At 39.9% G+C, this 72,089-nt stretch overlaps 3 long non-coding RNA genes across 4 annotated transcripts; 2 read left to right on the top strand and 1 right to left on the bottom strand.

Moving 5' to 3' along the window:
* The first annotated feature begins 30,619 nt into the window (after positions 1 to 30,619).
* Positions 30,620 to 31,597, top strand: LOC139355104 (uncharacterized). The gene is made up of 3 exons (XR_011605835.1): positions 30,620 to 31,014; positions 31,083 to 31,163; positions 31,226 to 31,597. It is a non-coding gene; the product is annotated as an uncharacterized lncRNA (long non-coding RNA).
* Positions 31,598 to 43,459: 11,862 nt separating this feature from the next.
* On the top strand, positions 43,460 to 44,441 carry LOC139355121 (uncharacterized). Its single transcript, XR_011605855.1, has 3 exons — positions 43,460 to 43,842; positions 43,910 to 43,990; positions 44,053 to 44,441. It is a non-coding gene; the product is annotated as an uncharacterized lncRNA (long non-coding RNA).
* A 16,329-nt stretch (positions 44,442 to 60,770) lies between these two features.
* LOC139355143 (uncharacterized) lies at positions 60,771 to 71,375 on the bottom strand. 2 transcript variants are annotated; one of them, XR_011605870.1, is made up of 3 exons: positions 71,336 to 71,375; positions 71,159 to 71,274; positions 60,771 to 62,217 (listed from the first exon to the last, which is right to left on the bottom strand). It is a non-coding gene; the product is annotated as an uncharacterized lncRNA (long non-coding RNA). The 2 variants fall into 2 exon arrangements; XR_011605869.1 differs by lacking the exon at positions 60,771 to 62,217 and having other exon boundaries at positions 71,042 to 71,274.
* Between the last annotated feature and the right edge of the window lie 714 nt (positions 71,376 to 72,089).

The raw sequence follows: 72,089 nt of genomic DNA, 5'->3' as shown, positions 1-72,089 counted from the left end.
ATCGGCGCTACACTTGGTGGTAAGCAGCATCGAGAAATCACTCAACACCAAGGAATACACACTGATCGCCTTCCTGGATATAGAGGGAGCCTTCAATAACGTGCTTCCCACTGCTATAACAGAATCTCTCACAGAACTAGGGGTTGAGCCGCCAATGGTGAGGCTAAACCATAAATTGCTGATAAGCAGAATGGTCACAGCCACACTGGGGACCTCAACCCAGACTAGACTAGTGAACAGAGGCACCCCGCACGGAGGCGTACTATCACCCCTTTTGTGGAATATCGCAGTAAATAAACTACTGCGGATTCTGGAGGGAGGAGGTTGTAAGGTCGTGGCATACGCAGACGACGTCGCCATCATCTTTAATGGAAAATATCCACAAACACTTTGCGATCTTATGACCGCTAAAATCAAAATACTATCGGAAGGGACGATAGCGAACGGACTCGGGGTGAGCCCCTCGAAAACAGAACTTGTTCTATTTACAAATAGGTACAAAATTCCACAACTTAACCCACCCATTTTCAACAATTGTAATCTCTCTTTTAGCGATAACCCCAGGTACTTGAGGTTAGTACTAGATAAGCGCCGCTTAAACGACCAAGAGAGAACCAAAAAAGCGACCATTGCACTTTACTCCTGTAAAAAAGCAATCGGGCTAAGATGGGGCATGTCCCCAAGAATAGTTAACTGGATATACACAGCGGTAGTCAAGCCAAACCTACTGTACGGAGTGGCTCTGTGGTGGACCGCCTTGCACAAACAATGCATACTGACTCCTCTAAACAAAGTACAGCGAATGGCGGCCTGGACTTAGCAGGCATGGAAAGGGCCAAATCGGCAGCTATTCGACTGAGGGACACAGGGCAGTGGAAAGCCCAATTTTATGGCCATGCTAAAATTCTCCAGCATGATAAATCGATTCCGAAGATCACGGATTTATGCAAATCCATTGAATATACTCACACACCCTTTGAGGCCCTGATTCCTGATAGAGAGGAATGGGAACAGGGCCGACCGGGCACGACGGACGCAATCTGTTTCTATACAGATGGCTCCAAATTAGAAGGACACGTTGGCGGAGGTGTATACTCCGAACAATTAGATATCAGGAAGTCATTCAGGCTCCCGGACCACTGTAGCGTCTTTCAGGCGGAGGTCCACGCTATAAAAGAAGCACTAACCTGTTTAGGGAACCTTAGGACACCTAAACATATATAGTGACAGCCAAGCGGCTATTAAGTCGATCTACTTGACAAACACCAACTCCCGTACAATAGCAGACTGTCGCAGATATCTCCACGAGATGGGAAACCAATTTACTATCAGCCTAATATGGGTTCCGGGTCACCGGGACATCGTAGGCAACTGCATAGCGGACGAACTAGCCAGGCAGGGCACCACCAAGCCTCTCCTCCCAGGACAGGAGAATGTCGGTATGCCCATGTCTACTTGCAAGCTAAATATAAAAAACTATTTCAACACACTAGCCAACACCCACTGGCAAAACGCACCACAGTGTCGTATCTCTCACCAGACATGGCCTGTGATAAACAAAAAAAAACCAGGGATCTACTCAAACACAGAGTGTGTCATGTTGATTCGAGCTCTTACAGGGCACTGGCTTGTTAGCGCACATGCCGGCAGGCTAAAAGCCCCGCAAAATGATTTCTGCAGAAGCTGTAGGGATGAGGAAGAAGTGGAAACGGTAGAACACCTTCTCTGCTTCTGCCCAGCCCTATGCAGACTCAGACTGAAACACTTAAGAAGCCCCTTCATCGACGATCTTACCGAAATATCGGAGATTAATCTCAAAAGCATAAGTGCCCTTATTAAATCTTCCGGGTGGAAGACATGCTGATCAGCTTAACACAGGCTGAAACTACTAGAAACGGGACCCTAGAGAAGGAAAAAACGAGATCATGCGGTAACACAATGGCCCATTGAGGTCTAAGTGTGTCGGACTATAGTCCGACAGCCGCCCTAACCTAACCTAACCTATCCCTTGACCAAAAACGAAAATTTCTTCTATTTGGATAATAAAAAAATATATATTAATTTAATATTTTGATTTTTTCCTCAAAATGCTTGATAAATCTAGTTGTTTGATATTCTCTAACTAATTGAGTAATGAGTTTTCATGTGCCCATTTGATTTACTAAAAACAGTATTAGTCTTCTCTCATAAAATTGATATTTTGGATCTTTCTAATTCCCCACCGGTGAAATATATGTTGCTCATATTTAATAATGGTGGTTTGTCAACCCCGACCAACCTCCGCAGCATAGATGGGTACTTGTAACTCATATTTAATATATTTCCATCCTTCTCTACCTAATATCATTTTATGCAGCATGTAAACAGGTTTAGAATTGTATTGCATGCTTCAACCGCTAGCCACACCCACCACTGTAACAGATTTGACTTTTCCAATGGCTGCCCCAGCTACCTAAACTGTAGATTTCTTTTGATTTTCTCTTTTCCTTTCTAAGCAATGTACACAATTTTTAAACTGGTTCTGACCTCCCTCTTTAATGGCATCCTCTACTTTATTTTCGTTATATTTCTGATCGTTTCCTAACAGTAGGTTGTTAAACTTTTATCATTTTTTGGGATTATTGAGCACCCCAAATCCCAGATATTAACTCGTAACACGTAACTAGCAGAATATAGTCAAAGATATCAGATCTTATAAATTGATAAAAGTTCAACAACCTACTGTTAGGAAAAGATCAGAAATGTAACGAAAATAAAGAGGGAGGTCAGAACCAGTTTAAAAATTGTGTACATTGCTTAGAAAGGAAAAGAGAAAATCAAAAGAAATGTACAGTTTAGGTAGCTGGGGTAGCCATTGGAAAAGTCAAATCTGTTACAGTGGTGGGTGTGGCTAGGGGTTGAAGCACGCAATACAATTCTAAACCTGTTTACATGATGGATATTATTACATTATTACATGATTATATTAGTTAGAGAAGGATGTAAATATCTTAAATATGAATTACAAGTACCCATCTATGACAAACCATCATTATTAAATATGAGGAACATATATTTCACCGGTGTGGAATTAGAGGGATCCAAAAGATCAATTTTATGAGAGAAGACTAATACTGATTTTGGTAAATTAAATAGGCACATGAAAACATATTACTCAATTAGTTAGAGAATATCAAACAACTAGATTTATCAAGCATTTTGATGGAAAAATCAAAGTATTGAATTAATATATATTTTTTTATTAGCCAAATAGAAGAAATTTTCGTTTTTGGTCAAGGGATAATATTCCATGAATTTTTCAATTACCTTGACCTTTGCGCCTGCGTCGAGGCATTTTAGAAATCCTTTGTAACATAACTATTTGTGTTGTTGGTAGCAGTTACAAATTTTTCGCAAGTTAAAAATACTTTTCTAATTATATATTTTATGAACTCTTTTATGAAGGGATAATATTCCATGAATTTTTTACAATACCTTGACCTTTGCACCTGCGTCGAGGCATTTTAGCAATCCTGTGTAACATAACTATTTGTGTTGTTGGTAAAAGTTATAAATGGTTCGCAAATAAAAAATAATTTCCTAATTATATTTTTTATGACCATTTGTTATGACCTTTGCGCCTGCGTCGAGACATTTTAGCAATCCTTTACACCACCACCTGTGTTTATTGTAGGTAACAAACTTGACTCTGGGGTTATGGCACGGTTAGCAATGGATGGTTTTCTTAATGAGATTTAAATTATCGGTGACAAATTTTTAAGTTAAAGTCAAAGACATTTTGGACAAAGGATACAATTGCTCACTTAGGTGTGGGTATAGACGTTTGCTATGGTGATAAAAAATGGGATAATCACAGTGTTTTTTTTACCGTATTACGCCGGAGCGATTTCAATTACTTTCCCAATTATAGTTAGTTTTAAATCGATTTTTGACGTTCATATATTTTGTTCTTTCTAGACATTTTATTGTAGCTAATAACTATATGGGATTATCACAGTGTTTTTTTTACTGTATTACGCCGGAGCGATTTCAAGTACTTTCCCAATTATAGTTAGTTTTAAATGGTTTTTTGACGTTCATATATTTTGTTCTTTCTAGACATTTTACTGTAGCTAAAACCTATAGTTATGGGATGTAAGGCTAGCTATCGTAGTTAAGATTACATCTATTATACCTACATAGGATGAAAGAATATGAAGAATGGAAATGTTTTATTTTTACAATATACTAGTTAAAGTGGATGATATTATTATATATTCTTAATATCTGTCATTACGAATAAAAAATTGTTTATCAATCACCTTCTAAACAGCTTTTAGACAGCTTGTGAACGACTTATTTCTTAATTACTTTTACAATCACAGGATAAATATTTCCCCAACATAATCGGACATGTTCCTCTAAGATTTACATATCAATCTTCAGATATTTTGGTTGTGCGTTCTTTCTCACGTACATAGCAAACACATTGAAAATCAGAGTGTAAATTTTTACTTCGTCTAGTGATGAAGAATTTTTGATCATTCTTAACAAAAGACTATAAAAGCTCGTAGAAGTTAATAACAACTAGTAACCAGCTAATAATAATTAGTAGACATCAAGTAAACAGATACTAAAGAGCTAGCAACCAGCTAATAAGATTTAGTAAACAACTTGTATACATCTACTAAACATATATAAACCAGATGCTAAACAGCTAGTAACCAGCTAATAAAATCTAGTAATCAACTTGTATACATCTACTTAACATATAGAAACCAGATACTAAACAGCTAGTAAACAACTTGTATACATCTTCTAAACATATAGTAACCAGCTAATAACAAGTAGTAAGCAACTAATAGACAGCTACTGAGCAGATAAAAACCATCTAATAATAGCTCATAACAGTTAACAAGTAATTAGCTAGTAATCAGAGTCCAAGCAGCTCAGCCGCCATCATAAATCACGAAATATGTTATAATATTAATATGGGTTAGAACAAATGAATGCTTTAAAAATAATCCAACATCTGAGAAAGATTACATTGTGAAAACTATTTCACATCTATCTATGGGAACCAAGCAAAAGTCTGCGTTTGGAACGAAGATTAATAACCGAAATATTTCTTACAGAGGTATGGAGTCAGAAAATTAATTATATACAAATATACATAAAATATAATTATTTATGAATGTAATGAAATATGTTTACAATAATAAAATATATAATAAAATATTGAATGTTCCTACAAAATTTGTTTCTGACTGTAATTAAAACTACAGGTACAAATGAAGGGAAAGTATTTTATTCAATGTCCTTGGGTCTTGGGCAAGTGACTTTGATGACGGTCAGGTAATGATAGTTCACTGCAAGTGTGTTTGGCTAACACATCTGAGAAACTTTAACTTGTGTAATAAGGGACTAAAGCAACTCATAACACATGTTAACATTTAGTTATTATCTCAAACCGAGTATTTTACAGATATCATACAGATAGTAACCATCCAAAAACAAGACTAAACAGAAAGTAACCATCAAAATACTGCTAGGTAACAACTAAATACAACGTGTCCAACGTGTCAAGTCTATGTCGGTATGACTACTACCCTAAAAAAATTGTATATCTCTGGATAATCTTCAAAGTCAATATCTATTAAATTCTGGGTGGAGCAGTGAAGACGAGATTTCTACGGGACCCCACTTCAACTTTTGGGATTTTTTGGGATTTGCTGAGGATTATACAAAAAGTTTTGTTAAAATGTAAAAATGAAGAAGTGTTGATGCTAACTAAGAATCTTGGCGATGTGTTTAAACCAGTGGTCGGCACACACATACCATCACAAGTTTGCCTTGCATTAGTGTGAGTGTAACAAACACGAAGTTTGCGCGCGGCGTGCTGAAGCGAGACGTTTCTCTGCCGCAGCAACAAAAAAGCGCGCCGAAGTTGTGAAAAAAATGACCCGAAGACCCATGCCGAAGTCACACGAACATGTACGTTATACGTGAGCGAGCAGAGGATGGGCAGAACACTTCCCTATGCTCACTAGATAGGCCGCTGCCGACCACTGGTTTAAACAAATCAGAAATGAACAAAACTTTAAACTGGAAATTACGAATAAAACCTGGAAAATTCCCCATGTAACTCTGAGCGATTTTGAAAATATTAAGATGTACGATACTATTAAAAGTGGTGTAAACCTACCAGTGGCATTCCAGAGTTGGGATTCATATGTTAACCCCAAATTGGGGTATGGTAGTCAACACAGCTGAAATGTGAAATTTTCGGCTAACCGCGAAAAACCAAGATTTGCCATAATTGGATTTACACTAAATGGAGAACTTATCACAAATAACTTATCAAACTTGAAAGTTCACTTGAATTCTGAGTCATATCCAAATGATAATATAAATGTTGATTTTAGTAAGAATTCGTATGCTCATTTATATGAAATGTATACAAGATTACAATCTAGTTACTATAATCGTGAATCACAACTATTTTTGACCCCAAATGAATTTAAATTGAAGACCTCTATCATATCAAATCGAATAAGTGAAAACTGTACCTATTGATGTGAGAATTTAAATAGAACTGAAGAAACCAAGTCATGAAAGCACCCAAGCTAACTATCTCCTCATACATGACCGTTTAAGTGAATATAACCCATTAAACGGACTAGTTCAACGAGTTGCTTAACATTGGAAAAATGTTGAAAGATACTGTATCGATTGATGTTCAAAGTTTCTTTGATACTAATAATAATTGTATTCTAAAGGAAATTTGAATTGTATTCGAAAAAGATCCAAACTTGAATAAAAGTTTATTAACAGAACCACCATATGATTTTACTTTTCTAAATTCAAAATCTCGAAAGACTGCAACTTGGTTAACCAATACACATCACAACATTTTTTGGAACGATGGAGAAAATAGTTTTCCACAATCTCGAAAGTATCTAAGGACAATTACAATTATTTGTAAAGGTGTGGAAAAGAAACGATTTCTGCAAAGGTTTTTTGGTAGTCATCAGATCATTAATATCGAGGTTTCCCTATTGTGAAACACACCTTAAAGGCGGGGTTTGTGCTCTTAACAATGCATACATTATTTTGACGTTTTTTAAAGGTAGCTCCAAAAAAAATAAAATAATTTTTATACATTATATTAAAGTTGAGACTAGATGTGTAAAGATGTGCAAGGAAACAAAATTAACCAAATGAAGTTTCATGAGGAAATTGACCAATTTATTGAACAATTTAAAGGACAGATAATTGGTCAGCATTTACAATACCATCCAAAGACAAAAACTATGTTCATGAATTGAGGTGGACATGATCTCAAAACTACGAATTTTGGTGAACACTTTACATTTTGTAATCCTGAATTGACGACGGAAACGTGCGCCTGCCTCTTCTATGCAAATCGCCGGAATCAAAGCAGAAAATTAATTTCAATATATAATAAAACATGTTCGCAATACCAAAACGAGGAAGAACGCTATAGTCGAGTACCTCGACTATCAGATACCCTTTACTCAGCTAAAGGGACCAAAGGGAAATGGAGATATGCAAGTAGCAAAGCGAGATTAAAATGCGCCACCTACCGGCGGTAGACAGATTTAAGCGTTATGGGCGTTAGAATGGGCGATAGGTATTGACGAGACCAATACATTTCAGTTAAAATTTTTTATCTAGCATGAAAATTGTGGGCGTCACAGGTTTTCGCGGTTTGTGTGCGTTAAAGAGGGCGTGGCAAACTTTTTTTTGGATCAATCGATAGGTATTGATGAGAACAATACATTTCAGTTAAAATTTTTATTCTAGCATCAAAACTGTAGGAGCCACAGTTTTGGGCAATTTGTGGGCGTTAGAGTGGGCACTCTTCTGAAACAAACTTGCGCTGCGTAAGAAGCTCAGGAATCTGCACGCCAAATCTCAATAGCCTAGCTCTCATAGTTTCCGAGATCTCAGCGTTCATCCGGACAGACAGACGGACAGACGGGCTAGATCGACTCGGCTAGTGATCCTGATCAAGAATATATACACTTTATGGGGTCGGAAACGCTTCCTTCTGCCTGTTACATACTTTTCGACGAATCTAGTATACCCTTTTACTCTACGAGTAACGGTCATTTCCCCGTGTCTCCTGGTTGTCTGTCTCTTTGCATCTTCTGCATGTGACCTGCGCTGGTGATACCGACTTGGTCTTCGAGAACTTAATCTCCTGTGCGAAAGCTTCATGTTCTTTTTTTAAGTTCTTCAAACTCATCGGCTAGGTATCGGTATCTCCTCGCTCTGGTTCTACTGGCTGCTGAAGCTCCGCGTTGACTTGACGACCGCTCCTGTGTCTCGGCATGCTCGTAGTGGGCGCCTCTGCTCCTTTCAGTCTTTGACTCCTCGTGATCGACTGATGATTCGCTGCCAGCGCCCTGCGGCTTTATATAGGGCCTCCGGGAACCGTTATTTCCCTTTTTCGCACGGCCCGCTGAATCTCTCCACTCTGGGTCCAAAGTCCGTGAATCCAGTTTGACCCACTTGTCCTTTACGCACAGCTTCCAACCGAGGTTCTGCCCATTGCTGCCGTCCCGCTGGTACCCGTGATGCATGTGGCACGCCTGTGTGCCGTTCCGCTGCCGAGACTTGGCACTTCTTCTCCCGGTCCAAAGTTCACGGCAGAGTCCAAAGACCGGTGGAGTTCCTTTATCCCCTTTTGCACACGGCACTCTTGCTCTGCCCGCCAAGTCTCCACTGTCTCATTCTCCGCTCCTTGGTCTCCAAACTTTCTCATATTCCATCCCTGGCCTTTTATTCTCCATCCTTGGTCTCCAAACTCTCTTATTCTCCCATATTGGTCGCCAAGCTTTCTTCTTCTCCAACCGCTTCTCGCCGAGCCGTTACTACGCGAATTTGCCGCGTATCTGGTAAGCGGCCGGCCATCTGTTGCTGCTGCTGCTCAGATTTGTTTTAACTCCATTGAGTTTCTGCAGCGCTGGTCATCCTCCTTGTAGCAACTTCAAATCTTCCGCGCCGATATTTCACATGTTTCCACTGGGACATCGATACTCATGGGCTATCGATCCCCAGCACGCTGCTCATTGCTGCGTCCTAATCCTGTCCATGGTTCCGCTTTTTAGTCACACTATCCGTGCGTCATCGATGTTTCATCGACTACCGATACCGACTGTGAAGCGTTGCCACCTGCCCGTTGCGATATTTTCACCTTTTGCCGATATTTCCATTTTGCGTGTGCCCATCGATCGCACTATCGTCCAGTGCCAATCGATCGCCTATCGAGGCGCCCCCTTCTCTGGCTCATGGTGATTTTGCAACTTTCGATCTGCCCGCACAGCTTTTTGTTGATATGTCTTTCTTTTCCAGTTTTTCTCAGCTCCAACCAGCCTATGCCGTTCGTTGTCCTTGATTCAAAGTACAATGGCCCTAGCGGTTTTGAATAACGTTTTGCCTTCGCTTACAGCGGGGATTTTCTGCCCGTGGTGAGTTGCACTTTTGGTTGAAGCGGCATTTACTTCTCTTTCATTCAGGGTTTGCCATTTTTTTTCCGTTAACTGTTGGTGCGATGCGTGTTTCTGTCTTTTGTGACCAGCTGGATACGGTGTAGTTCTGATTCTGCACCGTCTACCCCCTTTCCTAGGATAACAACTAAATGAGCACGTCCGGCTTGTCTCCCTCCGCGTATACTCGCTTCTACGTGGCGTGATCAGTTGACTCTGACTCGCGCCCGGCGCTGAAACCTGTTGCCTTGCGGGTGAATCCCTTATAGTTACTCGTGTCTTTGTGTCGTCCTCGTAGGTGTCTCTTCCGCCTGGCGTAATCACGGATGACTTTGGCAAATGCTCGACGCTGAATCCTGTTGCCTCTCGGTCCGGATCACTAACCTTCCCTATCCACGTCCCTTGTCCTTTCTGCGTGGCGTGTGGATGACTCTCGCTTAGGCCTGACGCAAAATACTGTGGCCTCGCAGTCTGGATCAATGTGAAATCCTTATCCATGTCCTTGTGGGCTGGCTTGGTCCTGGGATGCCTTTTCTATATTTCGCCTTACGATTTCAAAAACCTCCTTAGCTTGCTGGCGTTTTCCTCCGGGGTCTCCGTAGCTCGTCCAGTGCCTAGGGTTTCCTTATCCTATAGGCTGCTTGGGAAGAAACGCCGGTGTATGGCCGGTGGATTCTGATGTGCTCGCGTTTATTGCTAGCATATTCTCCGGCCACTTCTCGTCCCAGTTTCTCTGGTCCTGCCCTGCGAATTGCGCAATCATGGTTTTGACTGTTCTGTTTGCTCGTTCGGTTGGATTCTCTTGGGGTGTGTATGGTGTGGTGAATTGTTTTCTGATACCCATCTCAGCCAGGAAACTTTTGAAAATACGGCTTGCAAACTGTACTGCGTTGTCCGTTATGACCCCTTCGGGACCCCGTACCTTGCGATTATGCGCTCTCTAAACGCCTTCTTGAGCGACTCTGCTGTCGCACTGCGCTGGGGCACCAGTTCCGTCCATTTCGAAAATCTGTCTATCATGACCAGCAGCATTTGGTTGCCGTGCTTAGATCTTGGCAGGGCTCCAACCAAGTCTGCACATACCGTGGCCCATGGTTCCTCCGTCACATGGGTCAACATCCTCCCGGCCGCCTGCATTTGATTGGGCTTAAACCGCATACAAAATCTCGCATTTTCTTACGTGGGCTCGGGCATCTCTACGCATGCCTGGCCAGTAGTATCCCGCCGATGGTGCGTCGTGGTTTTCCAGTGTCCAGTGTCTCACCATCAATAACATAGTCCGGGTACTTCTGCGGTTGGGTCCTTATCTTTTCGCCCATGTCCTTGATCCAGCTGCAGCCTCCTGAAACTATTTTCGCCGATGCCTCTTTTAATCCTCGTAGCGTCTCTGATAGTGGTTGTCTTGATATTGCGTCGGCCACCACGTTTAGCTGACCCTCTCTGTACGCTATCTCAAAGTCGTACTGTTGTAGCTCCAGGGCCCATTTGGTGATCCTTCCTAAAGGGCTTTCAATGCTGTTGAGCCACTTCAGGGCCATGTGGTCGGTGGTCGGCTACTTCCTTAAAGTGGTACCCTTCCAGATATGGCCTGAGCTTTCAGATCGCCCAGACGATCTCCAAGCACTTCTTTTCCGTTGTTAAATAGTTTTTTTTCGCGCCGTTCAGTGTTCGGCTCGAATAGGAGATTACTCTCCTATTACTCCTATTACTCTTTCGCCCTTTTCGGTGTCCTGGGTCAGTATTGCTGCGATGCCGTAGTCACTGGCGTCTGTTTGCAGGGTGAACGTTCTACTGAAGTCCGGGCATACTAGCACCGGGTCTGCAACGAGTCTTGCCTCTACTTTCTCAAACGCCCTCTGGTGCTCTGGTGTCCACTCCCACTAGCTGCCTTTGCCCAGCAAGTCATTTGACGATTTGACGATTCTGGAAAAATGTGGTACAAGCCGGCGGTACCATGACGCTACTCCTAGGTTTTGCCGGAGCTCTTTGACGGTCGATGGCGGTTCTAGTTCAGCGATGGCGGCTACTTTTTCCGGATCTGTTCCTATTCCCTCGCTGGTCACTCGATGTCCCAGGTACATCAGTTCCTTCTTAAAGAATTGGCATTCTTCTGGATTCAGCCTCAGGTTCGCTTCCCTCAGACAACGGAAAACTTCTCTAAGGTTTATTTTGTGCGTGCGACCGATCACTCTTATGTCATCCTGGTAAGCGAATGCGTTGGAAGCATTCAAACATGCATTGAAATATATTTAAACCAAGCGAATCAATAGACAAAGTCCTGATGGACAATTAGAGAGGACGAATCTCTCCACCAGTCGTTAAAGAAATCGCATGCCTCTGGCATAATTTATATATATTTTGTGTTTGAGTGAATTGGTATACTTAAGAACAGCAGTATTTTGGTGCACGTATATTTATATATATATTTCCAATATAATATTTTCCCAAAGCTTAGGATCCTGAGAGTCGAGATCTCATCGCCCAGGATTTAAGAGGGGGTAAGTTTGTCGGGACACGGTTCCTTTCTTATAAACATACATATATAAATATTCGTGCAGTATCCTACAGCTTTATAGACTACTATAAACTTTTTCAGCGGCGAGTATCAATAGTTTATATAGTGTTTTAATAGTTTTGTGTTTTCTTTTCTATCTTTTTTCTTATTATACCCGTTACTCGTAGAGTAAAAGGGTATACTAGATTCGTGGGAAAGTATGTAACAGGTAGAAGGAAGCTTTTCCGACCCCATAAAGTATATTTATTCTTGATCAGGATCACTAGCCGAGTCTGTCCGTCCGTCCGAATGAACGCTGTGATCTCGGAAACTATAGGAGCTAGGCTATGGGGATTTGCCACAGACTCCTGAGCTTCTTACGTAACGCAAGTTTATTTCAGCAGGGTGCCACGCCCACTTTAGCGCCCACAAACTTCTAGAAATTGCAAATATGAACGCGGATATCTCGGAAACAATCAAAGATAGCGAATTGGGATTTCAGGTTTAGATTCCGTAGCTTTGTACGCAGCCCAAGTTTATAACACGAATATGCCACGCCCAATCTAACGCCCACAAGCCGCCTAAACCTGTGGCGCCCACAATTAATAATCTTGGACGTTGATGCACTATGGTCAGTACAAACAAGTGGCCCTACGACACCAAGCAATGCTTGTTACGCGCGGAGCGTGTAAACAAAATCGCGGAAAAAGAAAAAGACAATGTAACAATAGACAATTAAAAATACAGGTCAAAATACGAATAGACAAAATACATCAAGTAAAACTAGTTAGTTACTAGGGAGGATAGTATTTTTGATTTAAAGATAGGAAGTGAGTCGGTAGTAGATCTTAGGTGATATAGTCTGTTAAAATCATTGCAAAGTACTCTTAAAGGTTCATGCATTGCATAATTAGAGATACCGTGATTTAATACTAAAGGAATATAGTTTCTAGTGAATCTATTTGGCACATTAAAATGCAGGCGACCCAGTAACTCGGGACTATCTACATCACCATGAATAAGATTTCTAATAAACGTAATATTAAGCATAGTTCTACGGTTAGCTAATGCTGGTAAGTTAATTAGAAGTAGTCTACTAGAGTAGGATGATAGTATTAGGCTTGTATCCCAGTTAAGTCTCCGTAAGGAAAATATTAAGAAATGTTTTTGCACAGACTCAATCCGGTCTATATGCACCCCATACTGGGGACTCCAAACAGGAGCGCAGAAAATCTAAGTTTAGGATCCATATAGATTCCAAGGTCGTCAGCATGCGTTATCCTATCTAACGCACAGCCACTCGACACGAAAAAAGGTCATTAGTTTACACTTAGAACCATTTAAATTCAATTCATTATCCATGCACCATGTTTGAAATGCATTTAGATCCGGTTGTAAGGCTAAACTTTGTGCGGGGTCATTATATTGCAGGCACAACTTAACGTCATCTGCGTACATAAGTACACGTGACTTCGTAAACAGGAGCGGACCAAGATGACTTCCTTGTGGTACACCTGACGTAACTCGGATTAGGGATGAAAGAGTTTTTAAAAATGATCCTTTGAATCCTGCCATTCAAATAACTTAAAACCCCCTAAGAAGATCACCTGGAAACTCTAAAAGGTCCAATTTCCGGACGAGAATCTGGTAATTTACAGAATCAAACGCCTTACTAAAATCGGTGTAGACCACATCAGTCTGACGATTCTTTCTAAATCGGCTACTACCTTAAAGTGGTACCCTTCCAGATATGGCCTGAGCTTTCAGATCGCCCAGACGATCTCCAAGCACTTCTTTTCCGTTGTTAAATAGTTTTTTTTGCGCCGTTCAGTGTTCGGCTCGAATAGGAGATTACTCTTTCGCCCTTTTCGGTGTCCTGGGTCAGTATTGCTGCGATGCCGTAGTCACTGGCGTCTGTTTGCAGGGTGAACGTTCTACTGAAGTCCGGGCATACTAGCACCGGGTCTGCAACGAGTCTTGCCTCTACTTTCTCAAACGCCCTCTGGTGCTCTGGTGTCCACTCCCACTAGCTGCCTTTGCCCAGCAAGTCATTTGACAAAATTATAAAACTGTTTTGGATCCAGTGTAAGCTGGGTCTTGCAACGAGCTAAAAAGTTTTTATAACACTGGGCGTTAAGCATGGTGGAATCAGACCGAGCACTTAAGTATCGGGAGAAGGCAGCTTGTGAACCGGCAGCTCTAAACTTATTGTACAGTCTAGACTTTAAATTTTTATGTCGTGCCAGCTCTTTGTTAAACCACGGAGGTTGGTTTGAAATTTTAGGATAATACGTAGGAACGCATGTATAAAAAACTTCGTTTAATACATTATAAAATATATTAACCGCTTCATTTATATTAGTACATAAGTACAGATTGGACCAATCCGAGCAAGCTATAAGGCTATTAATAGTGGAAAGTTCGCTCTACGAAAGCAGGGAATGCGTTTAGCTGAATTTTTAGATAGTTCATACACTTTTGTACCCGTGTCAATAGTGGGCTCTAGCGTTGGGTGATATGGGTCTTCTGGTAAAGTAATTGCAGAGGTTCTAGCTATGCAGACATAATTTGGGCTGGAAAGAAAGCATAGATCCAGTAATCGTCCTAATAAATTTAAAACATGATTTACTTGAGACAATTAAATATCAAGCAAACCGTCAAGAAAGTCATGCTGCGTTGAAGGTAACTATATATTTGAGGTTTCGACGGTGGACCATGTCGCCTTAGGTATATTAAAGTCACCTAAAATAAACCTATCTGATAGTTTACTTGAAATAAACTGGATAGCGGACAGATGATTCGCCTATATTGGGAATTCAGATGACGGCGGAATATATGAACATGTTATGTATATAGAAATACCCGGAAGGGGTAGTTTTATACACAGAAATTCAATTTCCTTTATTTCGTCGGACTTTATTACTTCCGACGTTAATTCTGAGTCAACTGCAATTAAAACTCCACCTCCACGTCGGAACGGACGATCAAGCCTGTAAGTTGTGTACTTACTTGGAAAAACTTCGCAACTTAGAATTTCCGGATTTTAACCATGTTTCTGTCAACACAATAAGATGGGAAGACAAGGAAAAACTATCAGTATACAATTTGGTCAACTTACTTTGTAAACCTCTTGTATTCTGATAGGAAAGCTGAAGAAAAGAATCTAGTTTTTTGAGATAGATGAGGGTGTAGATGTGGATGGCTCTTAAAAGGGATTTCCAAGTTTCTTTGAACGAATTTTCCTTTTTTAGCTTCGTACCAAAAATTGGCTGAGCACATAGTTGCAAAATGAACACAGGAAACACCGATTTTAAATGATGATACTTCCCTAGCATATGGAAAATTAAATCGTTCAACCTTTAGATCATCAATCTGAACTTTGTTACGGATATAGGCCGTAATGTCCAGGGATGAAAGGTCAGGATTCAGCCGAGAAACAAAAATTCGTTTCCGCTGCGGTACACAGGTGACTGTTTTATGTACCACGCATGGGACAGGTTTTGGTACGACGGCATTTACGGCTGCACTACCAGTTTAATTCGGTACGCCGGACGTTAAGTCAACATGCGGCGTTGGAATTATTATTGTTTTATTTATAACAGATTTTTCGGGCGAATCTTTTTTAGCTTTCGATCTCAGTACCATTTGTGCGGCGGCTGAGATCGACTGCTGTGCTGCAGACCCCGGATCGCCAGAGAGAGTTTCACTAGCGGCTACCGTGGTCCGCGATCTTTATACGCTTAGGGAAATCGGGCTCAGATAGCATACGGCTAGTGAGCTGCGACTCAAGCGCCACAAGCAGATCCGTATTTCTACGGCTGTTCCGGATTAATTCCGTAACAGTGCTTTTTGTAAGCCGCCTTATAGAGAGTACCTGGGTTTTATAAACAATGCATTCAATGCAGTAGCGTAAGCCACTTCTCATGTCGATTGTATCGCGTACCAGGCCCAAATGGCACGAAATGCTCTGTTGTCCAGCCGAAATTAACGACTTGCATTTCTTTAAATTGCAGACAGCCATTATCGCGATATTCCGAACCGCAGTGACAAGAGAATAAAGCTTCACAAGTACAAGAGAGAGTTAGCGAGCGGGAGAGAATGAGCGGGAGGGAGTAAGCTGGGGGAGCGTAAGTTTTTGATGTTCCAAAAACCAAGTTTTATGCGGCAGTGCGGGAGAGAAAGAAAAGAAGAAGGCAATTTGAAAAAACAATAACAACAAACACTGCACAGAGACTAGACGTGCAAACTAATTTTGTTAATTTAAACACAAAACAATCACTACGCACTCGCGAAGCGAACGGATGTTGTTAGGGACATAAAAAGTTATACAGATGTATGAAAATATGAATTTAAGCCCGATGGCATAGAGTAAGAATCTATATAGAGGTTTCAATTGCTCTGCCCGAACCTCTGCCCAACCTCTGCTAAGAGCCAATTCAAGGCCAAGTTTGAAGCTAACTTAGGTGCGAAGCAACAGCAATAGGGATTTCGATTAAAAACAAAAACAAAACAGTGAGCAAGAGCGGTGCAGAATGAGGTGGGAAGGAATTACAAGTTCGATCGAACTTGTCAAAAAGAGGGGAAATAAGCATTTTTCGCCTATGTGGCATCATAGCCTCATTATCTAAAGAGAGCGGCAGAGCAATTGGCGCCTCTATATAGTTCATTACTCTATGCCGATGGTTTATGGACAAAAGGAACAAAAATTCGGAGCGCAAGACAAAAACACGACCGTTCACTGAAAGAGCGAAGCTAATGATTGATGCTAGATAAAAATTTTAACTGAGATCATCCCGGCCAAGAAATAATATCTGCGTGGAAAAGGAGTAATCAGAAAAAGAATTGTGATCTTGTCCGGAGTTTGGCGGACTTGACCCGGTCGATCGCAGTACCACTTGGGGGAGTTACGTCACCAGGGAGCTGGATGAGATTGGCCGCCCAGAGTGGAATACGGTTTTCTTTTTTAGTATTTGTTTTTATGTTGTGTCGTCCATTTATTTATTTATTCGAACATTATATTTGTTGAGGAAATTAATCACTTATAGAAATAACATATTTATTGTATTAATTACACCATATTTATCTATTCACTTGAATTATATTTGTAATACGTATTTATTGTCGCAAGGACCTGAATTCACTGCGATCGATTTCTCATCCTTATTTTATTCATTTTTGTATGATCGTTATATGAAACAAGAACAATAGAATAATGCGAACATAATCGCAATTGTATTGCTGATACTTGTGAATCCCACGGAGATTTGGATCGGCTGAAGAGAGAACTCCTAGGTAGGGACCGAAAGAAGCAGACATCCTAAAATCCAATTTATATCGGGCGTTATGAGTCCCCTTCCTGGGAGCAAAATTAACCTGTTAATAGCTGTAATTAATAAATAGTAATAGGGGAGGTAAAGATGTCGATGATCGTCTACGGCTGCTTAGGATGGGAGGGAGCGCTGAGGTTTCGGTTTCACCCCTCGAAGCCCACAACATAACCGATGGCATCCTGGGACCTGGGAAGAGTATAAGAGTGGGTTAGTTTCGGTGTGTTCAAATGTTTGTGGGTATTACAGCTAATTACATTTCTTCAATGTTTTGGCCAGCTGCAAGGCCGTTGTTGCAGCGAGGTGTGTTGTGAGATACAAACTTCGGTTTGTTTATTGTTGCGTGTGTGTGGGAAGGGTTGAGTACCTTCACAGTAGCGCTTGTAGTTAACCAGATGTAAAATATGGTTAGCGCCATCTAGGTGTCGCTCTGCGGTGCGGGATGTGACAAAGGAAAAGCGGCAAGGAGAGCAACAGACCTTTCTGTCAACTTTCCCCTTCTCTATATCACCTACTTGGCTATGGGTTACCGCCACATTTTTGGCGTCTAAATTATTCTGTTCTAATCGTGGCGTCAAAGGTGTAAGTTGTGCTGGATGAAAACATATTTTCAAAATTTAATTTTTGTGCAAAAGTTATCCCCGTCAACTCAGCGAAACAAAAAACAGTTTTAAATATCCAGCGGTGTGCTAAGTTTTTAAGGCGTAGGGTTTGGTGGAATAAAATTTAGCTTAAAATTCATTGTATTACAGTTTCAAATATCCACCGCAGTGCTAAGTCCTAGCTGGTAAGTTTTTAAAGCATAGGGTTTGGTGGACTAAAATTTAGCGCTTAAGTTGCGACCGAAAATCAATAGCATAATAATTGAGCGCATATTGGCGAAAGAAAAACCGAAGAACGCACCAAAACGCCGAAGTCTTGCAATGCCATGCTTTTGAAAAAAAAAAAATAAAAACAAATTAACGAGCGAAAGTGATGATGGAAAGGCAGGGGCCAAATTGAGTGGTTTAAAATTTTGAGTGATTTTGTGATTTCTGCCCGGAGACTCGATCGCATTTTTTTGTGTCATTTTGTTACCCCTTTAAATGCATTAAAAGAAAAATAAATAACTGGGTACGTTGGTGCCAAAAAGAAAAACATATTATCTAAATTTCCAGGTCTGTCTCAGGAAAGCTCTTTCTTCGAGGAGGACTCCAGCAGTAATTCAGTGAGCGAACAAGAGTTCCTAATACATCTATATGTGATGCTATAATAAAGAAAAGATCCCAAGTTAAAAATAAAGAAAAAACGAATGCGATTTTAAGAACCCATAACTATTTTAATGTTAGCGTAACTGATAAATCAAGTCATGAAATAAAAGTTTAAAGTTAATCAAAAAAAAAAAGTGCCAGAAAGTTATTTAGATAAACGAAGAAAGTATAAAGAAATTTATTTGTGTTTTTTTTGCTGCTCAAGTTTTGTGGCCATGTGTCACATATTTTTGCCAAAGAAATCTGATTCGCCTTTGCATTAGTTCTAGAAAAAATTATAAGTTTTGTCGTTTCTAATTTCATTATTTTATTTATTTGAATCCAAACTCATCGCATAAGAGCCCGCATTTATATTTAACTTTTATATAAACCATATTTATATCCAATATTTTTATACCAATTTTATCTATATATTATATCTTTATATCGTTCTCCTTTTATATTTATTTTACTACGTTTTGATTTATACCGATGTATATCGTTTAAGCTGTCCCCATGCATTACCAGTACTTATACCCGTTTCTCGTAGAGTAAAAATTTGATGCTAGAATAAAAAGTTTAACTGAAATGTATTGGTCTCGTCAATACCTATCGATTGGTCCAAAAAAAAATTTGCCACGCCCACTCTAACGCCCATAACGCTTAAATCTGTATACCGCCGGTAGGTGGCGCATTTTAATCTCGCTTTGCTACTTGCATATCTCTATTTAGCTCAGTAACGGGTATCTGATAGTCGAGGTACTCGACTATAGCGTTCTTCCTTGTTTGAAAATAATAAAGTTAAATGGCTGGATAAAATGTTTTGTGTCAATAAACATCCCGCAAGGTGCTATACACAGCTCTTAAATGTAAATTCAAATATACAAGTAAAAATGCGTCGAAGGTTAAAAATAAATTAACCAAGAAAAAACAAGGCCCTTAAAAAATAATTGTACGTTAATGGAAAGCCTAAATAACACAATTGAAAGCAAATATGTATAAATAAACAAAAAATAAATATTAAATGTAATATTGTAGTTAGAAATTGGTCAACAGTTCAAAGTTGGTTAGCTGAGTAACGGGTATCTGATAGTCGAAGCACTCGATTATAACGTTTTTTTACCCGTTACTCGTACAGTAAAAGGGTATACTAGATTCGTCGGAAAGTATGTAACAGGCAGATGGAAGTGTTTCCGACCCCACAAAGTATATATATTCTTCATCAGGATCACTAGCCGAGTCGATCTAGCCATGTCCGTATAAACGCTGAGATCTGGGAAACTATAAAAGCTAGGCTATTGGGATTTGGCATACAGATTCCTGAGCTTCTTGTGCAGCGCAAGTTTGTTTCAGCAGGGTACCACGCCCACTTTAAAGCCCACACATTGCACAAAACTGTGGCTCCTGCAGTTATGATGCTAGAATAAAAATTTAAACTGAAATGTATTTTTACCCGTTACTCGTAGAGTAAAAGGGTATACTAGGTTCGTCGGAAAGTATGTAACAGGCAGAAGGAAGCGTTTCCGACCCCATAAAGTATATATATTCTTGATCAGGATCACTAGCCGAGTCGATCTAGCCATGTCCGTCTGTCCGTCTGTCTGTCCCTCCGGATGAACGCTGAGATCTCAGAAACTATGGGAGCTAGGCTATTGAGATATGGCGTGCAGATTCCTGAACTTCTTACGCAGCGCAAGTTTGTTTCAGAAGAGTGCCCACTCTAACGCCCACAAACTGCCCAAAACTGTGGCTCCTACAGTTTTGATGCTAGAATAAAAATTTTAACTGAAATGTATTGTTCTCATCAATACCTATCGATTGATCCAAAAAAAGTTTGCCACGCCCTCTTTAACGCACACAAACCGCCCAAACCTGTGACGCCCACAATTTTCATGCTAGATAAAAAATTTTAACTGAAATGTATTGGTCTCGTCAATACCTATCGACTTATCCAAAAAAAATTGCCACGCCCACTCTAACGCCCATAACGCTTAAATCTGTTTACCGCCGGTAGGTGGCGCATTTTAATCTCGCTTTGCTGCTTGCATATCTCCATTTAGCTGAGTAAAGGGTATCTGATAGTCGAGGTACTCGACTATAGCGTTCTTCCTTGTTTTTGTTATAATTTCGCTGCCTGACCACGGTTAATGAACCAAAAATCAAAAATTTAAATATAACAGGAGCAACCTAATTACTCATCAGACAGATCAGATAATTTCACTTAATCCAGCTTCGAACCTCACTTAGAATTTCACTCAAGCGCTTCGGAAACGAAGAGACAGTGTCCAAAGAGATGAGTCATTCGTCCACGCTTGACCAAAAATTTTAAGAAGAGGAAGAAAAGCCCAACTATTATACCCTTTCATTTTAACTCTATCTATGGTCATTAAACGCATAGGAACTCCAGGTTTTGTGATTTTTGTTATAATTTCGCTGCCTGACCACAATTAATGAACCAAAATTTAAAAATTTAAATATAACAGGAGTAACCTAATTACTCATCAGACAGATCAGCTTGCCATAATTCGCATTGGATATGCAATGGATTTTATTTACATAAAGATTCACTGACCACGATGAAAGGCATAGCTAACATGCTCCGCAATTGTAAAGCGCGAAGCAGGCGGCTCGGATTATAGGCATTGTCGCGAAGGTCGTACGATTGGCAAGCCGCTGTCTGCAAGTGGTGCATGCAATTGCATTTAATTTTTTTTCTCTATGCACTTTTCTTATCTCTGTTAGGTTTGTCAGAGGGGGAATATTTATGTCCGATGTTAAATTAATTTATGATATTTATGTCTTTTGCTTCTTTTGTTTACGAATTTATTTGATTTTTATTTATTCAAATTTATGTTTGTTCATATTTTTGCTGTCAATCAATATTTGACTTTTACTGTGTATTCGAGCAGTTCTTGAGTAATTCTGGACAGAGAGTTGGACAGCTGATTGATCAGCGGAGGTCATCGACCTTGCAAACGAAACACTCGTTTTATGAATTTTATTCGCTTTACCTAGCTAGTTTCAAACTTAGAGATAAGTTTTAACATTAGTACATTTTTTGTATAGCTTATACATTTTTTTTTAGTTTTAGACTAGGATTTTTATACCCGTTACTCGTACAGTAAAAGGGTATACTAGATTCGTCGGAAAGTATGTAACAGGCAGAAGGAAGCGTTTTCGACCTCTCTTGATCAGGATCACTAGCCGAGTCGATCTAGCCATGTCCGTCGGTCCGTCCTTCCGGATGAACGCTGAGATCTCGGAAACTATAAGAGCTAGGCTACTGTTATGGCATGCAGATTCCTGAGCTTCTTACGCAGCGCAAGTTTGTTTCAGCAGCGTGCTACGCCCACTCTAACGCCCATAACGCTTAAATCTGTCTATCGCCCACATAACCATATATTGAGATCAGGGGTAGGTTGAGTAGCTGAGTAACGGGTATCTGATAGTCGAGGTACTCGACTATAGCGTTCTTCCTTGTTTTTATATACAATATGGATGATGCCGAAGGCGCGGAAACCCGCCAGTGTTCGCTGTGCGAATGCTATTTAGACTCCGCCAAAACATATAAAACTAAATGTAAGCCTGAGTTTCATCAATCCTGAATCGCAAGCTATTCCAAGACCCGCACTACATGTCCACGCATGGGACAGGTTTTGGTACGACGGCATTTACGGCTGCACTACCAGTTTAATTCGGTACTCCGGACGTTAAGTCAACATGCGGCTTTGGAATTATTATTGTTTTATTTATAACAGATTTCTCGGGCGAATCTTTTTTAGCTTTCGATCTCAGTACCATTTGTGCGGCGGCTGAGATCGACTGCTGTGCTGCAGACCCCGGATCGCCAGAGAGAGTTACACTAGCGGCTACCGTGGTCCGCGATCTTTTTACGCTTAGGGAAATCGGGCTCAGATAGCATACGGCTAGTGAGCTGCGACTCAAGCGCCACAAGCAGATCCGTATTTCTACGGCTGTTCCGGATTAATTCCGTAACAGTGCTTTTTGTAAGCCGCCTTATAGAGAGTACCTGGGTTTTATAAACAATGCATTCAATGCAGTAGCGTAAGCCACTTCTCATGTCGATTGTATCGCGTACCAGGCCCGAATGGCACGAAATGCTCTGTTGTCCAGCCGAAATTAACGACTTGCATTTCTTTAAATTGCAGACAGCCATTATCGCGATATTCCGAACCGCAGTGACAAGAGAATAAAGCTTCACAAGTACAAGAGAGAGTTAGCGAGCGGGAGAGAATGAGCGGGAGTGAGTAAGCTGGGGGAGCGTAAGTTTTTGATGTTCCAAAAACCAAGTTTTATGCGGCAGTGCGGGAGAGAAAGAAAAGAAGAAGGCAATTTGAAAAAACAATAACAACAAACACTGCACAGAGACTAGACGTGCAAACTAATTTTGTTAATTTAAACACAAAACAATCACTACGCACTCGCGAAGCGAACGGATGTTGTTAGGGACATAAAAAGTTATACAGATGTATGAAAATATGAATTTAAGCCCGATGGTTTATGGACAAAAGGAACAAAAATTCGGAGCGCAAGACAAAAACACGACCGTTCACTGAAAGAGCGAAGCTAATGATTGATGCTAGATAAAAATTTTAACTGAGATCATCCCGGCCAAGAAATAATATCTGCGTGGAAAAGGAGTAATCAGAAAAAGAATTGTGATCTTGTCCGGAGTTTGGCGGACTTGACCCGGTCGATCGCAGTACCACGTGGGGGAGTTACGTCACCAGGGAGCTGGATGAGATTGGCCGCCCAGAGTGGAATACGGTTTTCTTTTTTAGTATTTGTTTTTATGTTGTGTCGTCCATTTATTTATTTATTCGAACATTATATTGTTAAGGAAATTATAGAAATAACATATTTATTGTATTAATTACACCATATTTATCTATTCACTTAAATTATATTTGTAATACGTATTTATTGTCGCAAGGACCTGAATTCACTGCGATCGATTTCTCATCCTTATTTTATTCATTTTTGTATGATCGTTATATGAAACAAGAACAATAGAATAATGCGAACATAATCGCAATTGTATTGCTGATACTTGTGAATCCCACGGAGATTTGGATCGGCTGAAGAGAGAACTCCTAGGTAGGGACCGAAAGAAGCAGACATCCTAAAATCCAATTTATATCGGGCGTTATGAGTCCCCTTCCTGGGAGCAAAATTAACCTGTTAATAGCTGTAATTAATAAATGTAATAGGGGAGGTAAAGATGTCGATGATCGTCTACGGCTGCTTAGGATGGGAGGGAGCGCTGAGGTTTCGGTTTCATCCCTCGAAGCCCACAACATAACCGATGGCATCCTGGGACCTGGAAGAGTATAAGAGTGGGTTAGTTTCGGTGTGTTCAAATGTTTGTGGGTATTACAGCTAATTACATTTCGTCAATGTTTTGGCCAGCTGCAAGACCGTTGTTGCAGCGAAGTGTGTTGTGAGATACAAACTTCGGTTTGTTTATTGTTGCGTGTGTGTGGGAAGGGTTGAGTACCTACACAGTAGCGCTTGTAGTTAACCAGATGTAAAATATGGTTAGCGCCATCTAGGTGTCGCTCTGCGGTGCGGAATGTGACAAAGGAAAAGCGGAAAGGAGAGCAACAGACCTTTCCCCTTCTCTATATCACCTACTTGGCTATGGGTTGCTGCCACATTTTTGGCGTCTAAATTATTCTGTTCTAATCGTGGCGTCAAAGGTGTAAGTTGTGCTGGATGAAAACATATTTTCAAAATTTAATTTTTGTGCAAAAGTTATCCCCGTCAACTCAGCGAAACGAAAAACAGTTTTAAATATCCAGCGGTGTACTAAGTTTTTAAGGCGTAGGGTTTGGTGGAATAAAATTTAGCTTAAAATTCATTTTATTACAGTTTTAAATATCCACCGCAGTGCTAAGTCCTAGCTGGTAAGTTTTTAAAGCATAGGGTTTGGTGGACTAAAATTTAGCGCTTAAGTTGCGACCTAAAATCAATAGCATAATAATTGAGCGCATATTGGCGAAAGAAAAACCGAAAAACGCACCAAAACGCCGAAGTCTTGCAATGCCATGCTTTGAAAAAATAAAAATAAAAACAAATTAACGAGCGAAAGTGATGATGGAAAGGCAGAGGCCAAATTGAGTGGTTTAAAATTTTGAGTGATTTTGTGATTTCTGCCCGGAGACTCGATCGCATTTTTTTGTGTCATTTTGTTACCCCTTTAAATGCACTAAAAGAAAAGTAAATTACTGGGTACGTTGGTGCCAAAGAGAAAAACATATTATCTAAATTTCCAGGTCTGTCTCAGGAAAGCTCTTTCTTCGAGGAGGACTCCAGCAGTAATTCAGTGAGCGAACAAGAGTTCCTAATACATCTATATGTGATGCTATAATAAAGAAAAGATCCCAAATTAAAAATAAAGAAAAAACGAATGCGATTTTAAGAACCCATAACTATTTTAATGTTAGCGTAACTGATAAATCAAGTCATGAAATAAAAGTTTAAAGTTAATCAAAAAAAAAGTGGCAGAAAGTTATTTAGATAAACGAAGAAAATATAAAGAAATTTATTTGTGGTTTTTTTGCTGCTCAAGTTTTGTGGCCATGTGTCACATATTTTTGCCAAAGAAATCTGATTCGCCTTTGCATTAGTTCTAGAAAAAATTATAAGTTTTGTCGTTTCTAATTTCATTATTTTATTTATTTGAATCCAAACTCATCGCATAAGAGCCCGCATTTATATTTAACTTTTATATAAACCATATTTATATCCAATATTTTTATACCAATTTTATCTATATATTATATCTTTATATCGTTCTCCTTTTATATTTATTTTACTACGTTTTGATTTATACCGATGTATATCGTTTAAGCTGTCCCCATGCATTACCAGTACTTATACCCGTTACTCGTAGAGTAAAAAATTGATGCTAGAATAAAAAGTTTAACTGAAATGTATTGGTCTCGTCAATACCTATCGATTGGTCCAAAAAAAAATTTGCCACGCCCACTCTAACGCCCATAACGCTTAAACCTGTATACCGCCGGTAGGTGGCGCATTTTAATCTCGCTTTGCTACTTGCATATCTCTATTTAGCTTAGTAACGGGTATCTGGTAGTCGAGGTACTCGACTATAGCGTTCTTCCTTGTTTGAAAATAATAAAGTTAAATGGCTGGATAAAATGTTTTGTGTCAATAAACATCCCGCAAGGGGCTATACACAGCTCTTAAATGTAAATTCAAATATACAAGTAAAAATGCGTCGAAGGTTAAAAATAAATTAACCAAGAAAAAACAAGGCCCTTAAAAAATAATTGTACGTTAATGGAAAGCCTAAATAACACAATTGAAAGCAAATATGTATAAATAAACAAAAAATAAATATTAAATGTAAAATTGTAGTTAGAAATTGGTCAACAGTTCAAAGTTGGTAAGCTGAGTAACGGGTATCTGATAGTCGAAGCACTCGATTATAACGTTTTTTTACCCGTTACTCGTACAGTAAAAGGGTATACTAGATTCGTCGGAAAGTATGTAACAGTTAGATGGAAGTGTTTCCGACCCCACAAAGTATATATATTCTTCATCAGGATCACTAGCCGAGTCGATCTAGCCATGTCCGTATAAACGCTGAGATCTGGGAAACTATAAAAGCTAGGCTATTGGGATTTGGCATACAGATTCCTGAGCTTCTTGTGCAGCGCAAGTTTGTTTCAGCAGGGTACCACGCCCACTTTAAAGCCCACACATTGCACAAAACTGTGGCTCCTGCAGTTATGATGCTAGAATAAAAATTTAAACTGAAATGTATTTTTACCCGTTACTCGTAGAGTAAAAGGGTATACTAGGTTCGTCGAAAAGTATGTAACCGGCAAAAGGTAGCGTTTCCGACCCCATAAAGTATATATATTCTTGATCATTATCACTAGCCGAGTCGATCTAGCCATGTCCGTCTGTCCGTCTGTCTGTCCGTCCGGATGAACGCTGAGATCTCAGAAACTATGGGAGCTAGGCTATCGAGATATGGCGTGCAGATTCCTGAGCTTCTTACGCAGCGCAATTTTGTTTCAGAAGAGTGCCCACTCTAACGCCCACAAACTGCCCAAAACTGTGGCTCCTACAGTTTTGATGCTAGAATAAAAATTTTAACTGAAATGTATTGTTCTCATCAATACCTATCGATTGATCCAAAAAAAGTTTGCCACGCCCTCTTTAACGCACACAAACCGCCCAAACCTGTGGCGCCCACAATTTTCATGCTAGATAAAAAATTTTAACTGAAATGTATTGGTCTCGTCAATACCTATCGACTTATCCAAAAAAAATTGCCACGCCCACTCTAACGCCCATAACGCTTAAATCTGTTTACCGCCGGTAGGTGGCGCATTTTAATCTCGCTTTGCTGCTTGCATATCTCCATTTAGCTGAGTAAAGGGTATCTGATAGTCGAGGTACTCGACTATAGCGTTGTTCCTTGTTTTTGTTATAATTTCGCTGCCTGACCACGGTTAATGAACCAAAAATCAAAAATTTAAATATAACAGGAGCAACCTAATTACTCATCAGACAGATCAGATAATTTCACTTAATTCAGCTTCGAACCTCACTTAGAATTTCACTCAAGCGCTTCGGAAACGAAGAGACAGTGTCCAAAGAGATGAGTCATTCGTCCACGCTTGACCAAAAATTTTAAGAAGAGGAAGAAAAGCCCAACTATTATACCCTTTCATTTTAACTCTATAGGTTTGGTCATTAAACGCATAGGAACTCCAGGTTTTGTGATTTTTGTTATAATTTCGCTGCCTGACCACAATTAATGAACCAAAATTTAAAAATTTAAATATAACAGGAGTAACCTAATTACTCATCAGACAGATCAGCTTGCCATAATTCGCATTGGATATGCAATGGATTTTATTTACATAAAGATTCACTGACCACGATGAAAGGCATAGCTAACATGCTCCGCAATTGTAAAGCGCGAAGCAGGCGGCTCGGATTATAGGCATTGTCGCGAAGGTCGTACGATTGGCTAGCCGCTGTCTGCAAGTGGTGCATGCAATTGCATTTAATTTTTTTTCTCTATGCACTTTTCTTATCTCTGTTAGGTTTGTCAGAGGGGGAATATTTATGTCCGATGTTAAATTAATTTATGATATTTATGTCTTTTGCTTCTTTTGTTTACGAAGTTATTTGATTTTTATTTATTCAAATTTATGTTTGTTCATATTTTTGCTGTCAATCAATATTTGACTTTTACTGTGTATTCGAGCAGTTCTGACAGCTCGATTGATCAGCGGAGGTCATCGACCTCGCAAACGAAACACTCGTTTTATGAATTTTGTTCGCTTTACCTAGCTAGTTTCAAACTTAGAGATAAGTTTTAACATTAGTACATTTTTTTTATAGCTTATACATTTTTTTTAGTTTTAGACTAGGATTTTTATACCCGTTACTCGTACAGTAAAAGGGTATACTAGATTCGTCGGAAAGTATGTAACAGGCAGAAGGAAGCGTTTTCGACCTCAGATAAATGGCCAGTATATATACTCTTGATCAGGATCACTAGCCGAGTCGATCTAGCCATGTCCGTCGGTCCGTCCTTCCGGATGAACGCTGAGATCTCGGAAACTATAAGAGCTAGGCTACTGTTATGGCATGCAGATTCCTGAGCTTCTTACGCAGCGCAAGTTTGTTTCAGCAGCGTGCTACGCCCACTCTAACGCCCATAACGCTTAAATCTGTCTATCGCCCACATAACCATATATTGAGATCAGGGGTAGGTGGCGCATTTCCCTTTTGTCCCTTTAGCTGAGTAACGGGTATCTGATAGTCGAGGTACTCGACTATAGCGTTCTTCCTTGTTTTTAAATAAAAAAATTATAATGTTCTAATTCCTCGAATATTTGACTCGGCATAATATGATACCCTAACACCCCTAAACACCAAAGGACCGTTTGATTAAATATGATTTTGGTTGGCAACAGAACGGTCAAAGGAAGGGAGGGCGATATAAATCTATATCAACATCCGAGATTTTCAGGTGTTCAAAGATTAGGTAAAGTGCACTAGATCCACTAGTTTTAAATTCTGTACAATTTCAGTAATGTCTGGCTAAAATGTGTAGCATTTTGTCCCCTTTTTTGCTTGTCCTTTCACGCGATTATTTTAGAATTAGTAATGAAAATAGGCTATACGAAAGAAGTAGCAACTACCTTCACCTTTAGTCGACGAGCCAAGCCGGAGAACAATGCGCGTGAGCCCTTCTTCAGAAAATATCTTGGCCTGAATAGTTGTGAATGTTCGTTACATTTATAATTATATTCTAATTATCATTATTATTCTATGGCGCCCAACGTACCCAGTAACTTAATTTTCTTTTAATGCATTTATAACTGTAAAGAAAATGACACAAACGCATGGCCACTACATAATAAAATTGGATTAAAACAAGGAAGAACGCTATAGTCGAGTACCTCGACTATCAGATACCCGTTACTCAGCTAAAGGAACCAAAGGGAAATGGAGATAGTCAAGCAGCAAAGCGAGACTGAAATGCGCCACTTACCGGCGGTAGACAGACTTAAGCGTTATGGGCGTTAGAGTGGGCGTGGATCAATCGATAGGTATTGACGAGACCAATAAGTTTCAGTTAAAATTTTTTATCTAGCACGAAGATTGTGGGCGCCACAGGCTTGGGCGGTTTCTGGGCGTTAGAGTGGGCGTATTCGCGTAACAAACATGCGCTGCGTGCAAGACTACGGAATCTAAGTCTGAGATCTCAATTCTCTGTATTTGATAGTTTCCGAGATATCCACGTTCATACGAGTATTTACGATTTTTTGAGGTTTGTGGGCGTTTAAGTGGGCGTGGCAAACGTTTTTTGGGTCAATCGATAGGTATTGACGAAACCAATACATTTCAGTTAAACTTTTTATTCTAGCATCAAATTTTTACTCTACGAGTAACGGGTATAAGTACTGGTAATGCATGGGGACAGCTTAAACGATATACATCGGTATAAATCAAAACGTAGTAAAATAAATATAAAAGGAGAACGATATAAAGATATAATATATAGATAAAATTGGTATAAAAATATTGGATATAAATATGGTTTATATAAAAGTTAAATATAAATGCGGGCTCTTATGCGATGAGTTTGGATTCAAATAAATAAAATAATGAAATTAGAAACGACAAAACTTATAATTTTTTCTAGAACTAATGCAAAGGCGAATCAGATTTCTTTGGCAAAAATATGTGACACATGGCCACAAAACTTGAGCAGCAAAAAAACCACAAATAAATTTCTTTATATTTTCTTCGTTTATCTAAATAACTTTCTGCCACTTTTTTTTTTTGATTAACTTTAAACTTTTAGTTCATGACTTGATTTATCAGTTACGCTAACATTAAAATAGTTATGGGTTCTTAAAATCGCATTCGTTTTTTCTTTATTTTTAATTTGGGATCTTTTCTTTATTATAGCATCACATATAGATGTATTAGGAACTCTTGTTCGCTCACTGAATTACTGCTGGAGTCCTCCTCGAAGAAAGAGCTTTCCTGAGACAGACCTGGAAATTTAGATAATATGTTTTTCTCTTTGGCACCAACGTACCCAGTAATTTACTTTTCTTTTAGTGCATTTAAAGGGGTAACAAAATGACACAAAAAAATGCGATCGAGTCTCCGGGCAGAAATCACAAAATCACTCAAAATTTTAAACCACTCAATTTGGCCTCTGCATTTCCATCATCACTTTCGCTCGTTAATTTGTTTTTATTTTTATTTTTTCAAAGCATGGCATTGCAAGACTTCGGCGTTTTGGTGCGTTTTTCGATTTTTCTTTCGCCAATATGCGCTCAATTAATATGCTATTGATTTTAGGTCGCAACTTAAGCGCTAAATTTTAGTCCACCAAACCCTATGCTTTAAAAACTTACCAGCTAGGACTTAGCACTGCGGTGGATATTTAAAACTGTAATAAAATGAATTTTAAGCTAAATTTTATTCCACCAAACCCTACGCCTTAAAAACATAGTACACCGCTGGATATTTAAAACTGTTTTTCGTTTCGCTGAGTTGACGGGGATAACTTTTGCACAAAAATTAAATTTTGAAAATATGTTTTCATCCAGCACAACTTACACCTTTGACGCCACGATTAGAACAGAATAATTTAGACGCCAAAAATGTGGCAGCAACCCATAGCCAAGTAGGTGATATAGAGAAGGGGAAAGGTCTGTTGCTCTCCTTTCCGCTTTTCCTTTGTCACATCCCGCACCGCAGAGCGACACCTAGATGGCGCTAACCATATTTTACATCTGGTTAACTACAAGCGCTACTGTGTAGGTACTCAACCCTTCCCACACACACGCAACAATAAACAAACCGAAGTTTGTATCTCACAACACACCTCGCTGCAACAACGGCCTTGCAGCTGGCCAAAACATTGAAGAAATGTAATTAGCTGTAATACCCACAAACATTTGAACACACCGAAACTAACCCACTCTTATACTCTTCCCAGGTCCCAGGATGCCATCGGTTATGTTGTGGGCTTCGAGGGGTGAAACCGAAACCTCAGCGCTCCCTCCCATCCTAAGCAGCCGTAGACGATCATCGACATCTTTACCTCCCCTATTACTATTTATTAATTACAGCTATTAACAGGTTAATTTTGCTCCCAGGAAGGGGACTCATAACGCCCGATATAAATTGGATTTTAGGATGTCTGCTTCTTTCGGTCCCTACCTAGGAGTTCTCTCTTCAGCCGATCCAAATCTCCGTGGGATTCACAAGTATCAGCAATACAATTGCGATTATGTTCGCATTATTCTATTGTTCTTGTTTCATATAACGATCATACAAAAATGAATAAAATAAGGATGAGAAATCGATCGCAGTGAATTCAGGTCCTTGCGACAATAAATACGTATTACAAATATAATTCAAGTGAATAGATAAATATGGTGTAATTAATACAATAAATATGTTATTTCTATAAGTGATTAATTTCCTCAACAAATATAATGTTCGAATAAATAAATAAATGGACGACACAACATAAAAACAAATACTAAAAAAGAAAACCGTATTCCACTCTGGGCGGCCAATCTCATCCAGCTCCCTGGTGACGTAACTCCCCCAAGTGGTACTGCGATCGACCGGGTCAAGTCCGCCAAACTCCGGACAAGATCACAATTCTTTTTCTGATTACTCCTTTTCCACGCAGATATTATTTCTTGGCCGGGATGATCTCAGTTAAAATTTTTATCTAGCATCAATCATTAGCTTCGCTCTTTCAGTGAACGGTCGTGTTTTTGTCTTGCGCTCCGAATTTTTGTTCCTTTTGTCCATAAACCATCGGGCTTAAATTCATATTTTCATACATCTGTATAACTTTTTATGTCCCTAACAACATCCGTTCGCTTCGCGAGTGCGTAGTGATTGTTTTGTGTTTAAATTAACAAAATTAGTTTGCACGTCTAGTCTCTGTGCAGTGTTTGTTGTTATTGTTTTTTCAAATTGCCTTCTTCTTTTCTTTCTCTCCGGCACTGCCGCATAAAACTTGGTTTTTGGAACATCAAAAACTTACGCTCCCCCAGCTTACTCACTCCCGCTCATTCTCTCCCGCTCGCTAACTCTCTCTTGTACTTGTGAAGCTTCATTCTCTTGTCACTGCGGTTCGGAATATCGCGATAATGGCTGTCTGCAATTTAAAGAAATGCAAGTCGTTAATTTCGGCTGGACAACAGAGCATTTCGTGCCATTCGGGCCTGGTACGCGATACAATCGACATGAGAAGTGGCTTACGCTACTGCATTGAATGCATTGTTTATAAAACCCAGGTACTCTCTATAAGGCGGCTTACAAAAAGCACTGTTACGGAATTAATCCGGAACAGCCGTAGAAATACGGATCTGCTTGTGGCGCTTGAGTCGCAGCTCACTAGCCGTATGCTATCTGAGCCCGATTTCCCTAAGCGTAAAAAGATCGCGGACCACGGTAGCCGCTAGTGTAACTCTCTCTGGCGATCCGGGGTCTGCAGCACAGCAGTCGATCTCAGCCGCCGCACAAATGGTATTGAGATCGAAAGCTAAAAAAGATTCGCCCGAGAAATCTGTTATAAATAAAACAATAATAATTCCAAAGCCGCATGTTGACTTAACGTCCGGAGTACCGAATTAAACTGGTAGTGCAGCCGTAAATGCCGTCGTACCAAAACCTGTCCCATGCGTGGACATGTAGTGCGGGTCTTGGAATAGCTTGCAATTCAGGATTGATGAAACTCAGGCTTACATTTAGTTTTATATGTTTTGGCGGAGTCTAAATAGCATTCGCACAGCGAACACTGGCGGGTTTCCGCGCCTTCGGCATCATCCATATTGTATATAAAAACAAGGAAGAACGCTATAGTCGAGTACCTCGACTATCAGATACCCGTTACTCAGCTAAAGGGACAAAAGGGAAATGCGCCACCTACCCCTGATCTCAATATATGGTTATGTGGGCGATAGACAGATTTAAGCGTTATGGGCGTTAGAGTGGGCGTAGCACGCTGCTGAAACAAACTTGCGCTGCGTAAGAAGCTCAGGAATCTGCATGCCATAACAGTAGCCTAGCTCTTATAGTTTCCGAGATCTCAGCGTTCATCCGGAAGGACGGACCGACGGACATGGCTAGATCGACTCGGCTAGTGATCCTGATCAAGAGAGGTCGAAAACGCTTCCTTCTGCCTGTTACATACTTTCCGACGAATCTAGTATACCCTTTTACTGTACGAGTAACGGGTATAAAAATCCTAGTCTAAAACTAAAAAAAAATGTATAAGCTATACAAAAAATGTACTAATGTTAAAACTTATCTCTAAGTTTAAAACTAGCTAGGTAAAGCGAATAAAATTCATAAAACGAGTGTTTCGTTTGCAAGGTCGATGACCTCCGCTGATCAATCAGCTGTCCAACTCTCTGTCCAGAATTACTCAAGAACTGCTCGAATACACAGTAAAAGTCAAATATTGATTGACAGCAAAAATATGAACAAACATAAATTTGAATAAATAAAAATCAAATAAATTCGTAAACAAAAGAAGCAAAAGACATAAATATCATAAATTAATTTAACATCGGACATAAATATTCCCCCTCTGACAAACCTAACAGAGATAAGAAAAGTGCATAGAGAAAAAAAATTAAATGCAATTGCATGCACCACTTGCAGACAGCGGCTTGCCAATCGTACGACCTTCGCGACAATGCCTATAATCCGAGCCGCCTGCTTCGCGCTTTACAATTGCGGAGCATGTTAGCTATGCCTTTCATCGTGGTCAGTGAATCTTTATGTAAATAAAATCCATTGCATATCCAATGCGAATTATGGCAAGCTGATCTGTCTGATGAGTAATTAGGTTACTCCTGTTATATTTAAATTTTTAAATTTTGGTTCATTAATTGTGGTCAGGCAGCGAAATTATAACAAAAATCACAAAACCTGGAGTTCCTATGCGTTTAATGACCATAGATAGAGTTAAAATGAAAGGGTATAATAGTTGGGCTTTTCTTCCTCTTCTTAAAATTTTTGGTCAAGCGTGGACGAATGACTCATCTCTTTGGACACTGTCTCTTCGTTTCCGAAGCGCTTGAGTGAAATTCTAAGTGAGGCTCGAAGCTGGATTAAGTGAAATTATCTGATCTGTCTGATGAGTAATTAGGTTGCTCCTGTTATATTTAAATTTTTGATTTTTGGTTCATTAACCGTGGTCAGGCAGCGAAATTATAACAAAAACAAGGAAGAACGCTATAGTCGAGTACCTCGACTATCAGATACCCTTTACTCAGCTAAATGGAGATATGCAAGCAGCAAAGCGAGATTAAAATGCGCCACCTACCGACGGTAAACAGATTTAAGCGTTATGGGCGTTAGAGTGGGCGTGGCAATTTTTTTTGGATAAGTCGATAGGTATTGACGAGACCAATACATTTCAGTTAAAATTTTTTATCTAGCATGAAAATTGTGGGCGTCACAGGTTTGGGCGGTTTGTGTGCGTTAAAGAGGGCGTGGCAAACTTTTTTTGGATCAATCGATAGGTATTGATGAGAACAATACATTTCAGTTAAAATTTTTATTCTAGCATCAAAACTGTAGGAGCCACAGTTTTGGGCAGTTTGTGGGCGTTAGAGTGGGCACTCTTCTGAAACAAACTTGCGCTGCGTAAGAAGCTCAGGAATCGCACGCCATATCTCGATAGCCTAGCTCCCATAGTTTCTGAGATCTCAGCGTTCATCCGGACGGACAGACAGACGGACATGGCTAGATCGACTCGGCTAGTGATAATGATCAAGAATATATATACTTTATGGGGTCGGAAACGCTTCCTTCTGCCGGTTACATACTTTTCGACGAACCTAGTATACCCTTTTACTCTACGAGTAACGGGTAAAAATACATTTCAGTTTAAATTTTTATTCTAGCATCATAACTGCAGGAGCCACAGTTTTGTGCAATGTGTGGGCTTTAAAGTGGGCGTGGTACCCTGCTGAAACAAACTTGTGCTGCACAAGAAGCTCAGGAATCTGTATGCCAAATCCCAATAGCCTAGCTTTTATAGTTTCCCAGATCTCAGCGTTTATACGGACATGGCTAGATCGACTCGGCTAGTGATCCTGATGAAGAATATATATACTTTGTGGGGTCGGAAACACTTCCATCTGCCTGTTACATACTTTCCGACGAATCTAGTATACCCTTTTACTGTACGAGTAACGGGTAAAAAAACGTTATAATCGAGTGCTTCGACTATCAGATACCCGTTACTCAGCTAACCAACTTTGAACTGTTGACCAATTTCTAACTACAATTTTACATTTAATATTTATTTTTTGTTTATTTATACATATTTGCTTTCAATTGTGTTATTTAGGCTTTCCATTAACGTACAATTATTTTTTAAGGGCCTTGTTTTTTCTTGGTTAATTTATTTTTAACCTTCGACGCATTTTTACTTGTATATTTGAATTTACATTTAAGAGCTGTGTATAGCCCCTTGCGGGATGTTTATTGACACAAAACATTTTATCCAGCCATTTAACTTTATTATTTTCAAACAAGGAAGAACGCTATAGTCGAGTACCTCGACTATCAGATACCCGTTACTAAGCTAAATAGAGATATGCAAGTAGCAAAGCGAGATTAAAATGCGCCACCTACCGGCGGTATACAGATTTAAGCGTTATGGGCGTTAGAGTGGGCGTGGCAAATTTTTTTTTGGACCAATCGATAGGTATTGACGAGACCAATACATTTCAGTTAAACTTTTTATTCTAGCATCAAATTTTTACTCTACGAGTAACGGGTATAAGTACTGGTAATGCATGGGGACAGCTTAAACGATATACATCGGTATAAATCAAAACGTAGTAAAATAAATATAAAAGGAGAACGATATAAAGATATAATATATAGATAAAATTGGTATAAAAATATTGGATATAAATATGGTTTATATAAAAGTTAAATATAAATGCGGGCTCTTATGCGATGAGTTTGGATTCAAATAAATAAAATAATGAAATTAGAAACGACAAAACTTATAATTTTTTCTAGAACTAATGCAAAGGCGAATCAGATTTCTTTGGCAAAAATATGTGACACATGGCCACAAAACTTGAGCAGCAAAAAAACCACAAATAAATTTCTTTATATTTTCTTCGTTTATCTAAATAACTTTCTGCCACTTTTTTTTTTTGATTAACTTTAAACTTTTATTTCATGACTTGGTTTATCAGTTACGCTAACATTAAAATAGTTATGGGTTCTTAAAATCGCATTCGTTTTTTCTTTATTTTTAATTTGGGATCTTTTCTTTATTATAGCATCACATATAGATGTATTAGGAACTCTTGTTCGCTCACTGAATTACTGCTGGAGTCCTCCTCGAAGAAAGAGCTTTCCTGAGACAGACCTGGAAATTTAGATAATATGTTTTTCTCTTTGGCACCAACGTACCCAGTAATTTACTTTTCTTTTAGTGCATTTAAAGGGGTAACAAAATGACACAAAAAAATGCGATCGAGTCTCCGGGCAGAAATCACAAAATCACTCAAAATTTTAAACCACTCAATTTGGCCTCTGCCTTTCCATCATCACTTTCGCTCGTTAATTTGTTTTTATTTTTACTTTTTCAAAGCATGGCATTGCAAGACTTCGGCGTTTTGGTGCGTTTTTCGATTTTTCTTTCGCCAATATGCGCTCAATTATTATGCTATTGATTTTAGGTCGCAACTTAAGCGCTAAATTTTAGTCCACCAAACCCTATGCTTTAAAAACTTACCAGCTAGGACTTAGCACTGCGGTGGATATTTAAAACTGTAATAAAATGAATTTTAAGCTAAATTTTATTCCACCAAACCCTACGCCTTAAAAACTTAGTACACCGCTGGATATTTAAAACTGTTTTTCGTTTCGCTGAGTTGACGGGGATAACTTTTGCACAAAAATTAAATTTTGAAAATATGTTTTCATCCAGCACAACTTACACCTTTGACGCCACGATTAGAACAGAATAATTTAGACGCCAAAAATGTGGCAGCAACCCATAGCCAAGTAGGTGATATAGAGAAGGGGAAAGGTCTGTTGCTCTCCTTTCCGCTTTTCCTTTGTCACATCCCGCACCGCAGAGCGACACCTAGATGGCGCTAACCATATTTTACATCTGGTTAACTACAAGCGCTACTGTGTAGGTACTCAACCCTTCCCACACACACGCAACAATAAACAAACCGAAGTTTGTATCTCACAACACACCTCGCTGCAACAACGGTCTTGCAGCTGGCCAAAACATTGACGAAATGTAATTAGCTGTAATACCCACAAACATTTGAACACACCGAAACTAACCCACTCTTATACTCTTCCAGGTCCCAGGATGCCATCGGTTATGTTGTGGGCTTCGAGGGGTGAAACCGAAACCTCAGCGCTCCCTCCCATCCTAAGCAGCCGTAGACGATCATCGACATCTTTACCTCCCCTATTACATTTATTAATTACAGCTATTAACAGGTTAATTTTGCTCCCAGGAAGGGGACTCATAACGCCCGATATAAATTGGATTTTAGGATGTCTGCTTCTTTCGGTCCCTACCTAGGAGTTCTCTCTTCAGCCGATCCAAATCTCCGTGGGATTCACAAGTATCAGCAATACAATTGCGATTATGTTCGCATTATTCTATTGTTCTTGTTTCATATAACGATCATACAAAAATGAATAAAATAAGGATGAGAAATCGATCGCAGTGAATTCAGGTCCTTGCGACAATAAATACGTATTACAAATATAATTTAAGTGAATAGATAAATATGGTGTAATTAATACAATAAATATGTTATTTCTATAATTTCCTTAACAATATAATGTTCGAATAAATAAATAAATGGACGACACAACATAAAAACAAATACTAAAAAAGAAAACCGTATTCCACTCTGGGCGGCCAATCTCATCCAGCTCCCTGGTGACGTAACTCCCCCACGTGGTACTGCGATCGACCGGGTCAAGTCCGCCAAACTCCGGACAAGATCACAATTCTTTTTCTGATTACTCCTTTTCCACGCAGATATTATTTCTTGGCCGGGATGATCTCAGTTAAAATTTTTATCTAGCATCAATCATTAGCTTCGCTCTTTCAGTGAACGGTCGTGTTTTTGTCTTGCGCTCCGAATTTTTGTTCCTTTTGTCCATAAACCATCGGGCTTAAATTCATATTTTCATACATCTGTATAACTTTTTATGTCCCTAACAACATCCGTTCGCTTCGCGAGTGCGTAGTGATTGTTTTGTGTTTAAATTAACAAAATTAGTTTGCACGTCTAGTCTCTGTGCAGTGTTTGTTGTTATTGTTTTTTCAAATTGCCTTCTTCTTTTCTTTCTCTCCCGCACTGCCGCATAAAACTTGGTTTTTGGAACATCAAAAACTTACGCTCCCCCAGCTTACTCACTCCCGCTCATTCTCTCCCGCTCGCTAACTCTCTCTTGTACTTGTGAAGCTTTATTCTCTTGTCACTGCGGTTCGGAATATCGCGATAATGGCTGTCTGCAATTTAAAGAAATGCAAGTCGTTAATTTCGGCTGGACAACAGAGCATTTCGTGCCATTCGGGCCTGGTACGCGATACAATCGACATGAGAAGTGGCTTACGCTACTGCATTGAATGCATTGTTTATAAAACCCAGGTACTCTCTATAAGGCGGCTTACAAAAAGCACTGTTACGGAATTAATCCGGAACAGCCGTAGAAATACGGATCTGCTTGTGGCGCTTGAGTCGCAGCTCACTAGCCGTATGCTATCTGAGCCCGATTTCCCTAAGCGTAAAAAGATCGCGGACCACGGTAGCCGCTAGTGTAACTCTCTCTGGCGATCCGGGGTCTGCAGCACAGCAGTCGATCTCAGCCGCCGCACAAATGGTACTGAGATCGAAAGCTAAAAAAGATTCGCCCGAGAAATCTGTTATAAATAAAACAATAATAATTCCAAAGCCGCATGTTGACTTAACGTCCGGAGTACCGAATTAAACTGGTAGTGCAGCCGTAAATGCCGTCGTACCAAAACCTGTCCCATGCGTGGACATGTAGTGCGGGTCTTGGAATAGCTTGCAATTCAGGATTGATGAAACTCAGGCTTACATTTAGTTTTATATGTTTTGGCGGAGTCTAAATAGCATTCGCACAGCGAACACTGGCGGGTTTCCGCGCCTTCGGCATCATCCATATTGTATATAAAAACAAGGAAGAACGCTATAGTCGAGTACCTCGACTATCAGATACCCGTTACTCAGCTAAAGGGACAAAAGGGAAATGCGCCACCTACCCCTGATCTCAATATATGGTTATGTGGGCGATAGACAGATTTAAGCGTTATGGGCGTTAGAGTGGGCGTAGCACGCTGCTGAAACAAACTTGCGCTGCGTAAGAAGCTCAGGAATCTGCATGCCATAACAGTAGCCTAGCTCTTATAGTTTCCGAGATCTCAGCGTTCATCCGGAAGGACGGACCGACGGACATGGCTAGATCGACTCGGCTAGTGATCCTGATCAAGAGAGGTCGAAAACGCTTCCTTCTGCCTGTTACATACTTTCCGACGAATCTAGTATACCCTTTTACTGTACGAGTAACGGGTATAAAAATCCTAGTCTAAAACTAAAAAAAAATGTATAAGCTATACAAAAAATGTACTAATGTTAAAACTTATCTCTAAGTTTAAAACTAGCTAGGTAAAGCGAATAAAATTCATAAAACGAGTGTTTCGTTTGCAAGGTCGATGACCTCCGCTGATCAATCAGCTGTCCAACTCTCTGTCCAGAATTACTCAAGAACTGCTCGAATACACAGTAAAAGTCAAATATTGATTGACAGCAAAAATATGAACAAACATAAATTTGAATAAATAAAAATCAAATAAATTCGTAAACAAAAGAAGCAAAAGACATAAATATCATAAATTAATTTAACATCGGACATAAATATTCCCCCTCTGACAAACCTAACAGAGATAAGAAAAGTGCATAGAGAAAAAAAATTAAATGCAATTGCATGCACCACTTGCAGACAGCGGCTTGCCAATCGTACGACCTTCGCGACAATGCCTATAATCCGAGCCGCCTGCTTCGCGCTTTACAATTGCGGAGCATGTTAGCTATGCCTTTCATCGTGGTCAGTGAATCTTTATGTAAATAAAATCCATTGCATATCCAATGCGAATTATGGCAAGCTGATCTGTCTGATGAGTAATTAGGTTACTCCTGTTATATTTAAATTTTTAAATTTTGGTTCATTAATTGTGGTCAGGCAGCGAAATTATAACAAAAATCACAAAACCTGGAGTTCCTATGCGTTTAATGACCATAGATAGAGTTAAAATGAAAGGGTATAATAGTTGGGCTTTTCTTCCTCTTCTTAAAATTTTTGGTCAAGCGTGGACGAATGACTCATCTCTTTGGACACTGTCTCTTCGTTTCCGAAGCGCTTGAGTGAAATTCTAAGTGAGGTTCGAAGCTGGATTAAGTGAAATTATCTGATCTGTCTGATGAGTAATTAGGTTGCTCCTGTTATATTTAAATTTTTGATTTTTGGTTCATTAACCGTGGTCAGGCAGCGAAATTATAACAAAAACAAGGAAGAACGCTATAGTCGAGTACCTCGACTATCAGATACCCTTTACTCAGCTAAATGGAGATATGCAAGCAGCAAAGCGAGATTAAAATGCGCCACCTACCGACGGTAAACAGATTTAAGCGTTATGGGCGTTAGAGTGGGCGTGGCAATTTTTTTTGGATAAGTCGATAGGTATTGACGAGACCAATACATTTCAGTTAAAATTTTTTATCTAGCATGAAAATTGTGGGCGTCACAGGTTTGGGCGGTTTATGTGCGTTAAAGAGGGCGTGGCAAACTTTTTTTGGATCAATCGATAGGTATTGATGAGAACAATACATTTCAGTTAAAATTTTTATTCTAGCATCAAAACTGTAGGAGCCACAGTTTTGGGCAGTTTGTGGGCGTTAGAGTGGGCACTCTTCTGAAACAAACTTGCGCTGCGTAAGAAGCTCAGGAATCGCACGCCATATCTCGATAGCCTAGCTCCCATAGTTTCTGAGATCTCAGCGTTCATCCGGACGGACAGACAGACGGACAGACGGACATGGCTAGATCGACTCGGCTAGTGATAATGATCAAGAATATATATACTTTATGGGGTCGGAAACGCTACCTTTTGCCGGTTACATACTTTTCGACGAACCTAGTATACCCTTTTACTCTACGAGTAACGGGTAAAAATACATTTCAGTTTAAATTTTTATTCTAGCATCATAACTGCAGGAGCCACAGTTTTGTGCAATGTGTGGGCTTTAAAGTGGGCGTGGTACCCTGCTGAAACAAACTTGCGCTGCACAAGAAGCTCAGGAATCTGTATGCCAAATCCCAATAGCCTAGCTTTTATAGTTTCCCAGATCTCAGCGTTTATACGGACATGGCTAGATCGACTCGGCTAGTGATCCTGATGAAGAATATATATACTTTGTGGGGTCGGAAACACTTCCATCTGCCTGTTACATACTTTCCGACGAATCTAGTATACCCTTTTACTGTACGAGTAACGGGTAAAAAAACGTTATAATCGAGTGCTTCGTCTGATAGTCGAAGCACTCGATTATAACGTTTTTTTACCCGTTACTCGTACCCGTTACTTTACCCGTTACTCAGCTAACCAACTTTGAACTGTTGACCAATTTCTAACTACAATTTTACATTTAATATTTATTTTTTGTTTATTTATACATATTTGCTTTCAATTGTGTTATTTAGGCTTTCCATTAACGTACAATTATTTTTTAAGGGCCTTGTTTTTTCTTGGTTAATTTATTTTTAACCTTCGACGCATTTTTACTTGTATATTTGAATTTACATTTAAGAGCTGTGTATAGCCCCTTGCGGGATGTTTATTGACACAAAACATTTTATCCAGCCATTTAACTTTATTATTTTCAAACAAGGAAGAACGCTATAGTCGAGTACCTCGACTATCAGATACCCGTTACTAAGCTAAATAGAGATATGCAAGTAGCAAAGCGAGATTAAAATGCGCCACCTACCGGCGGTATACAGATTTAAGCGTTATGGGCGTTAGAGTGGGCGTGGAAAATTTTTTTTTGGACCAATCGATAGGTATTGACGAGACCAATACATTTCAGTTAAACTTTTTATTCTAGCATCAAATTTTTACTCTACGAGTAACGGGTATAAGTACTGGTAATGCATGGGGACAGCTTAAACGATATACATCGGTATAAATCAAAACGTAGTAAAATAAATATAAAAGGAGAACGATATAAAGATATAATATATAGATAAAATTGGTATAAAAATATTGGATATAAATATGGTTTATATAAAAGTTAAATATAAATGCGGGCTCTTATGCGATGAGTTTGGATTCAAATAAATAAAATAATGAAATTAGAAACGACAAAACTTATAATTTTTTCTAGAACTAATGCAAAGGCGAATCAGATTTCTTTGGCAAAAATATGTGACACATGGCCACAAAACTTGAGCAGCAAAAAAACCACAAATAAATTTCTTTATATTTTCTTCGTTTATCTAAATAACTTTCTGCCACTTTTTTTTTTTTGATTAACTTTAAACTTTTATTTCATGACTTGATTTATCAGTTACGCTAACATTAAAATAGTTATGGGTTCTTAAAATCGCATTCGTTTTTTCTTTATTTTTAATTTGGGATCTTTTCTTTATTATAGCATCACATATAGATGTATTAGGAACTCTTGTTCGCTCACTGAATTACTGCTGGAGTCCTCCTCGAAGAAAGAGCTTTCCTGAGACAGACCTGGAAATTTAGATAATATGTTTTTCTCTTTGGCACCAACGTACCCAGTAATTTACTTTTCTTTTAGTGCATTTAAAGGGGTAACAAAATGACACAAAAAAATGCGATCGAGTCTCCGGGCAGAAATCACAAAATCACTCAAAATTTTAAACCACTCAATTTGGCCTCTGCCTTTCCATCATCACTTTCGCTCGTTAATTTGTTTTTATTTTTATTTTTTCAAAGCATGGCATTGCAAGACTTCGGCGTTTTGGTGCGTTTTTCGGTTTTTCTTTCGCCAATATGCGCTCAATTATTATGCTATTGATTTTAGGTCGCAACTTAAGCGCTAAATTTTAGTCCACCAAACCCTATGCTTTAAAAACTTACCAGCTAGGACTTAGCACTGCGGTGGATATTTAAAACTGTAATAAAATGAATTTTAAGCTAAAATTTTATTCCACCAAACCCTACGCCTTAAAAACTTAGTACACCGCTGGATATTTAAAACTGTTTTTCGTTTCGCTGAGTTGACGGGGATAACTTTTGCACAAAAATTAAATTTTGAAAATATGTTTTCGTCCAGCACAACTTACACCTTTGACGCCACGATTAGAACAGAATAATTTAGACGCCAAAAATGTGGCAGCAACCCATAGCCAAGTAGGTGATATAGAGAAGGGGAAAGGTCTGTTGCTCTCCTTTCCGCTTTTCCTTTGTCACATCCCGCACCGCAGAGCGACACCTAGATGGCGCTAACCATATTTTACATCTGGTTAACTACAAGCGCTACTGTGTAGGTACTCAACCCTTCCCACACACACGCAACAATAAACAAACCGAAGTTTGTATCTCACAACACACCTCGCTGCAACAACGGTCTTGCAGCTGGCCAAAACATTGACGAAATGTAATTAGCTGTAATACCCACAAACATTTGAACACACCGAAACTAACCAACTCTTATACTCTTCCAGGTCCCAGGATGCCATCGGTTATGTTGTGGGCTTCGAGGGGTGAAACCGAAACCTCAGCGCTCCCTCCCATCCTAAGCAGCCGTAGACGATCATCGACATCTTTACCTCCCCTATTACTATTTATTAATTACAGCTATTAACAGGTTAATTTTGCTCCCAGGAAGGGGACTCATAACGCCCGATATAAATTGGATTTTAGGATGTCTGCTTCTTTCGGTCCCTACCTAGGAGTTCTCTCTTCAGCCGATCCAAATCTCCGTGGGATTCACAAGTATCAGCAATACAATTGCGATTATGTTCGCATTATTCTATTGTTCTTGTTTCATATAACGATCATACAAAAATGAATAAAATAAGGATGAGAAATCGATCGCAGTGAATTCAGGTCCTTGCGACAATAAATACGTATTACAAATATAATTTAAGTGAATAGATAAATATGGTGTAATTAATACAATAAATATGTTATTTCTATAATTTCCTTAACAATATAATGTTCGAATAAATAAATAAATGGACGACACAACATAAAAACAAATACTAAAAAAGAAAACCGTATTCCACTCTGGGCGGCCAATCTCATCCAGCTCCCTGGTGACGTAACTCCCCCACGTGGTACTGCGATCGACCGGGTCAAGTCCGCCAAACTCCGGACAAGATCACAATTCTTTTTCTGATTACTCCTTTTCCACGCAGATATTATTTCTTGGCCGGGATGATCTCAGTTAAAATTTTTATCTAGCATCAATCATTAGCTTCGCTCTTTCAGTGAACGGTCGTGTTTTTGTCTTGCGCTCCGAATTTTTGTTCCTTTTGTCCATAAACCATCGGGCTTAAATTCATATTTTCATACATCTGTATAACTTTTTATGTCCCTAACAACATCCGTTCGCTTCGCGAGTGCGTAGTGATTGTTTTGTGTTTAAATTAACAAAATTAGTTTGCACGTCTAGTCTCTGTGCAGTGTTTGTTGTTATTGTTTTTTCAAATTGCCTTCTTCTTTTCTTTCTCTCCCGCACTGCCGCATAAAACTTGGTTTTTGGAACATCAAAAACTTACGCTCCCCCAGCTTACTCACTCCCGCTCATTCTCTCCCGCTCGCCAACTCTCTCTTGTACTTGTGAAGCTTTATTCTCTTGTCACTGCGGTTCGGAATATCGCGATAATGGCTGTCTGCAATTTAAAGAAATGCAAGTCGTTAATTTCGGCTGGACAACAGAGCATTTCGTGCCATTCGGGCCTGGTACGCGATACAATCGACATGAGAAGTGGCTTACGCTACTGCATTGAATGCATTGTTTATAAAACCCAGGTACTCTCTATAAGGCGGCTTACAAAAAGCACTGTTACGGAATTAATCCGGAACAGCCGTAGAAATACGGATCTGCTTGTGGCGCTTGAGTCGCAGCTCACTAGCCGTATGCTATCTGAGCCCGATTTCCCTAAGCGTAAAAAGATCGCGGACCACGGTAGCCGCTAGTGTAACTCTCTCTGGCGATCCGGGGTCTGCAGCACAGCAGTCGATCTCAGCCGCCGCACAAATGGTACTGAGATCGAAAGCTAAAAAAGATTCGCCCGAGAAATCTGTTATAAATAAAACAATAATAATTCCAAAGCCGCATGTTGACTTAACGTCCGGAGTACCGAATTAAACTGGTAGTGCAGCCGTAAATGCCGTCGTACCAAAACCTGTCCCATGCGTGGACATGTAGTGCGGGTCTTGGAATAGCTTGCAATTCAGGATTGATGAAACTCAGGCTTACATTTAGTTTTATATGTTTTGGCGGAGTCTAAATAGCATTCGCACAGCGAACACTGGCGGGTTTCCGCGCCTTCGGCATCATCCATATTGTATATAAAAACAAGGAAGAACGCTATAGTCGAGTACCTCGACTATCAGATACCCGTTACTCAGCTAAAGGGACAAAAGGGAAATGCGCCACCTACCCCTTATCTCAATATATGGTTATGTGGGCGATAGACAGATTTAAGCGTTATGGGCGTTAGAGTGGGCGTAGCACGCTGCTGAAACAAACTTGCGCTGCGTAAGAAGCTCAGGAATCTGCATGCCATAACAGTAGCCTAGCTCTTATAGTTTCCGAGATCTCAGCGTTCATCCGGAAGGACGGACCGACGGACATGGCTAGATCGACTCGGCTAGTGATCCTGATCAAGAGAGGTCGAAAACGCTTCCTTCCGCCTGTTACATACTTTCCGACGAATCTAGTATACCCTTTTACTGTACGAGTAACGGGTATAAAAATCCTAGTCTAAAACTAAAAAAAAATGTATAAGCTATACAAAAAATGTACTAATGTTAAAACTTATCTCTAAGTTTGAAACTAGCTAGGTAAAGCGAATAAAATTCATAAAACGAGTGTTTCGTTTGCAAGGTCGATGACCTCCGCTGATCAATCAGCTGTCCAACTCTCTGTCCAGAATTACTCAAGAACTGCTCGAATACACAGTAAAAGTCAAATATTGATTGACAGCAAAAATATGAACAAACATAAATTTTAATAAATAAAAATCAAATAAATTCGTAAACAAAAGAAGCAAAAGACATAAATATCATAAATTAATTTAACATCGGACATAAATATTCCCCCTCTGACAAACCTAACAGAGATAAGAAAAGTGCATAGAGAAAAAAAATTAAATGCAATTGCATGCACCACTTGCAGACAGCGGCTTGCCAATCGTACGACCTTCGCGACAATGCCTATAATCCGAGCCGCCTGCTTCGCGCTTTACAATTGCGGAGCATGTTAGCTATGCCTTTCATCGTGGTCAGTGAATCTTTATGTAAATAAAATCCATTGCATATCCAATGCGAATTATGGCAAGCTGATCTGTCTGATGAGTAATTAGGTTACTCCTGTTATATTTAAATTTTTAAATTTTGGTTCATTAATTGTGGTCAGGCAGCGAAATTATAACAAAAATCACAAAACCTGGAGTTCCTATGCGTTTAATGACCATAGATAGAGTTAAAATGAAAGGGTATAATAGTTGGGCTTTTCTTCCTCTTCTTAAAATTTTTGGTCAAGCGTGGACGAATGACTCATCTCTTTGGACACTGTCTCTTCGTTTCCGAAGCGCTTGAGTGAAATTCTAAGTGAGGTTCGAAGCTGGATTAAGTGAAATTATCTGATCTGTCTGATGAGTAATTAGGTTGCTCCTGTTATATTTAAATTTTTGATTTTTGGTTCATTAACCGTGGTCAGGCAGCGAAATTATAACAAAAACAAGGAAGAACGCTATAGTCGAGTACCTCGACTATCAGATACCCTTTACTCAGCTAAATGGAGATATGCAAGCAGCAAAGCGAGATTAAAATGCGCCACCTACCGGCGGTAAACAGATTTAAGCGTTATGGGCGTTAGAGTGGGCGTGGCAATTTTTTTTGGATAAGTCGATAGGTATTGACGAGACCAATACATTTCAGTTAAAATTTTTTATCTAGCATGAAAATTGTGGGTGTCACAGGTTTGGGCGGTTTGTGTGCGTTAAAGAGGGCGTGGCAAACTTTTTTTGGATCAATCGATAGGTATTGATGAGAACAATACATTTCAGTTAAAATTTTTATTCTAGCATCAAAACTGTAGGAGCCACAGTTTTGGGCAGTTTGTGGGCGTTAGAGTGGGCACTCTTCTGAAACAAACTTGCGCTGCGTAAGAAGCTCAGGAATCTGCACGCCATATCTCAATAGCCTAGCTCCCATAGTTTCTGAGATCTCAGCGTTCATCCGGAGGGACAGACAGACGGACATGGCTAGATCGACTCGGCTAGTGATCCTGATCAAGAATATATATACTTTATGGGGTCGGAAACGCTTCCTTCTGCCTGTTACATACTTTCCGACGAATCTAGTATACCCTTTTACTCTACGAGTAACGGGTATAATAAATGTATTATTATGCTACAAAATAAACTTCTGACCTTTTATTTCGAGTTAAAATTACAGGTACGGAAAATGGAAAATATTTCCTTGAGTGAGATATGTCGGCTACTTGCGAGTTATTGCGCGGTCGTTATTTCAACCCTTATGGGAACGTGTTAGAGCTAGCAGTTAGCCGTGTGATCGTTGGCGTGAGGCCCATGATCTTGTCAATGGGAGTGCGCCTTCAGACTTGTGCATGTGTCCCTTTTATTCCGGTCAGGTAATAGACAGGTGCGCATGTTCGGGTAGCTCTTGCTTGAATCCCTTTTATGATATGTTTATGACCCGTTTGTGGAAAGGAGAGATCTTGGAAAATTTACCAGTTAAACATTCTGTGGCGAAAAAAAAATGTCTTGTGAGACTTATTTTATTGGGGTTCTTTGATTTCTAAATTAGTTTTTCAATCATAGGAAACGTTATTCCCCAACATGATCGGACATGTCCCTCTAAGGCAACCATCTTTAGATGTTTTGGGTTTGCGACCATTTATATGCTAATTGTCCCAGAACCCGTCTTTCCCAACTACTGCTGTGTAAATTCTAGGCCTTAGATCGCTATGGGTAACTGTTGGTGCTTGGTTGATTATTGAGGGTGCTCCTGTGGACGCGGTGGGCGACCGCGTGACTGCTAGCACGACTGCCGGAGGGTGCTCCTGTGGACACGGTGGGCGACCACGTGACTCCAAACACGGCTGCCAGGGGGTGCTCCCGTAGACACTGTGGGGATTCGTCGATCTTCCGGCGTCTTTTTGGGTGCGTCCCTCGATGCCCGTGCTACCCAGCACTTGCGGCAGCTTGTTGTATGCTTTTTTTGGACTTAGTGTGGCGCAGTCGAATTAAACGCGTGTGAACCCTTTGTAAACTTTAAAAGAAAAGAACGTGGGCGGAATTCGGATGTGGGTCTGTAAAGTTGGCCGCGGTGCAAAAGCCGAGCTTTGTATTGCGACTCTGTTGCAGCTAATTTATGCCAGCTGATCTAATGCAGCTGCAGCTGAGGTCCACTAATTTGGCAAAGCAAAGCTAGGTGCATATTTTCCTATGTATTTGTAGAGCCTTCTTTAAGGCTGACTATAAGTATACGAGCTCGCACAAACGCTTCAGGCGCTGTTACAACCCACACAGCGACAGACTGGGGAGACGCGCAACCAGAATGCAGTCTTAGTATCCTGTAGTTAAATTTTAATGTTAGGACTAGTAAACTTATTGGTAAACTCAAAATTAAGAGAGAATTCAACAAATATATAAAAATAATATAATATAATATATATATATAATATAATATAATAATGAAAAAGTTAATAAAAAAAAAACATGCCTCGCACACTTTAACTCCCACAAACCGCTCAAAACTGTGGGGCCCACAGATTTTATGTCAAAAAAAGTTTTAACTAAACTGCCCACATAACCATATAACCATATATTGGCTCCTACAGTTTTGGTGCTAAAATAAAAATTTTAACTGAAATGTATTGGTCTCATCAATACCTATCGATTGACTCAAAAGTTTGCCACGCCCATTTTAACACCCACAAGCCGCCCACAAACCGCCCACAAACTTAAAAAAATCGTACATATGAACGCGGATATCACGGAAACTATCAAGTATAGAAATATGAGATCTCAGATTTAAATTCCGTAGCCCTGTACGCAGCACAAGTTTGTTACGCACGTATGCCACGCCCAATCTAACGCCCACAAACCGACCAAACCTGTGGCGCCCACAATTTTAATGCTAGATAAAATTTTTTTTGCTGAAATGTATTGGTTTCGTCAATACCTATCGATTGACCCAAAAAACGTTTGCCACGCCCACTTAAACGCCCACAAACCTCAAAAAATCGTAAATACTCGTATGAACGTGGATATCTCGGAAACTATCAAATACAGAGAATTGAGATCTCAGACTTAGATTCCGTAGTCTTGCACGCAGCGCATGTTTGTTACGCGAATACGCCCACTCTAACGCCCAGAAACCGCCCAAACCTGTGGCGCCCACAATTTTCGTGCTAGATAAAAAATTTTAACTGAAACGTATTGGTCTCGTCAATACCTATCGATTGATCCACGCCCACTCTAACGCCCATAACGCTTAAGTCTGTCTACCGCCGGTAAGTGGCGCATTTCAGTCTCGCTTTGCTGCTTGACTATCTCCATTTCCCTTTGGTTCCTTTAGCTGAGTAACGGGTATCTGATAGTCGAGGCACTCGACTATAGCGTTCTTCCTTGTTTTAATCCAATTTTATTATGTAGTGGCCATGCGTTTGTGTCATTTTCTTTACAGTTATAAATGCATTAAAAGAAAATTAAGTTACTGGGTACGTTGGGCGCCATAGAATAATAATGATAATTAGAATATAATTATAAATGTAACGAACATTCACAACTATTCAGGCCAAGATATTTTCTGAAGAAGGGCTCACGCGCATTGTTCTCCGGCTTGGCTCGTCGACTAAAGGTGAAGGTAGTTGCTACTTCTTTCGTATAGCCTTTTTTCATTACTAATTCTAAAATAATCGCGTGAAAGGACAAGCAAAAAAGGGGACAAAATGCTACACATTTTAGCCAGACATTACTGAAATTGTACAGAATTTAAAACTAGTGGATCTAGTGCACTTTACCTAATCTTTGAACACCTGAAAATCTCGGATGTTGATATAGATCTACAGCTGCGGCAACAAAAATAGCACCAGTGTGTAGGCAATTCTTCTTTGTGCTACAGAATGGTAATTTTTTGCAATATTTTTATTCTGTTTGTAAGGGTAAGTAGGGTTACATATCTATTAACTAAAATAAAAGTGGTTACGCCCACAATGCGGATGGTTTTTAAAATTTCGATACATTTATCAAAAAAGTAGCAAAGTTATGCGGCAACAAAAATAGCACCACTTAAATAAAAAACTTAAAAAACTTAAAAATAACGCGATTTGAAAATTTTTTTTGATTGAAATGTATGATTTCATACACCTTAAGGTAAAAAAATATTGTTCTAAAGCTTGGGCTGCAACAACAACAACAACAACGACCGACCTTGACGTCACTAGACACCAGAATCTTCCCTTGGCAAAATTGTTGTCTGGCTCTTTCAAAATAGCTCAAGGGCAGTTTTTTTTCTTCGGTTTTGCATTAAAAACATAGTTTTTTAACATTTCTGCAAAGATTTTCGATGTGTTTTAGTTCTGGGGCTTGTAAGGTCCCCATTATACCATTTAGCTTAAGGGTTTTAAAACTTTGTACGACTTTCTGACTGATTTTTTTTGGGTTATAACCGTGGTAAAGCTTCGGAAATAAATTAGTTTTGTATTACGAATAAAATTGCATCACAATTTCTGAGCTATCAAGGTGAACATGTTGATCCTGTATGGGTTTACATTATGATATGGTACCAACATTATAGTACGAGAATATGCCCATACCATTATACTTGCTTCACCATTATTATTCTTTGCAAATGTGAAATGGGGACTCAATTTTGGATATGTAGGTTACCTGATGTGAATTTAAAGTCTTTTTCATCTAAACATGAGCAATTTTCAGCCGCCAGACCATATAAGAGTGTTCCTTTTATTGTGGGCCTTATTTAAGACTCGCCCTTCAAATTCACCCATGCTCTGCAGTCTAGGGAGATTTTTTTTTTTGACGTCAAGCGCACAATTGATTTTTATGTACATTATATCCAACTTTTTATGTACTTACAAATATTTAAAAAAAAAAAAGCGACTTGATAGGCGCCTAAAACGGGACCTACTTGCATTCATGCAAATGACTTTTTAACAGTTATGGGGTCATTGCGGCTTTCGTACTGCGTGCTATTCTTTTGTGTTCTTGTTTTAGGTAACTACTAATCATTATTTTAAAGAATTCAACGATTCAACTTAACTTATCTTTTGCATTGCCTTTATAAATTAGCTTTTTAAATGTCCTTCTATCTGTATCATTACAGCGCGCTAAATGACCCATTGGGAACACTATTTTATGCATTATTTTACCAATTCACTTAGTAGTACTTATTCTTAATACAACAAAACGAAAAACAGCCAACAAATCTGAGCAAATGAAGTTTTATACCCAAAAACCGTTAATAGTGCTATTTTTGTTGCCGCATAATTATGCTACTTTTTTCATAAATGTATCGAAGTTTTAAAAACCATTCGCATTACGCCCACAACCATTTTTATTTTAGTTAAACGATATGTAAACCTACTTACACCCTTACACACAGAAGAAAAATATTGCAAAAAATGACCATTTTGTACACAAATAAAAATTGCCCACACTTTGGTGCTATTTTTGTTGCCGCAACTGTATATCGCCCTCCCTTCCTTTGACCGTTCTGTTGCCAACCAAAATCATATTTAATCAAACGGTCCTTTGGTGTTTAGGGGTGTTAGGGTATCATATTATGCCGAGTCAAATATTCGAGGAATTAGAACATTATAATTTTTTTATTTAAAAACAAGGAAGAACGCTATAGTCGAGTACCTCGACTATCAGATACCCGTTACTCAGCTAAAGGGACAAAAGGGAAATGCGCCACCTACCCCTGATCTCAATATATGGTTATGTGGGCGATAGACAGATTTAAGCGTTATGGGCGTTAGAGTGGGCGTAGCACGCTGCTGAAACAAACTTGCGCTGCGTAAGAAGCTCAGGAATCTGCATGCCATAACAGTAGCCTAGCTCTTATAGTTTCCGAGATCTCAGCGTTCATCCGGAAGGACGGACCGACGGACATGGCTAGATCGACTCGGCTAGTGATCCTGATCAAGAGTATATATACTGGCCATTTATCTGAGGTCGAAAACGCTTCCTTCTGCCTGTTACATACTTTCCGACGAATCTAGTATACCCTTTTACTGTACGAGTAACGGGTATAAAAATCCTAGTCTAAAACTAAAAAAAATGTATAAGCTATAAAAATGTATAAGCTATGAAACTAGCTAGGTAAAGCGAACAAAATTCATAAAACGAGTGTTTCGTTTGCGAGGTCGATACCTCCGCTGATCAATCGAGCTGTCAGAACTGCTCGAATACACAGTAAAAGTCAAATATTGATTGACAGCAAAAATATGAACAAACGTAAATTTGAATAAATAAAAATCAAATAAATTCGTAAACAAAAGAAGCAAAAGACATAAATATCATAAATTAATTTAACATCGGACATAAATATTCCCCCTCTGACAAACCTAACAGAGATAAGAAAAGTGCATAGAGAAAAAAAATTAAATGCAATTGCATGCACCACTTGCAGACAGCGGCTAGCCAATCGTACGACCTTCGCGACAATGCCTATAATCCGAGCCGCCTGCTTCGCGCTTTACAATTGCGGAGCATGTTAGCTATGCCTTTCATCGTGGTCAGTGAATCTTTATGTAAATAAAATCCATTGCATATCCAATGCGAATTATGGCAAGCTGATCTGTCTGATGAGTAATTAGGTTACTCCTGTTATATTTAAATTTTTAAATTTTGGTTCATTAATTGTGGTCAGGCAGCGAAATTATAACAAAAATCACAAAACCTGGAGTTCCTATGCGTTTAATGACCAAACCTATAGAGTTAAAATGAAAGGGTATAATAGTTGGGCTTTTCTTCCTCTTCTTAAAATTTTTGGTCAAGCGTGGACGAATGACTCATCTCTTTGGACACTGTCTCTTCGTTTCCGAAGCGCTTGAGTGAAATTCTAAGTGAGGTTCGAAGCTGGATTAAGTGAAATTATCTGATCTGTCTGATGAGTAATTAGGTTGCTCCTGTTATATTTAAATTTTTGATTTTTGGTTCATTAACCGTGGTCAGGCAGCGAAATTATAACAAAAACAAGGAAGAACGCTATAGTCGAGTACCTCGACTATCAGATACCCTTTACTCAGCTAAATGGAGATATGCAAGCAGCAAAGCGAGATTAAAATGCGCCACCTACCGGCGGTAAACAGATTTAAGCGTTATGGGCGTTAGAGTGGGCGTGGCAATTTTTTTTGGATAAGTCGATAGGTATTGACGAGACCAATACATTTCAGTTAAAATTTTTTATCTAGCATGAAAATTGTGGGCGTCACAGGTTTGGGCGGTTTGTGTGCGTTAAAGAGGGCGTGGCAAACTTTTTTTGGATCAATCGATAGGTATTGATGAGAACAATACATTTCAGTTAAAATTTTTATTCTAGCATCAAAACTGTAGGAGCCACAGTTTTGGGCAGTTTGTGGGCGTTAGAGTGGGCACTCTTCTGAAACAAACTTGCGCTGCGTAAGAAGCTCAGGAATCGCACGCCATATCTCGATAGCCTAGCTCCCATAGTTTCTGAGATCTCAGCGTTCATCCGGACGGACAGACAGACGGACAGACGGACATGGCTAGATCGACTCGGCTAGTGATAATGATCAAGAATATATATACTTTATGGGGTCGGAAACGCTACCTTTTGCCGGTTACATACTTTTCAACGAACCTAGTATACCCTTTTACTCTACGAGTAACGGGTAAAAATACATTTCAGTTTAAATTTTTATTCTAGCATCATAACTGCAGGAGCCACAGTTTTGTGCAATGTGTGGGCTTTAAAGTGGGCGTGGTACCCTGCTGAAACAAACTTGCGCTGCACAAGAAGCTCAGGAATCTGTATGCCAAATCCCAATAGCCTAGCTTTTATAGTTTCCCAGATCTCAGCGTTTATACGGACATGGCTAGATCGACTCGGCTAGTGATCCTGATGAAGAATATATATACTTTGTGGGGTCGGAAACACTTCCATCTGCCTGTTACATACTTTCCGACGAATCTAGTATACCCTTTTACTGTACGAGTAACGGGTAAAAAAACGTTATAATCGAGTGCTTCGACTATCAGATACCCGTTACTCAGCTAACCAACTTTGAACTGTTGACCAATTTCTAACTACAATTTTACATTTAATATTTATTTTTTGTTTATTTATACATATTTGCTTTCAATTGTGTTATTTAGGCTTTCCATTAACGTACAATTATTTTTTAAGGGCCTTGTTTTTTCTTGGTTAATTTATTTTTAACCTTCGACGCATTTTTACTTGTATATTTGAATTTACATTTAAGAGCTGTGTATAGCCCCTTGCGGGATGTTTATTGACACAAAACATTTTATCCAGCCATTTAACTTTATTATTTTCAAACAAGGGAGAACGCTATAGTCGAGTACCTCGACTATCAGATACCCGTTACTAAGCTAAATAGAGATATGCAAGTAGCAAAGCGAGATTAAAATGCGCCACCTACCGGCGGTATACAGATTTAAGCGTTATGGGCGTTAGAGTGGGCGTGGCAAATTTTTTTTTGGACCAATCGATAGGTATTGACGAGACCAATACATTTCAGTTAAACTTTTTATTCTAGCATCAAATTTTTACTCTACGAGTAACGGGTATAAGTACTGGTAATGCATGGGGACAGCTTAAACGATATACATCGGTAGTAAAATAAATATAAAAGGAGAACGATATAAAGATATAATATATAGATAAAATTGGTATAAAAATATTGGATATAAATATGGTTTATATAAAAGTTAAATATAAATGCGGGCTCTTATGCGATGAGTTTGGATTCAAATAAATAAAATAATGAAATTAGAAACGACAAAACTTATAATTTTTTCTAGAACTAATGCAAAGGCGAATCAGATTTCTTTGGCAAAAATATGTGACACATGGCCACAAAACTTGAGCAGCAAAAAAACCACAAATAAATTTCTTTATATTTTCTTCGTTTATCTAAATAACTTTCTGCCACTTTTTTTTTTTGATTAACTTTAAACTTTTATTTCATGACTTGATTTATCAGTTACGCTAACATTAAAATAGTTATGGGTTCTTAAAATCGCATTCGTTTTTTCTTTATTTTTAATTTGGGATCTTTTCTTTATTATAGCATCACATATAGATGTATTAGGAACTCTTGTTCGCTCACTGAATTACTGCTGGAGTCCTCCTCGAAGAAAGAGCTTTCCTGAGACAGACCTGGAAATTTAGATAATATGTTTTTCTCTTTGGCACCAACGTACCCAGTAATTTACTTTTCTTTTAGTGCATTTAAAGGGGTAACAAAATGACACAAAAAAATGCGATCGAGTCTCCGGGCAGAAATCACAAAATCACTCAAAATTTTAAACCACTCAATTTGGCCTCTGCCTTTCCATCATCACTTTCGCTTGTTAATTTGTTTTTATTTTTATTTTTTCAAAGCATGGCATTGCAAGACTTCGGCGTTTTGGTGCGTTTTTCGGTTTTTCTTTCGCCAATATGCGCTCAATTATTATGCTATTGATTTTAGGTCGCAACTTAAGCGCTAAATTTTAGTCCACCGAACCCTATGCTTTAAAAACTTACCAGCTAGGACTTAGCACTGCGGTGGATATTTAAAACTGTAATAAAATGAATTTTAAGCTAAATTTTATTCCACCAAACCCTACGCCTTAAAAACTTAGTACACCGCTGGATATTTAAAACTGTTTTTCGTTTCGCTGAGTTGACGGGGATAACTTTTGCACAAAAATTAAATTTTGAAAATATGTTTTCATCCATCACAACTTACACCTTTGACGCCACGATTAGAACAGAATAATTTAGACGCCAAAAATGTGGCAGCAACCCATAGCCAAGTAGGTGATATAGAGAAGGGGAAAGGTCTGTTGCTCTCCTTTCCGCTTTTCCTTTGTCACATCCCGCACCGCAGAGCGACACCTAGATGGCGCTAACCATATTTTACATCTGGTTAACTACAAGCGCTACTGTGTAGGTACTCAACCCTTCCCACACACACGCAACAATAAACAAACCGAAGTTTGTATCTCACAACACACCTCGCTGCAACAACGGTCTTGCAGCTGGCCAAAACATTGACGAAATGTAATTAGCTGTAATACCCACAAACATTTGAACACACCGAAACTAACCCACTCTTATACTCTTCCAGGTCCCAGGATGCCATCGGTTATGTTGTGGGCTTCGAGGGGTGAAACCGAAACCTCAGCGCTCCCTCCCATCCTAAGCAGCCGTAGACGATCATCGACATCTTTACCTCCCCTATTACATTTATTAATTACAGCTATTAACAGGTTAATTTTGCTCCCAGGAAGGGGACTCATAACGCCCGATATAAATTGGATTTTAGGATGTCTGCTTCTTTCGGTCCCTACCTAGGAGTTCTCTCTTCAGCCGATCCAAATCTCCGTGGGATTCACAAGTATCAGCAATACAATTGCGATTATGTTCGCATTATTCTATTGTTCTTGTTTCATATAACGATCATACAAAAATGAATAAAATAAGGATGAGAAATCGATCGCAGTGAATTCAGGTCCTTGCGACAATAAATACGTATTACAAATATAATTTAAGTGAATAGATAAATATGGTGTAATTAATACAATAAATATGTTATTTCTATAATTTCCTTAACAATATAATGTTCGAATAAATAAATAAATGGACGACACAACATAAAAACAAATACTAAAAAAGAAAACCGTATTCCACTCTGGGCGGCCAATCTCATCCAGCTCCCTGGTGACGTAACTCCCCCACGTGGTACTGCGATCGACCGGGTCAAGTCCGCCAAACTCCGGACAAGATCACAATTCTTTTTCTGATTACTCCTTTTCCACGCAGATATTATTTCTTGGCCGGGATGATCTCAGTTAAAAATTTTATCTAGCATCAATCATTAGCTTCGCTCTTTCAGTGAACGGTCGTGTTTTTGTCTTGCGCTCCGAATTTTTGTTCCTTTTGTCCATAAACCATCGGGCTTAAATTCATATTTTCATACATCTGTATAACTTTTTATGTCCCTAACAACATCCGTTCGCTTCGCGAGTGCGTAGTGATTGTTTTGTGATTAAATTAACAAAATTAGTTTGCACGTCTAGTCTCTGTGCAGTGTTTGTTGTTATTGTTTTTTCAAATTGCCTTCTTCTTTTCTTTCTCTCCCGCACTGCCGCATAAAACTTGGTTTTTGGAACATCAAAAACTTACGCTCCCCCAGCTTACTCACTCCCGCTCATTCTCTCCCGCTCGCTAACTCTCTCTTGTACTTGTGAAGCTTTATTCTCTTGTCACTGCGGTTCGGAATATCGCGATAATGGCTGTCTGCAATTTAAAGAAATGCAAGTCGTTAATTTCGGCTGGACAACAGAGCATTTCGTGCCATTCGGGCCTGGTACGCGATACAATCGACATGAGAAGTGGCTTACGCTACTGCATTGAATGCATTGTTTATAAAACCCAGGTACTCTCTATAAGGCGGCTTACAAAAAGCACTGTTACGGAATTAATCCGGAACAGCCGTAGAAATACGGATCTGCTTGTGGCGCTTGAGTCGCAGCTCACTAGCCGTATGCTATCTGAGCCCGATTTCCCTAAGCGTAAAAAGATCGCGGACCACGGTAGCCGCTAGTGTAACTCTCTCTGGCGATCCGGGGTCTGCAGCACAGCAGTCGATCTCAGCCGCCGCACAAATGGTACTGAGATCGAAAGCTAAAAAAGATTCGCCAGAGAAATCTGTTATAAATAAAACAATAATAATTCCAAAGCCGCATGTTGACTTAACGTCCGGAGTACCGAATTAAACTGGTAGTGCAGCCGTAAATGCCGTCGTACCAAAACCTGTCCCATGCGTGGACATGTAGTGCGGGTCTTGGAATAGCTTGCAATTCAGGATTGATGAAACTCAGGCTTACATTTAGTTTTATATGTTTTGGCGGAGTCTAAATAGCATTCGCACAGCGAACACTGGCGGGTTTCCGCGCCTTCGGCATCATCCATATTGTATATAAAAACAAGGAAGAACGCTATAGTCGAGTACCTCGACTATCAGATACCCGTTACTCAGCTAAAGGGACAAAAGGGAAATGCGCCACCTACCCCTGATCTCAATATATGGTTATGTGGGCGATAGACAGATTTAAGCGTTATGGGCGTTAGAGTGGGCGTAGCACGCTGCTGAAACAAACTTGCGCTGCGTAAGAAGCTCAGGAATCTGCATGCCATAACAGTAGCCTAGCTCTTATAGTTTCCGAGATCTCAGCGTTCATCCGGAAGGACGGACCGACGGACATGGCTAGATCGACTCGGCTAGTGATCCTGATCAAGAGAGGTCGAAAACGCTTCCTTCTGCCTGTTACATACTTTCCGACGAATCTAGTATACCCTTTTACTGTACGAGTAACGGGTATAAAAATCCTAGTCTAAAACTAAAAAAAAATGTATAAGCTATACAAAAAATGTACTAATGTTAAAACTTATCTCTAAGTTTGAAACTAGCTAGGTAAAGCGAATAAAATTCATAAAACGAGTGTTTCGTTTGCAAGGTCGATGACCTCCGCTGATCAATCAGCTGTCCAACTCTCTGTCCAGAATTACTCAAGAACTGCTCGAATACACAGTAAAAGTCAAATATTGATTGACAGCAAAAATATGAACAAACATAAATTTGAATAAATAAAAATCAAATAAATTCGTAAACAAAAGAAGCAAAAGACATAAATATCATAAATTAATTTAACATCGGACATAAATATTCCCCCTCTGACAAACCTAACAGAGATAAGAAAAGTGCATAGAGAAAAAAAATTAAATGCAATTGCATGCACCACTTGCAGACAGCGGCTTGCCAATCGTACGACCTTCGCGACAATGCCTATAATCCGAGCCGCCTGCTTCGCGCTTTACAATTGCGGAGCATGTTAGCTATGCCTTTCATCGTGGTCAGTGAATCTTTATGTAAATAAAATCCATTGCATATCCAATGCGAATTATGGCAAGCTGATCTGTCTGATGAGTAATTAGGTTACTCCTGTTATATTTAAATTTTTAAATTTTGGTTCATTAATTGTGGTCAGGCAGCGAAATTATAACAAAAATCACAAAACCTGGAGTTCCTATGCGTTTAATGACCATAGATAGAGTTAAAATGAAAGGGTATAATAGTTGGGCTTTTCTTCCTCTTCTTAAAATTTTTGGTCAAGCGTGGACGAATGACTCATCTCTTTGGACACTGTCTCTTCGTTTCCGAAGCGCTTGAGTGAAATTCTAAGTGAGGTTCGAAGCTGGATTAAGTGAAATTATCTGATCTGTCTGATGAGTAATTAGGTTGCTCCTGTTATATTTAAATTTTTGATTTTTGGTTCATTAACCGTGGTCAGGCAGCGAAATTATAACAAAAACAAGGAAGAACGCTATAGTCGAGTACCTCGACTATCAGATACCCTTTACTCAGCTAAATGGAGATATGCAAGCAGCAAAGCGAGATTAAAATGCGCCACCTACCGGCGGTAAACAGATTTAAGCGTTATGGGCGTTAGAGTGGGCGTGGCAATTTTTTTTGGATAAGTCGATAGGTATTGACGAGACCAATACATTTCAGCTAAAATTTTTTATCTAGCATGAAAATTGTGGGCGTCACAGGTTTGGGCGGTTTGTGTGCGTTAAAGAGGGCGTGGCAAACTTTTTTTGGATCAATCGATAGGTATTGATGAGAACAATACATTTCAGTTAAAATTTTTATTCTAGCATCAAAACTGTAGGAGCCACAGTTTTGGGCAGTTTGTGGGCGTTAGAGTGGGCACTCTTCTGAAACAAACTTGCGCTGCGTAAGAAGCTCAGGAATCTGCACGCCATATCTCAATAGCCTAGCTCCCATAGTTTCTGAGATCTCAGCGTTCATCCGGAGGGACAGACAGACGGACATGGCTAGATCGACTCGGCTAGTGATCCTGATCAAGAATATATATACTTTATGGGGTCGGATACGCTTCCTTCTGCCTGTTACATACTTTCCGACGAACCTAGTATACCCTTTTACTCTACGAGTAACGGGTAAAAATACATTTCAGTTTAAATTTTTATTCTAGCATCATAACTGCAGGAGCCACAGTTTTGTGCAATGTGTGGGCTTTAAAGTGGGCGTGGTACCCTGCTGAAACAAACTTGCGCTGCACAAGAAGCTCAGGAATCTGTATGCCAAATCCCAATAGCCTAGCTTTTATAGTTTCCCAGATCTCAGCGTTTATACGGACATGGCTAGATCGACTCGGCTAGTGATCCTGATGAAGAATATATATACTTTGTGGGGTCGGAAACACTTCCATCTGCCTGTTACATACTTTCCGACGAATCTAGTATACCCTTTTACTGTACGAGTAACGGGTAAAAAAACGTTATAATCGAGTGCTTCGACTATCAGATACCCGTTACTCAGCTAACCAACTTTGAACTGTTGACCAATTTCTAACTACAATTTTACATTTAATATTTATTTTTTGTTTATTTATACATATTTGCTTTCAATTGTGTTATTTAGGCTTTCCATTAACGTACAATTATTTTTTAAGGGCCTTGTTTTTTCTTGGTTAATTTATTTTTAACCTTCGACGCATTTTTACTTGTATATTTGAATTTACATTTAAGAGCTGTGTATAGCACCTTGCGGGATGTTTATTGACACAAAACATTTTATCCAGCCATTTAACTTTATTATTTTCAAACAAGGAAGAACGCTATAGTCGAGTACCTCGACTATCAGATACCCGTTACTGAGCTAAATAGAGATATGCAAGTAGCAAAGCGAGATTAAAATGCGCCACCTACCGGCGGTATACAGATTTAAGCGTTATGGGCGTTAGAGTGGGCGTGGCAAATTTTTTTTTGGACCAATCGATAGGTATTGACGAGACCAATACATTTCAGTTAAACTTTTTATTCTAGCATCAAATTTTTACTCTACGAGAAACGGGTATAAGTACTGGTAATGCATGGGGACAGCTTAAACGATATACATCGGTATAAATCAAAACGTAGTAAAATAAATATAAAAGGAGAACGATATAAAGATATAATATATAGATAAAATTGGTATAAAAATATTGGATATAAATATGGTTTATATAAAAGTTAAATATAAATGCGGGCTCTTATGCGATGAGTTTGGATTCAAATAAATAAAATAATGAAATTAGAAACGACAAAACTTATAATTTTTTCTAGAACTAATGCAAAGGCGAATCAGATTTCTTTGGCAAAAATATGTGACACATGGCCACAAAACTTGAGCAGCAAAAAAAACACAAATAAATTTCTTTATACTTTCTTCGTTTATCTAAATAACTTTCTGGCACTTTTTTTTTTTGATTAACTTTAAACTTTTATTTCATGACTTGATTTATCAGTTACGCTAACATTAAAATAGTTATGGGTTCTTAAAATCGCATTCGTTTTTTCTTTATTTTTAACTTGGGATCTTTTCTTTATTAAAGCATCACATATAGATGTATTAGGAACTCTTGTTCGCTCACTGAATTACTGCTGGAGTCCTCCTCGAAGAAAGAGCTTTCCTGAGACAAACCTGGAAATTTAGATAATATGTTTTTCTTTTTAGCACCAACGTACCCAGTTATTTATTTTTCTTTTAATGCATTTAAAGGGGTAACAAAATGACACAAAAAAATGCGATCGAGTCTCCGGGCAGAAATCACAAAATCACTCAAAATTTTAAACCACTCAATTTGGCCCCTGCCTTTCCATCATCACTTTCGCTCGTTAATTTGTTTTTATTTTTTTTTTTCAAAAGCATGGCATTGCAAGACTTCGGCGTTTTGGTGCGTTCTTCGGTTTTTCTTTCGCCAATATGCGCTCAATTATTATGCTATTGATTTTCGGTCGCAACTTAAGCGCTAAATTTTAGTCCACCAAACCCTATGCTTTAAAAACTTACCAGCTAGGACTTAGCACTGCGGTGGATATTTGAAACTGTAATAAAATGAATTTTAAGCTAAATTTTATTCCACCAAACCCTACGCCTTAAAAACTTAGCACACCGCTGGATATTTAAAACTGGCGGTAACCCATAGCCAAGTAGGTGATATAGAGAAGGGGAAAGTTGACAGAAAGGTCTGTTGCTCTCCTTGCCGCTTTTCCTTTGTCACATCCCGCACCGCAGAGCGACACCTAGATGGCGCTAACCATATTTTACATCTGGTTAACTACAAGCGCTACTGTGTAGGTACTCAACCCTTCCCACACACACGCAACAATAAACAAACCGAAGTTTGTATCTCACAACACACCTCGCTGCAACAACGGTCTTGCAGCTGGCCAAAACATTGACGAAATGTAATTAGCTGTAATACCCACAAACATTTGAACACACCGAAACTAACCCACTCTTATACTCTTCCAGGTCCCAGGATGCCATCGGTTATGTTGCGGGCTTCGAGGGGTGAAACCGAAACCACAGCGCTCCCTCCCATCCTAAGCAGCCGTAGACGATCATCGACATCTTTACCTCCCCTATTACATTTATTAATTACAGCTATTAACAGGTTAATTTTGCTCCCAGGAAGGGGACTCATAACGCCCGATATAAATTGGATTTTAGGATGTCTGCTTCTTTCGGTCCCTACCTAGGAGTTCTCTCTTCAGCCGATCCAAATCTCCGTGGGATTCACAAGTATCAGCAATACAATTGCGATTATGTTCGCATTATTCTATTGTTCTTGTTTCATATAACGATCATACAAAAATGAATAAAATAAGGATGAGAAATCGATCGCAGTGAATTCAGGTCCTTGCGACAATAAATACGTATTACAAATATAATTCAAGTGAATAGATAAATATGGTGTAATTAATACAATAAATATGTTATTTCTATAAGTGATTAATTTCCTCAACAAATATAATGTTCGAATAAATAAATAAATGGACGACACAACATAAAAACAAATACTAAAAAAGAAAACCGTATTCCACTCTGGGCGGCCAATCTCATCCAGCTCCCTGGTGACGTAACTCCCCCAAGTGGTACTGCGATCGACCGGGTCAAGTCCGCCAAACTCCGGACAAGATCACAATTCTTTTTCTGATTACTCCTTTTCCACGCAGATATTATTTCTTGGCCGGGATGATCTCAGTTAAAATTTTTATCTAGCATCAATCATTAGCTTCGCTCTTTCAGTGAACGGTCGTGTTTTTGTCTTGCGCTCCGAATTTTTGTTCCTTTTGTCCATAAACCATCGGCATAGAGTAATGAACTATATAGAGGCGCCAATTGCTCTGCCGCTCTCTTTAGATAATGAGGCTATGATGCCACATAGGCGAAAAATGCTTATTTCCCCTCTTTTTGACAAGTTCGATCGAACTTGTAATTCCTTCCCACCTCATTCTTCACCGCTCTTGCTCACTGTTTTGTTTTTGTTTTTAATCGAAATCCCTATTGCTGTTGCTTCGCACCTAAGTTAGCTTCAAACTTGGCCTTGAATTGGCTCTTAGCAGAGGTTGGGCAGAGGTTCGGGCAGAGCAATTGAAACCTCTATATAGATTCTTACTCTATGCCATCGGGCTTAAATTCATATTTTCATACATCTGTATAACTTTTTATGTCCCTAACAACATCCGTTCGCTTCGCGAGTGCGTAGTGATTGTTTTGTGTTTAAATTAACAAAATTAGTTTGCACGTCTAGTCTCTGTGCAGTGTTTGTTGTTATTGTTTTTTCAAATTGCCTTCTTCTTTTCTTTCTCTCCCGCACTGCCGCATAAAACTTGGTTTTTGGAACATCAAAAACTTACGCTCCCCCAGCTTACTCCCTCCCGCTCATTCTCTCCCGCTCGCTAACTCTCTCTTGTACTTGTGAAGCTTTATTCTCTTGTCACTGCGGTTCGGAATATCGCGATAATGGCTGTCTGCAATTTAAAGAAATGCAAGTCGTTAATTTCGGCTGGACAACAGAGCATTTCGTGCCATTCGGGCCTGGTACGCGATACAATCGACATGAGAAGTGGCTTACGCTACTGCATTGAATGCATTGTTTATAAAACCCAGGTACTCTCTATAAGGCGGCTTACAAAAAGCACTGTTACGGAATTAATCCGGAACAGCCGTAGAAATACGGATCTGCTTGTGGCGCTTGAGTCGAAGCTCACTAGCCGTATGCTATCTGAGCCCGATTTCCCTAAGCGTATAAAGATCGCGGACCACGGTAGCCGCTAGTGAAACTCTCTCTGGCGATCCGGGGTCTGCAGCACAGCAGTCGATCTCAGCCGCCGCACAAATGGTACTGAGATCGAAAGCTAAAAAAGATTCGCCCGAAAAATCTGTTATAAATAAAACAATAATAATTCCAACGCCGCATGTTGACTTAACGTCCGGCGTACCGAATTAAACTGGTAGTGCAGCCGTAAATGCCGTCGTACCAAAACCTGTCCCATGCGTGGTACATAAAACAGTCACCTGTGTACCGCAGCGGAAACGAATTTTTGTTTCTCGGCTGAATCCTGACCTTTCATCCCTGGACATTACGGCCTATATCCGTAACAAAGTTCAGATTGATGATCTAAAGGTTGAACGATTTAATTTTCCATATGCTAGGGAAGTATCATCATTTAAAATCGGTGTTTCCTGTGTTCATTTTGCAACTATGTGCTCAGCCAATTTTTGGTACGAAGCTAAAAAAGGAAAATTCGTTCAAAGAAACTTGGAAATCCCTTTTAAGAGCCATCCACATCTACACCCTCATCTATCTCAAAAAACTAGATTCTTTTCTTCAGCTTTCCTATCAGAATACAAGAGGTTTACAAAGTAAGTTGACCAAATTGTATACTGATAGTTTTTCCTTGTCTTCCCATCTTATTGTGTTGACAGAAACATGGTTAAAATCCGGAAATTCTAAGTTGCGAAGTTTTTCCAAGTAAGTACACAACTTACAGGCTTGATCGTCCGTTCCGACGTGGAGGTGGAGTTTTAATTGCAGTTGACTCAGAATTAACGTCGGAAGTAATAAAGTCCGACGAAATAAAGGAAATTGAATTTCTGTGTATAAAACTACCCCTTCCGGGTATTTCTATATACATAACATGTTCATATATTCCGCCGTCATCTGAATTCCCAATATAGGCGAATCATCTGTCCGCTATCCAGTTTATTTCAAGTAAACTATCAGATAGGTTTATTTTAGGTGACTTTAATATACCTAGGGCGACATGGTCCACCGTCGAAACCTCAAATATATAGTTACCTTCAACGCAGCATGACTTTCTTGACGGTTTGCTTGATATTTAATTGTCTCAAGTAAATCATGTTTTAAATGTATTAGGACGATTACTGGATCTATGCTTTCTTTCCAGCCCAAATTATGTCTGCATAGCTAGAACCTCTGCAATTACTTTACCAGAAGACCCATATCACCCAACGCTAGAGCCCACTATTGACACGGGTACAAAAGTGTATGAACTATCTAAAAATTCAGCTAAACGCATTCCCTGCTTTCGTAGAGCGAACTTTCCACTATTAATAGCCTTATAGCTTGCTCGGATTGGTCCAATCTGTACTTATGTACTAATATAAATGAAGCGGTTAATATATTTTATAATGTATTAAACGAAGTTTTTTATACATGCGTTCCTACGTATTATCCTAAAATTTCAAACCAACCTCCGTGGTTTAACAAAGAGCTGGCACGACATAAAAATTTAAAGTCTAGACTGTACAATAAGTTTAGAGCTGCCGGTTCACAAGCTGCCTTCTCCCGATACTTAAGTGCTCGGTCTGATTCCACCATGCTTAACGCCCAGTGTTATAAAAACTTTTTAGCTCGTTGCAAGACCCAGTTTACACTGGATCCAAAACAGTTTTATAATTTTGTCAAATGACTTGCTGGGCAAAGGCAGCTAGTGGGAGTGGACACCAGAGCACCAGAGGGCGTTTGAGAAAGTAGAGGCAAGACTCGTTGCAGACCCGGTGCTAGTATGCCCGGACTTCAGTAGAACGTTCACCCTGCAAACAGACGCCAGTGACTACGGCATCGCAGCAATACTGACCCAGGACACCGAAAAGGGCGAAAGAGTAATCTCCTATTCGAGCCGAACACTGAACGGCGCGAAAAAAACTATTTAACAACGGAAAAGAAGTGCTTGGAGATCGTCTGGGCGATCTGAAAGCTCAGGCCATATCTGGAAGGGTACCACTTTAAGGTAGTAGCCGATTTAGAAAGAATCGTCAGACTGATGTGGTCTACACCGATTTTAGTAAGGCGTTTGACTCTGTAAATTACCCGATTCTCGTCCGGAAATTGGACCTTTTAGAGTTTCCAGGTGATCTTCTTAGGGGGTTTTAAGTTATTTGAATGGCAGGATTCAAAGGATCATTTTTAAAAACTCTTTTTCATCCCTAATCCGAGTTACGTCAGGTGTACCACAAGGAAGTCATCTTGGTCCGCTCCTGTTTAAGAAGTCACGTGTACTTATGTACGCAGATGACGTTAAGTTGTGCCTGCAATATAATGACCCCGCACAAAGTTTAGCCTTACAATCGGATCTAAATGCATTTCAAACATGGTGCATGGATAATGAATTGAATTTAAATGGTTCTAAGTGTAAACTAATGACCTTTTTTCGTGTCAGCCCCCACTACTCAATTTATACTTTAAGTGGCTGTGCGTTAGATAGGATAACGCATGCTGACGACCTTGGAATCTATATGGATCCTAAACTTAGATTTTCTGCGCTCCTGTTTGGAGTCCCCAGTATGGGGTGCATATAGACCGGATTGAGTCTGTGCAAAAACATTTCTTAATATTTTCCTTACGGAGACTTAACTGGGATACAAGCCTAATACTATCATCCTACTCTAGTAGACTACTTCTAATTAACTTACCAGCATTAGCTAACCGTAGAACTATGCTTAATATTACGTTTATTAGAAATCTTATTCATGGTGATGTAGATAGTCCCGAGTTACTGGGTCGCCTGCATTTTAATGTGCCAAATAGATTCACTAGAAACTATATTCCTTTAGTATTAAATCACGGTATCTCTAATTATGCAATGCATGAACCTTTAAGAGTACTTTGCAATGATTTTAACAGACTATATCACCTAAGATCTACTACCGACTCACTTCCTATCTTTAAATCAAAAATACTATCCTCCCTAGTAACTAACTAGTTTTACTTGATGTATTTTGTCTATTCGTATTTTGACCTGTATTTTTAATTGTCTATTGTTACATTGTCTTTTTCTTTTTCCGCGATTTTGTTTACACGCTCCGCGCGTAACAAGCATTGCTTGGTGTCGTAGGGCCACTTGTTTGTACTGACCATAGTGCATCAACGTCCAAGATTATTAATTGTGGGCGCCACAGGTTTAGGCGGCTTGTGGGCGTTAGATTGGGCGTGGCATATTCGTGTTATAAACTTGGGCTGCGTACAAAGCTACGGAATCTAAACCTGAAATCCCAATTCGCTATCTTTGATTGTTTCCGAGATATCCGCGTTCATATTTGCAATTTCTAGAAGTTTGTGGGCGCTAAAGTGGGCGTGGCACCCTGCTGAAATAAACTTGCGTTACGTAAGAAGCTCAGGAGTCTGTGGCAAATCCCCATAGCCTAGCTCCTATAGTTTCCGAGATCACAGCGTTCATTCGGACGGACGGACAGACTCGGCTAGTGATCCTGATCAAGAATAAATATACTTTATGGGGTCGGAAAAGCTTCCTTCTACCTGTTACATACTTTCCCACGAATCTAGTATACCCTTTTACTCTACGAGTAACGGGTATAATAAGAAAAAAGATAGAAAAGAAAACACAAAACTATTAAAACACTATATAAACTATTGATACTCGCCGCTGAAAAAGTTTATAGTAGTCTATAAAGCTGTAGGATACTGCACGAATATTTATATATGTATGTTTATAAGAAAGGAACCGTGTCCCGACAAACTTACCCCCTCTTAAATCCTGGGAGATGAGATCTCGACTCTCCGGATCCTAAGCTTTGGGAAAATATTATATTGGAAATATATATATAAATATACGTGCACCAAAATACGGCTGTTCTTAAGTATACCAATTCACTCAAACACAAAATATATATAAATTATGCCAGAGGCATGCGATTTCTTTAACGACTGGTGGAGAGATTCGTCCTCTCTAATTGTCCATCAGGACTTTGTCTATTGATTCGGTTGGTTTAAATATATTTCAATGCATGTTTGAATGCTTCCAACGCGTTCGCTTACCAGGATGACATAAGAGTGATCGGTCGCACGCACAAAATAAACCTTAGAGAAGTTTTCCGTTGTCTGAGGGAAGCGAACCTGAGGCTGAATCCAGAAGAATGCCAATTCTTTAAGAAGGAACTGATGTACCTGGGACATCGAGTGACCAGCGAGGGAATAGGAACAGATCCGGAAAAAGTAGCCGCCATCGCTGAACTAGAACCGCCATCGACCGTCAAAGAGCTCCGGCAAAACCTAGGAGTAGCGTCATGGTACCGCCGGCTTGTACCACATTTTTCCAGAATCGTCAAATCGTCAAATGACTTGCTGGGCAAAGGCAGCTAGTGGGAGTGGACACCAGAGCACCAGAGGGCGTTTGAGAAAGTAGAGGCAAGACTCGTTGCAGACCCGGTGCTAGTATGCCCGGACTTCAGTAGAACGTTCACCCTGCAAACAGACGCCAGTGACTACGGCATCGCAGCAATACTGACCCAGGACACCGAAAAGGGCGAAAGAGTAATAGGAGTAATAGGAGAGTAATCTCCTATTCGAGCCGAACACTGAACGGCGCGAAAAAAAACTATTTAACAACGGAAAAGAAGTGCTTGGAGATCGTCTGGGCGATCTGAAAGCTCAGGCCATATCTGGAAGGGTACCACTTTAAGGAAGTAGCCGACCACCGACCACATGGCCCTGAAGTGGCTCAACAGCATTGAAAGCCCTTTAGGAAGGATCACCAAATGGGCCCTGGAGCTACAACAGTACGACTTTGAGATAGCGTACAGAGAGGGTCAGCTAAACGTGGTGGCCGACGCAATATCAAGACAACCACTATCAGAGACGCTACGAGGATTAAAAGAGGCATCGGCGAAAATAGTTTCAGGAGGCTGCAGCTGGATCAAGGACATGGGCGAAAAGATAAGGACCCAACCGCAGAAGTACCCGGACTATGTTATTGATGGTGAGACACTGGACACTGGAAAACCACGACGCACCATCGGCGGGATACTACTGGCCAGGCATGCGTAGAGATGCCCGAGCCCACGTAAGAAAATGCGAGATTTTGTATGCGGTTTAAGCCCAATCAAATGCAGGCGGCCGGGAGGATGTTGACCCATGTGACGGAGGAACCATGGGCCACGGTATGTGCAGACTTGGTTGGAGCCCTGCCAAGATCTAAGCACGGCAACCAAATGCTGCTGGTCATGATAGACAGATTTTCGAAATGGACGGAACTGGTGCCCCAGCGCAGTGCGACAGCAGAGTCGCTCAAGAAGGCGTTTAGAGAGCGCATAATCGCAAGGTACGGGGTCCCGAAGGGGTCATAACGGACAACGCAGTACAGTTTGCAAGCCGTATCTTCAAAAGTTTCCTGGCTGAGATGGGTATCAGAAAACAATTCACCACACCATACACACCCCAAGAGAATCCGACCGAACGAGCAAACAGAACAGTCAAAACCATGATTGCGCAATTCGCAGGGCAGGACCAGAGAAACTGGGACGAGAAGTGGCCGGAGAATATGCTAGCAATAAACGCGAGCACATCAGAATCCACCGGCCATACACCGGCGTTTCTTCCCAAGCAGCCTATAGGATAAGGAAACCCTAGGCACTGGACGAGCTACGGAGACCCCGGAGGAAAACGCCAGCAAGCTAAGGAGGTTTTTGAAATCGTAAGGCGAAATATAGAAAAGGCATCCCAGGACCAAGCCAGCCCACAAGGACATGGATAAGGATTTCACATTGATCCAGACTGCGAGGCCACAGTATTTTGCGTCAGGCCTAAGCGAGAGTCATCCACACGCCACGCAGAAAGGACAAGGGACGTGGATAGGGAAGGTTAGTGATCCGGACCGAGAGGCAACAGGATTCAGCGTCGAGCATTTGCCAAAGTCATCCGTGATTACGCCAGGCGGAAGAGAGGCAACAGGATTCAGCGTCGAGCATTTGCCAAAGTCATCCGTGATTACGCCAGGCGGAAGAGGACGACACAAAGACACGAGTAACTATAAGGGATTCACCCGCAAGGCAACAGGTTTCAGCGCCGGGCGCGAGTCAGAGTCAACTGATCACGCCACGTAGAAGCGAGTATACGCGGAGGGAGACAAGCCGGACGTGCTCATTTAGTTGTTATCCTAGGAAAGGGGGTAGACGGTGCAGAATCAGAACTACACCGTATCCAGCTGGTCACAAAAGACAGAAACACGCATCGCACCAACAGTTAACGGAAAAAAAATGGCAAACCCTGAATGAAAGAGAAGTAAATGCCGCTTCAACCAAAAGTGCAACTCACCACGGGCAGAAAATCCCCGCTGTAAACGAAGGCAAAACGTTATTCAAAACCGCTAGGGCCATTGTACTTTGAATCAAGGACAACGAACGGCATAGGCTGGTTGGAGCTGAGAAAAACTGGAAAAGAAAGACATATCAACAAAAAGCTGTGCGGGCAGATCGAAAGTTGCAAAATCACCATGAGCCAGAGAAGGGGGCGCCTCGATAGGCGATCGATTGGCACTGGACGATAGTGCGATCGATGGGCACACGCAAAATGGAAATATCGGCAAAAGGTGAAAATATCGCAACGGGCAGGTGGCAACGCTTCACAGTCGGTATCGGTAGTCGATGAAACATCGATGACGCACGGATAGTGTGACTAAAAAGCGGAACCATGGACAGGATTAGGACGCAGCAATGAGCAGCGTGCTGGGGATCGATAGCCCATGAGTATCGATGTCCCAGTGGAAACATGTGAAATATCGGCGCGGAAGATTTGAAGTTGCTACAAGGAGGATGACCAGCGCTGCAGAAACTCAATGGAGTTAAAACAAATCTGAGCAGCAGCAGCAACAGATGGCCGGCCGCTTACCAGATACGCGGCAAATTCGCGTAGTAACGGCTCGGCGAGAAGCGGTTGGAGAAGAAGAAAGCTTGGCGACCAATATGGGAGAATAAGAGAGTTTGGAGACCAAGGATGGAGAATAAAAGGCCAGGGATGGAATATGAGAAAGTTTGGAGACCAAGGAGCGGAGAATGAGACAGTGGAGACTTGGCGGGCAGAGCAAGAGTGCCGTGTGCAAAAGGGGATAAAGGAACTCCACCGGTCTTTGGACTCTGCCGTGAACTTTGGACCGGGAGAAGAAGTGCCAAGTCTCGGCAGCGGAACGGCACACAGGCGTGCCACATGCATCACGGGTACCAGCGGGACGGCAGCAATGGGCAGAACC

Source organism: Drosophila suzukii, unplaced genomic scaffold, assembly GCF_043229965.1.
Source record: "Drosophila suzukii unplaced genomic scaffold, CBGP_Dsuzu_IsoJpt1.0 scf_9, whole genome shotgun sequence".
Classification (NCBI taxonomy): Eukaryota; Metazoa; Arthropoda; class Insecta; order Diptera; family Drosophilidae; genus Drosophila; species Drosophila suzukii.
The sequence above is the reverse complement of the archived record's forward strand: the minus strand, read 5'-3'. Positions and strand labels throughout refer to the sequence as shown.